The 72089-nt window shown below is 40.2% G+C and overlaps 3 protein-coding genes across 4 annotated transcripts; 2 read left to right on the top strand and 1 right to left on the bottom strand.

The window, feature by feature from the left end:
- The first annotated feature begins 17759 nt into the window (after positions 1-17759).
- Positions 17760-22961, top strand: LOC131307532 (uncharacterized). 2 transcript variants are annotated; one of them, XM_058334083.1, is made up of 4 exons: positions 17760-17915; positions 22217-22320; positions 22407-22554; positions 22640-22961. In XM_058334083.1, the coding sequence occupies exons 1-4, from the start codon at positions 17897-17899 to the stop codon at positions 22672-22674; spliced, it is 306 nt and encodes a 101-aa protein (XP_058190066.1). In that variant the 5' UTR covers positions 17760-17896; the 3' UTR covers positions 22675-22961. The 2 variants fall into 2 exon arrangements, with proteins under 2 accessions (XP_058190066.1, XP_058190065.1); XM_058334082.1 differs by having other exon boundaries at positions 22407-22961.
- A 16456-nt stretch (positions 22962-39417) lies between these two features.
- Positions 39418-40490, bottom strand: LOC131306999 (uncharacterized). The gene is made up of 3 exons (XM_058333429.1): positions 40224-40490; positions 39910-40135; positions 39418-39821 (listed from the first exon to the last, which is right to left on the bottom strand). Exons 1-3 carry the CDS (start codon positions 40488-40490, stop codon positions 39418-39420), a joined length of 897 nt encoding a protein of 298 aa, XP_058189412.1.
- Positions 40491-49057: 8567 nt separating this feature from the next.
- Positions 49058-55784, top strand: LOC131307531 (flavonol synthase/flavanone 3-hydroxylase-like). The gene is made up of 3 exons (XM_058334081.1): positions 49058-49627; positions 54874-55201; positions 55408-55784. Exons 1-3 carry the CDS (start codon positions 49158-49160, stop codon positions 55618-55620), a joined length of 1011 nt encoding a protein of 336 aa, XP_058190064.1. The 5' UTR covers positions 49058-49157; the 3' UTR covers positions 55621-55784.
- The last annotated feature ends 16305 nt before the right edge of the window (positions 55785-72089 follow it).

The following is a 72089-nucleotide window of genomic DNA, read 5'->3' as shown; positions in this document are numbered from 1 at the left end:
TCTTACGTTCTCATTTGTCACTTTCTTCCGCTAGCTGATAATTCTGAGGTGGTAATATAAACGGTCAACTTTGGAGTGGAACAAGCCGGCTATCAAACGAGGAGCTTTCAGCTGCTGTGTGTTTGGTTTCCGGTTGTTTGTGCTCCTCGGACTGCATCCTACCCGCCGTGGCTGCGAGATTTCGCTGGTTTGGCTATTCGGCAGCTTGCTTATGTTTTGCTCCTCGTGGCCAGAGCCTGCCGTGTTGGCGGGGGTTTGTTTAGGAGTAGAGTCCTGTATTTGTGGTTGCGAACCAGTGTTTTGGTTCTTGAACACGTAGGTGTGACACTTTGGAATAGCAGATCCATGCTCCAGATTTCATGTGTCATTATAGGATTCTCTACTATCTATTCTGCTAGACGGTCCTTATGTCCTAACGTTTCGTCGACCTGCATTTGCAATAGGTGCCATTGTTTGTGGTAGTTTTGGTTCACTCATTTTCTCTTGTGATGAATTCTGTATTGGCTTGGGGTTTTGATTAATCAATTTAAAAAAAAACAAAAACAAAAAAACGAGGAGCTAAATTCCACTTGGATTTGGCAGGGCTTGAACAGTGTCACTTTTGTAGCCAATGCCAAATCTCTTTCTATTTGACAAAGTGACCATGTGAGAACAAGGCCTTCAAAAAATGAAAAATGCATGTTCGTGAAATCTAGTTTCGGACACAGAATGTTATTAGATAAGCGCATAAGTTTTTTGTCTTTATTATCTGGATGTTCGGGTTTTTATAACTGGATGTTCGGGCCAGCTTGTCGCACTTGGACCAATTCCAGACCCTCAAATTAATGACCGGACAAATTCTCTACCGACACACAAAATTGAGAATGTTTGGCCGATCCAAACATGCGTCTTCAACCGATATGCGGTGGACCCACTTGGCCTTTCTCATCCAGTGTTGAGATTTTGGAGTACCGAATGCAGAAAGAAACGTAATAATCCAGAAGGAGAAATTTTCGGGCACCAAGTGGGCACGGCCACGTGTTACCCACCCGGTACCCAAAAATTTCTCATCCAATAGATACATGTTCCCCACAACCTATTAGATGTTTTGCCTCAATGAAGTTTGTTTTGTTCTATTCTCTATTCGCGGGAGGTGCAGGGGTAAGGAAATTAGTCTATTTAATTTCTTTCATAATAGGGCGAATGCTTTGTTCCTTCATTTTCCTTATTTTGGTTTTAGTCAGATGGGTATCATTTTAATATAGTCCGGACAATGATTTTGTGAATATATAATTGGTATCTCACAAGTTGTGTGTGTGTGTGAAATGATATAGTAGTGCAAGTCATTGCAATAATCATCCATTAAATAACATTGTGAGAGTTTACCTCCATGCCGTTTGAGGGATATGGGTATTTTCTTTTCTTTAAGTCTAGTTGTGGTCCAAAGGAATCTGAAATTTTTTTTTTCGTCGGCAAATGTCTTAGAATAGTTAAATTAATACATTTGGAAGTGTCTCTTTTCTCCTGACACCTGCACTCCCGAGACCGTTAGCCAAAGGCCGCTTGGCATCTGGATCGTTTGAACATGTAAACCTTAGCTACATGTTTAAGTCAGAGTGATGTTGATAATGATGTTAAACATGATAATGCAATCTTTGACTGATTAAACTCCTTCTGATGTTGGAAGATGGCACAAATATGTACATAAATTCTACACTACCGGCTGATGATATCACCAATCAGTGTCAAACGCAAAACCCGGAAGCAGAGTTGGAGGAGAACAAATGGCGAAAGCTAGAGCAAACCAACTTCACCCTCACCTATACCTTTTCTGTCTGAGCCTTTTCTGTGTCCTTCCATTGTTCCATTCTCTATATGGGATCCTTTCCAGTTATCTTTACCATCTTCCTATCTTGTGGGGTTGTTTATGGTATTCCTTCTGTAGAATTCCTATACCCAAACTCTACTGCATCAAATCTCCAATATGTTGATACCACAGGAGGCTTCTTGTTCTCTCGTAATGGAAAATTTAAAGCTGCCATGTTCAACCCTGGTGCTCAGCAAACAAACTTCTATTTGTGTGTCATCCACGCAGCATCCAATACCATCAGCTGGACCGCAAATCGTGATGCTTCGGTTTCAAAGTCAGGAACAATGAGTCTAACAAACAATGGCATTTTGATCACCGATCAAAATGGTAACTCTAAATGGTCAACACCGCCCTTGCAGTCGTTAGTATCTGTACTTCAGTTAACTGAGTCTGGGAATCTCATTTTGCTGGACCACTTTAATGGAACTCTTTGGGAGAGCTTCTCTTATCCGACTGATACAATTGTGATTGGGCAGAAACTGCAGGTTGGGACCATGTTGTCAAGTTCTGTATCAAGTGGTGACTTGTCAATAGGCGATTACAGGCTTTCATTGAGCGCATCTGATGCTTTTCTGATGTGGCAGAATATGACATACTGGAAACTATCGATGGATACCATGGCGTATAGGAACTCAAATTTTCCAGTGGAATATATGGCCATAAACCGAACAGGTCTTTATCTGTTTGGTCAGAATAGTACCGTGGTTGTAATTCAGGTGAGCTTGTCTCCATCGAATTTTCGAATTGCCAAGATGGATGTGTCAGGACAGTTCATTGTCAGTAGCTTTTCTCGCACTGTCTTGACGCAGGAATTAGTGGGGCCAGTTGATAAGTGCCAAATTCCTTTCATCTGCGGAAAGCTTGGCTTGTGCAGCATAAATGCTGCATTGGATAGTCCTGTATGTTCATGTCCATCTAATTTCGAAAGTAGTTCACAGAACACAACTCATTGTGTGCCAAGTGATGGTTCTTATTCCTTGCCAGTTTCTTGTACCTCAACCGTGAACAAAAGCCAGGACAACTCTGCTTTGGTGTCATATTTGGGGCTTGGCTATGGTATTGACTACTTTGCTAATTATTTCACCATGCCTTCCATTTATGGCATAAACTTGACCGTCTGTCAAGATCGCTGCTCAGGGGACTGTTCTTGCTTGGGAATTTTCTATGAAAATTCAAGTGAATATTGTTACATGGTTCAAAACAAGTTGGGATCAATTATTTTTGGCACCACGACTTATCAGTGGTTGGGCTTTATTAAAGTACTGGTTGGATCACAGCCTCCAAATTATCGTAATATTGGTGGTAGTGTTCAACGGCAACAATTTCCCATGTTTGCGCTTTTCTCTATTTTGACTGCGTTCTGCCTTTTGGGTATTTTGGGATTACTTTGGTGGAGAAGTTCTAGAATCGCGAAACCTGGACATGCAAAACATGGCTTCTCATTGTTCCCAACCTCCTCTTCACTGGGGGATCTGGATGCCTACACTATCCCAGGATTACCCATGAGATTTGAGTATGCAGAACTTGAGGCGGCGACTGATTACTTCAAGAATCGGATTGGGTCAGGCGGGTTTGGTTCAGTATACAAGGGTTTACTCCCGGATAAATCTCTAGTGGCAGTAAAAAGAATCAGTAGTTCAGGTGTTGAAGGCAATAAGGATTTCTGCACTGAGATTGAAATTATTGGGAATATTCACCATGTCAATTTGGTCAAGTTGAGAGGGTTTTGCGCTCAAGGAAGTGAACGACTATTAGTCTACGAGTATATGAATGGTGGCTCTTTAGACAGAACCCTCTTTGGTAATGGCCCGGTATTGAAATGGCAGGAAAGGGTCGACATAGCACTTGGAGCAGCCCGAGGGCTTGCATACTTACATTGTGGGTGCCAACAGAAAATCATCCATTGCGACGTCAAGCCAGAGAACATACTCCTTCATGACAATTCCCATGCAAAGATCTCAGATTTCGGCTTATCAAGACTTCTAAGCCCCGAACAGTCCAGTTTATATACTACAATGAGGGGCACTCGTGGGTATCTTGCTCCTGAATGGCTCACTTGCTCCGCAATCTCAGACAAAGCTGATGTTTACAGTTTTGGGATGGTATTGCTTGAAATTGTGAGCGGGAGGAAAAACTGCTCATTACTATTGCAAAGCCAAGGTGTGGAAGACGAAAAAAGAGGTGGCGGCCACTCACCGTCTTCATCAGGACGCAGACTTGTTTATTTCCCAATATTTGCCCTGGAGATGCACGAACAAGGACGGTACTTGGAACTTGCAGACCCGAGGCTAGAAGGGCGGGTGTCTAGTGAAGAAGTGGAGAGATTGGTGTGTGTGGCTTTGTGTTGCGCACACGAGGAGCCGGCGCTTAGACCCAGTATGGTTAGTGTTGTTAGTACGTTGGAGGGCGAAATCCCTTTGTGTCGCCCGAGGCTTCAGTCTTTGAACTTCTTGTGCTATTATGGGCAGCAATTAGCCGATGCTTCCACAAGAAAAGGAAGCAATGGGCATGAAGATTTTGCATTTTATCCACAAGCAAATGCTCCTCTAGCCAAAACAAGGAGTTGGTCACCTGTTACCTCCTTTTTGTCATCGCAGCAGGTCTCAGGACCGAGATAGTATTGAATTGGGACACTTCTATCTAATCGCGGAAACAACCTCTCTGCTTGCAGGGGTAAGGGTGCGTACATCAATCCTTTCCCAGACTCCGCAATGGTGGGAGCCTCGTGGGTTTGCCCCTCTATTGTCAATTACTCCGTGTCTGTTTGCAATCCAATCTACATGTTTGTAACCTTTAGTCTGCTGTAGTAATAGAATTCTTTCGAGAAGTCGTGGGTTGGTGTTTCTCGTGTCGAACTCGATGAACCTTTTTCCCAGGGCCCTGTGGAAAACGGATGCCGCTCGCCGTTGTTAGCTTCATCGGAGTTTGCTAACAAATGTACGTGACTGTAAAATTTCTACTTGGCTATGGAATTCTCCGCACCGAAGTTCATTTGTAATTCTTGCATCTCATTGTACACGGCCGGGCAGTGTTGTGGGCCCATTTTTTATGTGAGTAGTTTGTGTAATTGTGTGTAGTTGTAGCATGATTGTTCAATAATTTCATTGTTAGTTTCTAGACTCGTTCTGGTTTGTTGTTCTGTTCATGTGATTTCATGGGCAAAACATCTAATTTTGAGGTTAATCTCCACAGGTTTACCGTAGATAATTTATTGGTTTTCTCGTGGATAAGTACATTGAGAAAAACTTCTTTGCGGTTGTTTTCGTGAAAAAAAAAGTTTACGGAGCCCAGATCTTGCGCGTCCAAAGTGAATTGGACGGTCCGAATTTTACTAATAAAATTTTCCGCTTTTCCCCGGAAATTTTTTATTAAAATCTGAACCATTAATTGTTAAAATGAACAGCTGTGATTTGATACTTCCGCAAATGAATTGTTCACTGCTGCGGCGGGAAAAAGTCCGTCTCTAAGTACATTTCTTAAAAGTGAAGAATTTAAAAGAGGTGAGAAATGCCAAGAACAAGCCTCACAATCACTCTCTCCTCTCCTGCAGTTAAAACTCATAATTTCAAGCTTCAAACGACCCTCGTCAATAGGGGTGCAAACGAGTCAAGCCCGAGCTTTGTAGTGTATGAGCTCAGTTTATTTACTAAACGAACCTAAAAGTTGAGCTCAAGTTCGGCTTGTTTGTAAATGAGTTGAGCCCCTTAACGAGCCAAATCTGGTTAATTTACTTAATGAGCCTTTTTAAATGAGCCAAAATTTTGCAAGTCGAGCTGAGCCATGAGCTGCTCACAAGCAGCTCAGTTCATTTGCAACCCTACTCGTCAATGACGAAACAAAAGGAGGGAAAAAAACAACTAAAATGGAGTCTCTCTTGTAGTTTATGGTTTCGAGTTGAGAGGTATTGGAATTGGAATATCACGTGATCAGAGGTATTGTAATTAGAATATCACGTGATCGTGCCCTAATAATCACCCAATAATTCTTCAAAAGCCACGACAGCAATCTATTATCAAATCATCAAAAATTGCATTGCAGATTAGTCAGGTTGGGATTTTTTCTTTTTGTAAAGTGTGTTAATCGATTTGATAACACTGAAACCAGGACCCAAAGCAACAAAATGCTTTATTTTTTAAAAGAAAAGAAATTTCTTTTCTTTACTTTTTAACGTTGTAAATTTAGCTGCAACAAGATCCCTGCGGTGCGCCGTATACAGTACGAGGTTGTAGTGCGCCTGGACGAGTCCTTTCGAACCGCTCATTTTATTAAATTTGTTAGACATTTTATTACTACAAGAAATTAAATTAATCAAATGCTTACAATTACATGATGAGAAAGATTTGTGTTACAATTCATTCTCTTAATCTCATACCATCGAATTACAAAAAATAGACCCCCTCCATTCCAATTTGTTTACTTTTTTGACTTTTACATGTCCAAAATGTTTGTCCAATTTTAAGTTCGACTTAAAAAATTTCCTTAATGCCCTCTCTTTTGAGAAATTATGCATTGAATAATTTGTAATCTCATTTGATGTAAAAAAGTGAGGGATGGTACGTATTGGAAACTCAAATTTTTTAAGTAGTAATCATATTGTCCCCTTAAAAACTTGAAATCTTAAAATGGGACAAATAATTTGAGACAAATAATTTGAGGAGAGGGAACGTATTTTTCGATCATTTGGCTATTGATAGTTAATCAACCTAATTTTTCGTACATGTGAAGTACTTGACGAATGCCATAAACTGACTGGTTTGAAATTGTAATGATCATATCTCAAAAGATCCCACTCGAGCGCACTAGAATTTTGAGTATGTTAACGGACTATGAGCATCTCAAACCCAATACTTCATTTGGGATTATCAAAATAAGATTATCTTCCCAAAGAAATTACTATTCATATTCACTCCAATCATAAAAACCTCTATTTTTGTCTCTTAAATTTTTTTTATGAATAAAAAAAATTATATTGATACTCACATGAGGATTTGATCATTGGTCTGAACTTTTATTACCAAAAGGTCATTAGGAAAAAAAAGTCATTTAAAAAGGAGAATATTGCTACAGAGGAGCTACTTTGTATCATCACCCAAGTAGAGGAGGGCATAGAGTATGCATGTCAGGTCACGTACCGAAATAACCCTGTACTTCTGTTTTCATGCAATTTCAACTGCAGAATTGCACAAAAGATTTTTTGCGCAAAGAATTGGTCTATATTTGTTTCCCTTGGGCACAACCCCACTAGTAGCTTGCATTTTCGACAAAGAATCTACTGTGCAATCCTATGGTTGAAATTGCGTTTCCGATACAGAAGATTTTGAGTTATAGAGTATGGGATTCTCCATTCCTCATCTCTCCATACACTACAGCAAAATCGTTGGAGATAATAGTAAATAAGTACCCATAAGTAGAAGTATAACGTAGAATCATGTGGTAAAATCGACCATCGTAGGTCTCTCTACCTGCTCGCCGTCGTGCAATCCTCTCTCTCTCTCTCTCTAGATTTCTACTCTCTTATTCTCTATCGCTGCTAGTCTAGGAGCATTTGCTAGTAGTATATGATGTGATCCAAACTTGTGTAGACACGGTGTGTATAGCTAGGGTGTTGTGGAGAGATATACTTGATGGAGAAATATTGGAGATTCATGGAGTATACATCGAGACGGTAGATGGGATTTTCTTTTTTGTTTTTGATTTTAAGGTTGGAGAGATTGGTGCAATGGAGAGAGTGAGAAAGGGGTGGAGATTACTAATCGCCCCCCATGCTCTCTCTCTCTCTCTCTCTCCCCAGCAGTCTCTCTGTCTTTTGATTTTTTTTATAAAATTTTAAACGTTAATAACTTTTTTTTCATGTAAATTTTTTTTTAAATTTATATTTTTAAAATTTACTCAACGAAACATATCAAACGAGCCTAATATTGATGGAGAAATAATGTAAAACGGAAAAATTATATTTTTTTCGTAGTTTAAACTATCTAACGAGGTTGAAAAATGTGTTTCAAATTTAAATCCGTTTGAACCGGTGGAAAGAGAAAAAGTTTTCTGATCATTTTAGTTATGACCATTTATGATAAAATGATCAAAAAATTAAAATCTTTCCATTGGTTGAAACGAAAAAAAAGAAAAAGAAAAAGAAAAAAGAGAGGCAATCGGTGCCTTGTAGTGCATGTGGTGCTTTTGTGTGCATGTGAGCCTTGAAGAGTTTTGAACGTGGAGCACATAGGTGAATTGAGGCTTGATGACTAAACATTACCGTGGGGCAAAAAGCAAGAGTAATCAGTTATCTTGCAGAGAATTTTTTTTTAGAAATGAGCACCTTATCAACTTGCCTATGGTTGAGCACTTTATCAACTTGCAGAACAGCTGCAAAGTAGCTGCAGATCAGAGCAGAGCAACTTGCCTATGGTTGAACATTTCCCTTGGCTATATAATCTGATGATGGTGTACTCTAGCATACATTGAGATTGAGAGCAATTTTGAGTAATTACATCCTCACAATTTTCTTCAACTTTCATTTCATTTTCGTAATTCATAAAAGAACATTATGGATCAGTACAATTTTTTATTTTCGGATAGTTGGTCAGTTGGGAATGATATTGCGAATGATGTTCCTTGTGGGGAGAGCAGCTCCTACGTTGGGCGTGATTACACAGCCAAATTTACGACTGACCAGGTTAGTTAATACTGTTATTATTATACATATTTGTTACTCCCTCCGTCCCTAAATGTTTGGCATTTTTGGGAGTTCTAACTTTTAAGGAACAAATATTATTGTATTGTGCAAAAATCAAGTGTCCAATATTACCCTTCTAGTGTACTTTGAATTGTACTTGAAAATTTGAATTTGAAATTTGGTGCCCAAAAGAAAAGAGTAACATAGGAAATTTATCATATTTTGCTTTTGACTTTTCAAAATGGACAAATAATATGGGACAATAAAAAACATGAAAGTGCCAAATATTTAAGGACGGAAGGAGTACTTATTTTGGTTAATGTTGTATGCATCTCAATAGAAAACATCGATCGGAAGCCCCCAAGCTAAGTAACACGCAGACATAACAAGTGGACCCATCCAGTTTAAAAATGTAGGACACATTAGAACATATACTATGCGATAATGGTTGATTAATTAGTTCAAAGATAATAAAATACAGATACATGCAACGTACCTTTGATTAAATTAGAAAATCGAAAAATTTAAAGTTGTGTGTTTTGGAGAATGTAAAAGAGGAATAATATGACAGAGTTCATCTGTTTTTTTTTTGTTTTGGTGCAATGGAAATTGAATATGATAGAGTTCATCACAGAAGACATATTGGGAGGGTTAAAGAAGTGTCTGAAAAGTGCAGAAAAAGTATCTGCCGCAATGAATTGAAATCTTTAAACCATGCCATATTGTAGTAGTATTGAAACGTTTTTGAAAGTGTATCAGAAATGTTGCTGTTCTACACAACATGCATCCTCTTTGGAAGTGTGTGTTTTTTTCCCCTGTAAATTAACTTCTATACGAAAACAACAAAATAGCATACGGACAGACACCTATGAGCCAAAGAAAATCCCCCAGCCAAACGGAACAATCAATCCTTAGGCGGTTAGGCCTACTATCTCCCATCCCATAGGGATAGCATACAATCCACAACCAAAAAAATAGAATACAGGAAACGGAAAAACATAACTCCCATTGATTCCAAGTTTATAGTTCAAAATCCTTAAGAAGTGTCGGTGCTCTTAGGCCTTAAAATAAGTAATGACTGCATAAAAGAGTGAAGTACCTTGGGACCATATTGGTTAATGAACCACTCGGAAGTTTTCCCATTTGATGCTTCAAACACGGTCTTCTCGAGTCCAAGATGCCCTATAACCTTTGCAATGATGTCTGCCCTTACAGAATCAGCATATTTGCAGACATCATCGGCTTCAATCATTATCATGTCTTGTAGCACAACCAAAAACGTAGAAAATTTAATTCTTTTAATTAATAGAATGTATTTTATGGGTGTTACATTTGTTACTTATTTTTGTCATGTTTCAAGCATACCAGCTTCCTACGTGCACACACCCTCACTTATATGACACCTACAGTTTACATGCAAGAATCAATATTTTTAATATACGGGACATTATATTGTGCTTATACGTATTCAATTTTTTTGTTATAGATATTTGAAACTAGAGCTGTCATGGTAGATTGGGGGCGGAGAGTTGGTAAAGAAAATGATTTTGTGATTGTCATAAATAAATCTGCTAGTATAAAGGGCAACAAGATGCCAAAGTGCATTCTTATTTGTGAAATGAGAGGATTGTACAGACCGCCACTGGAAGGGCATTCAATGCAAATGAATGCTAGAACTAAAAAATGTGATTGCCTGTTTAAGTTGCGAGGTGTACCACAACCTTTAGACGGTATCATGTGGAGTTTGAAGGTTGTTAAAGGTTTTTATAACCATGAACCAGCTAGAACTAAAAAATGTGATTGCCTGTTTAAGTTGCGAGGTGTACCACAACCTTCAGACGGTATCATGCGGAGTTTGAAGGTTGTTAAAGGTTTTTATAACCATGAACCAACTGAAAATTTTGAGAGACATGAGTACCCGTCAAGGCTGACCCCAATCCAGCAGCAATTAGTTCGTGACATGTCTAGCAGCACCGCACCTCGAGAAATTCTTAGTTTCATGAGACAACAAGACACGTCAATTAGTACAGGAATCAGGAGTATTTACAATATGAAGGCACTGTATAAGAAAGAGCAACTGGGGGGTCTATCTCCTATTGGGTACATCTTGAAAGAATTAAACAAAAAAAAATATATTTATGACTATCTTATAAATGGATACACCAACGAAATCACAGATATTCTTTGGGTTCCTTCTAAAAGCCTAGAGTTATCTGTCAATTTTTCATCCATGTTGATTATTGATGCGACGTACAAGAGTAATGAGTATTGGATTCCACTTTTGAAAATTGTGGGTATCATATCCACAATGAAAACTTACTCTCTTATATTTGCATATTTGAATAATGAAACGAAAGAGCGATTGATATGGGCGTTGGATACCTTAAAGAAATGAATGGTTGAAAAAGGGGTAGCGTTGCCATCGGTGGTTGTTTCAGATAGGGATTTGACACTTTTTTGGCGCCATTGGAATATGTTTTCCCTTCGCACAACATATCTATTGTATTTGGCACATAAACTAGTGTGTAATGAAGAAGTGCAGCCCTATGCTTGGTACTAGGTGAGACGAATTTTCCGAGGTATGATAGTTGCTTATTCATTCATCGATACCGATGTATTTGCAACAGAGGTGGTGTGTAATGAAGAAGTGCAGCCCTATGCTTGGTACTAGGTGAGACGAATTTTCCGAGGTATAATAGTTGCTTATTCATTCATCGATACCGATGTATTTGCAACAGAGGTGGTGTGTAATGAAGAAGTGCAGCCCTATGCTTGGTACGTGTCACGCCCTCGATTTTCAACATAAATAATAATCATTTTTCAATAAATAGAATAATAACTAAAGTATCGATAATACCCAAATGACATATCTTTCCCCGTTCTCAAAGTTAAATTTAAAAATTACAATCCTGGTTCGAGGCCCCAAATTACCAAAATACCAAAATAGAATTATAATTTACAATAATCACTCTTTTCAAAAATTTCTTTTAAGTCAAATGCAGAATGTTGCCGCTTTGATACCTTCAAAACATATGATCAACAAGCACGAGATGCATGCCATGTCAATTTCCTTGCTTTGTACTTAAAAATAAAAGGTTGAGCTACACTAGCCCAGTAGGAAAATCTATACTCAAGTTATATGAAAATGCGATGAATGAATTTCAACAAATGAATGTGAGATACAAGAGTTACCACTACGAAAAAACGGACTAAGATTAGAGAATCCTGGACGTCGTACAGAAGTCCCTAACCATTCATACATCAACTAAAAGCAACTTTTAACCTCGTATCAATTCAACAAATTACAACAATAGTTCAACCATCTGATAACTTTTCGAACGAACGCCACAACTACTTCCTCAACTCATACCATCCATCATGGAACCTCATTTCATAAAATTTTTCTTTTTCGATTTTCAAAACAATTTAGGGAAAACTCAAGACCACTTCGGGTCAAACTCCGTTGATTCGAGCTTGAATGCCGGAGTCCGTTGATTTGTGCCCAAATACCGGATCCGTTGATTCGCTCAAGAATACCGGAGGATTTTTGATAAAAATTCTCTTTTCAAAATCCAAATTCCATTCTTTAGTAAAACCTTGATAAAACCAACCTTTCATTCACTTTTTCGACAACCACAATCCCAAACAACAAACAATCCAAACATCAACATAGACTTCTGAAGTCAAACAAAATTCTCTTCATCATGTGAGGCATTCAACTATGTTACCACCCCTTGCGTCACATTGAATTCGATCCACTTGGGTTTCCGCAATACCACCCCTTGCATTGCGGGACCTCTAGAGTCTCCGCATTACCACACCTTGCGTTGCAGGACCCTAAATTCAGAATTCACAACTCACGTAGACATAAGAGCATTATCAATCCATATATAAGCAAATATCATTTTTCAAGTTCACATTCGATCATACATTATCCACAATGTATTGCAAACTCATAAGCATACCCCATTGGACATTGATAAATACTTTAAGTCCACGCTATTCCTCTAAATCTATCACAACGCTCTACGTCACGTACCAAACCCATAACGACTCCACGACACATCACCGGCTAGGTTCTAAATAAGAATCTTATAGAACGAGTTTCAAATGAATCTAGGGAGCTCAACAAGTCAAGGCATGACGATACGAGTCATTAAGACACTAGCAATCACATTCGAGAGTGACTTAAATACACTCTAATTATATAAGGAGTCATAACACGGAACGAAACATTCTTAGAAATAGCCAACTGACCTTGACAGACCAACACACCTCTACTCAGAGGGTTATAACTTTCTGTGTACTAAGAGTTTTTAGGTGATTCTAGTGGCAGAAGAAAGCTGACTTCAAGACCTTCGAATTGATATAAAATATGTATGAAACGAACATCGGACGAAGAAGTTATGGCCGTTCGAAGTTGGGTGCAAACCCAGAAAACGAGACAGATTCGTGACCTGAATTCTAAAATCCACCATTAATTCAATTCTCAACGGTTTTGGGTGATTCCAGCGGCATTAGAACGGGCTTTAAGTCTACTCTATTTTATACGAAGGAACCAAAATTCAATTCTGAGCTTAAAAAGGCGTAAAACCCCAAAAACAAAGACCCTGTTCTGCAGATTCTCGGAAATGGAAGAAACAATCTCAAACAACGAAACAATGCACGATCTAGGTACATAAACACCGTATAAACGCATAACAAGAGTAAGAAATTCCTACCACAATGGGTTTTGAGCAAAACCCTAAGTCTACCAAGAGCAATAAACTTGAATCCTTCAAAGACAAGCTTCACCCAAACTTGGATACAAGATCTAGAGCAAACAAAGCCCAAAAACATAAATAACAAGCAAAGATCAACCAATAATCTAGAGGAGAGAGAGAAAAACGTGATAGAGCTTCAAGGAATGAGAACAAGAAAACAAAACTCACCATTGGTTCACCAAATGCAAGAATTTTGTGATTTTGAGGAAGAAAATTCTTGGATCTTGGAGATTTGAGGTGTTTGATGTGCAAATCCAAGAATTTGGGTGAGAGATTGAAGAGAGAAGGTAGAGGGGCGATTTTAGGGCTGAGTTCGTGGTTTTGGAGTGAGAAAATAATATAAGGGGTCTATTTATAATGTCTGAAATGCGTGCTGAAATTTTAAAATTTTTACACAATGTACCGGTACCGAGGAATACCAATACCGGTACAGGTACCCAGAAATTTTAGCATTTCACAATTTCTGGTCGAGATGTACCTGTACATCGCGGACAGATTTGAAATTTTTTACCAATATTCATTGAATCAAACCCGATTGCTACCAACACTTCCACACTACTTCGACACGTCATTTCAACCCCGAAACTCAAAATTTAGCTATTTACCGAACGTCTCATACATAACGACATGTCAATCCGTGCGACCACATCAACTAAATGACCAAAGTAAATCAAAACACAATTTTACTAAAAAAAATGAGATTATTGGACGAGTCTTCACAGTACAAGGTGGGACGAGTTTTTCGAGGCATGGCAGTTGCTTATTCATTCATCGATACTGATGTCTTTGCAACAGAAGTGGAATGCCATGTGCGGAGAGTTTGAGTAATACTCTAATGCCATACAATACCTTTGGGATACATTGTTAGATCCTTACAAAGAGCAATTTGTTGCAGCATATATAAACCAATTTATGCACCTCGGGAGCAATTCAAGCCAAAGGTAACTTTCCTATAGTCATTGTATATTTACTTTCCTGCACTAAAGAATACTTTATGTAACTTTCCTATTTAACACAGTGTATTACTCCCTCCGTCCCTAAATGTTTGGCACTTTCATGCTTTTTATTGTCCTATATAATTTGTCCATTTTGAAAAGTCAAAAGCAAAATATGGTAAACTTTCTATGTTACCCTTTTCTTTTGGGCACAACATTTCAAATTCAAATTTTCAAGTATCATTCAAAGTACACTAGAAGGGTAAGATTGGACACTTGGTTTTTGCACAATACAATAATATTTCTTCCTTAAAAGTTAGAACTCCCAAAAGTGCCAAACATTTAGGGACGGAGGGAGTATTAAATTGCAGGGCGGAGTCTGCGCATGCGAGGCTCAAACGATACTTGGGAGATACCATGTCCTCACTTCAAACATCTTTTCAGAAAATATAAAAGATGTTGACCAGTCAGTTCTGGGATATTCAGGGGTTGTTCCAAAAATCTCTCAACATTCCACGACGCATACATCTACATGAAGGCATTTATAGTGAAATCAGATGTCGCATTTCATTATAGGTAATGGACTTGATCCATAAGCAGGCACAACACACTGATAACGAAGTCGGCCTTTGCTTTTGTAAAATCACAAGGACACACGGATTGTCATGCTTTCACGATATTACACTTTACTGTTCTGTGGACAGACCAATTCCGCTAAGCTCTATCCATCCTCACTGGAGTACGTTGTCCATGCACGCCCAGAGGCATACTGACGAGGGAGAACGCTCCGACAGGGCAGCCCAACTTATTGAAAGATTAAATGAAACGGATTCTGACAGTCGATAGTCTATGATGGATAGGTTTCTCGATATGGCGGATCCATCTCGTTGCACAGTTCGACCCCGAGCATACAACACAGAACACATGGGTCGACCTACGGGCAGAGATGAGCAGAATAGAGGTCACATACCTTCCTTCACAGTATCCACTTCAGAATTTTGGGCCTCAAGTATTCCAACATCGAGAAGGAGCAATGGGAGGGATCACCTCGTTGAGAAATTTCCTCAGCAGTATCAGCGTTATATTTCCCACTGTGTTGACGTTCGACCCGACGGTCATTGTGGCTTCAGGGCGTTAGTCGCGCAACTCTATGGTTCTGAAGATGAAGGGGCTTAAGTACGACATGACCTTATCCAAGAGATTGAACAAAATTGGGTCCTGTACGATCAGCTTTATCAAGAACGTAATTATGTATCACAGGTGCTACAAAAACTTCGTTGTTTCCAGCCATCGGCATCAGAGGATCATTGGATGGATTCTATATCATTGGGACTTGTCATCGCATCAACGTACAACGTTGTACTGCATACATTCGATATGATTGCTTCGAGTTGTTTCACTCACTTGTCGTTGAGCTTCCATCCAGTTCCATTCACAGCATGCACACATATAGCTATTGACCGTGTTAATGGCAATCATTTCGTGCAAGTTTTTCTATACCGTCATTACCATGTATCACCCATCATCATATGGTGGAGGCCAAATGCATCAAATGAAGCACACGGATGGGCTCATCCTTATGAAGCACGCCTCCAATTGTGGTACGAAGTAATGCAGATAGATCCGTCGGGACGACGACCACAATTTGGCGGAAATATTGACTAAATTTGTGTATTTATTTATGTTCATGTATTGGTTCTATATACTCAATTGTAATTAAATGAAGTTTGATTTCAGTTTGCATTATTGACTGTTCAGAGAAATATAAAGTAAATTTAAGTGAATTCAACATACGTAATTTACTTGAAAACTCAAATATAAAAATTTAAAAAAAAATGACAGATAAAAAAATAAAAATAAAGAGTTAATATATTGGGCCCAAAAAAATCATTTAATTTAAACACATTATTTCATATTCAATATTAGACTTGTTTGATAGGTTTCGTTGAGTAGATTTCAAATATATAAAATTTATTTAAAAAAATACGTGATTTCAACCTCTTCGGACAGTTTACGTATTAAAAAATATGGTTAAAAAATTTAGTGTTCCAAATTTCAATCTGTTTGAACCGGTGGAAAGATTTTATTTTTTTGATCATTTTATCCTAGATGGTCATAATTAAATTTTGACTCTAGAGCTCTCGTTGATTAACCTTAAGAGATATTTGATTCTACGACTTTCTTAGGGTTAATCAACGAGAGCCATATAGTCAAAATTTAATTATGACCATTTAAGATAAAATGATCAGAAAATTAAAATCTTTCCATCGGTTCAAACGAATTGAAATTTAGAACACTAATTTTTCAACCTTTTTAGACAGTTTAAACTACCACAAAAATATAGTTTTTCCGTTTTACATTATTTCACCATCAATATTAGGCTCCTTTGCTAGGTTTCGTTGGGTAGATTTCAAAAATATATAATTTATTAAAAGATAATAGGTGAAAAAAAGTTATTAGCATTTACAATTTTATAAAAAAATAAAATAAGAGAGATAGAGAAAGCGGTGTGGGTGTGTGAGAGAGAGAGAGAGAGAGAGAGAGAGAGAGAGAGAGAGAGCGTGTGGATGAGATAAAACGGGAAATACTATGGACCCGGTGTCAGACCCCCCTGACGTGGGGGGGCTTCGTGAGTGTGGGAATATGATAAATCTGTATGAGAATACAGAGAGAGAGAGAGAGAGAGAGAGAGAGAGTGTGTAATGGAAAAAACATGCCAGTGCCTTGGTTTTCTTTTTTTTTATGAAAATGGACCAATTAGTTCTCTGATCTACAAAAATGCCACCGAGTTTTTGAGTCATTTGAGTTTTTGACCATTTATTTGCATGTTGGATGGACATTTTTTTATGGGGAAATGATATTGGCATTTCAAAAATTGATGCAAGCATTCCAAAATCAGTGTAATTTCAAAGTCATTTTCTTTTATTTTTGGAGTATCTGCATCAATTTTTGGAGTGCCAATATCATTTCCTTATTTTTATGGTATTGAGCTAAAAAAGAGTCCTAGTCAAACCCAAATACTAAAAAAATTTGAAGTGTCTCAAAAATTAGACACTTGGTCCTAGGGTTTGGACCGGCCCTGATTCTACAATTTAACCTAGTAATTTATAAAACATAGTGTAACTTATTATTAATTAATATATCTATCATCATATCTGATCATACCAATATTCAGTAGACTTGTACTTATTATCAATAATTTTAATACCACACTCATTCACACATCTACACTCACAACAAGGATGAGGCCTACACACATGAGTGTGTAATGTGCGGACTCCACGGTTGTTGTCAGTGTGAATGGATGTGTAAATGGGTGTAGTAGTAGAATGACTCTATTTGTATATTCTTCCATGTGAATAGTTGGAATCATAATTTTGGGTCGAATATGTGGACGAAAATTGAGAGCATGGAGAGGCATGAAGGGACCCGGTTACCAACCTAAACACGCATGCGAACCATACAAACGCCAGTTTAAAGCCACGTCAGAATAAACACTTCGCCCCTCAATACGTGGCAACGCTCTAACGGAAGCGGTGCACAACTAAATGCGCACACACTCGTAGTTGATCACGACTCCCTATATTCTTTAAACGCTGTCTCTCTGCGAAGATCAACGCAAATTTCGCCGAGAGCGTGAGAAGACCGAAGAAGGCCCTGGAAGCGAAGCTCTCCAATGGCTTACGTCGAGCGAGGTACCCTTCTCTCTCTCTCTCTCTCTCTCTAAATCTACACTTTGTTACTCTCACTAGGAATCAATTGTGGAATATGTTCGTCTTTGGATTGTATAATTCGATTTTTCAAATATAGTCGTTAGGTTGATCTAAAAGCTGATCGGTCATCGGCTCCCTATTGGTTGGAATTAGGGTTTTATTGTCCGATGTGGTGTGTAATTAGGATTGTTGATAACACCACCGAGCTTCGTTAATCCTTGAATTGGGCAAATTTTTGCTGTTTATTTGATTTTATTTTTTGGAAGTTCAGAAAAAGAGAGGAAATCTTCTTGGGATTTTTTTTCCCCAATCCGTTGGTGATCAGTTATATTTATCGTGAGAATTTTCAATGACTAAAAAAAGTCCAACGGGCAAAATCAAGACAAGACATAATTCGATAATGAGGAAAAATAAACCACCAAAGGAAAAGGCTGATAAGGAGAAAGAACAATGTAGCATTTCCAATGGCCTATGTTTTAGACTCCGAGTTAAGAGCATACAAAGGTGACCATCTGGGCTAACCATAGTTAGTTACGTTTGTTGAGATTGCGATAGTTCGTTTCGTTTGCCGTAAAATTACTTTAGCATATGTGTGTAAAATAGCTATCTTTTTCTGATTTTTCTATACGAGTACTGTAAATTTCTTGTTCACCATTTTAGGCTAGATTTGTAGTTAGCACTCTTTGTTATCTATAACAGGGCTCTCTTTTGTGATAGTTCCGTGTGGGCCGTATCAATCTCAATTGAATCCTTTTCGTTTCTCTGTACTGTACTTATGTCCTTTGGGTCTTTTGCCTTAGGCCGCTCACCATACCATATTCTTAGCTGGTCTTACCACTTCCTTTAGAGGTCTACTCGCATCTGCTTTGTCGGACACATGACGCTTTAATATGTTTTGCCATCATTAGTGCCAACAATTTCCCATTAACATGGGTAAAGACACCTTTGTCTTAGCTGCCCGTCGGACCCCTCAAGAGCGTTGACACCTGGTGAACCATAATTACAGATGGCTCTCTCTTTGGTTACCGTGCGACTTCCTAGATAGGTTGTGAATTGACTTCTTAGTTGTTGACTACCTAACAAATACGCCATTGCCACCACATCATTTCCTTCAGCCGCATCCTCTTCCAAGGCCTCATGAGCCTCTCTGGCAGTGATCCTTTCCATCCAACTCTCCCTGTTACGGTAGAAACCGAGTTACCTACTCCAACACTGAAAGTCTATATCTTCCATCCCCACCGTCTTTTCACCTTACCTCACTGATGCCAACTCAACACCAAATCTTTATACCTCATCCCTTAAGATCTAAGCTCCCATGATTTTCTCCGTTGCCACTCACTGTTTCAGACCATGTCCTACCCCACACCATCAGAAACCGATCCTGCTCGTGTTGTACATCGATGTTGTATTTGACCCCCGAATCTTGCAGGCATCATGGTCTTCACTGCTCACTCATCGCACTATCTTTTGAATAGTCTAGCACCGTCTCTGGCTCTTCCCTCTTGGTACCGCTGCTGGTGCCACCCGTTTTTCCTATCTCTTCACCTCCGTTAGTGGGAACTTGTACACTCTCTGATATACCATTATTTTATACCAAAACCCATAGTCATCGCCTATTGGCCCATTATCTTCACCCAAGCCCATTTTACATAGCCAATTTTCCCTTAAATCCAAACACCATATAACCTAAGCCCATTCGCTCATCCTTAACCTTAAGCCAAACTGTCCAACAGTTTGAACGTGGTCCATTCATGGCCTTAAACTGATCTGAATGGTCTAGTCATGACCTTGAACTGGTACCTCAACCTTTGTCCCGTGCACTCTCATTCCTTCCTTACAATCTCAGCCAGGGATATCAAGTTCTGTTCATGACGGTTTAGAGTTAGATTGGGTCGACTCATTTGGGCTTCCCCCTGAATGCACTCTCTCAATCTGACCTCTATGGTTTCTCTGCGCCCTGCAACCTCATGGTTCGACCATGGCTGAAATCTGGCTTGGCTCTTAGAACTTAAGGTCCTAGGCACAAGCCTTACTTGCCTAGTGCTTAGGCCTGTGATGGTGTGGATTTTCGGCGTTCTACCTGTTCATCCCTCCTCCCTTGCTCACGGTGGCGACGGGGTCTTGCCCACGGTGGCGTGGATCCCGGCTTCTCCTCCCCTCGCTGCCTCTGCCGCCGCCCTTCTCGACCGCCGGTCTACACTGTTGTGTTAGCCGGTTCGGCCTAATGGCGAGGTTTTGTTCTCGGCGGCGGTGATGGTGGCGTTGTTGCGTGTCCCCCTCTGGTTCTACTGCTGGGTATCTTCGGATCTATGCTTAATAGCACTGTGGGGACTCACCGCTCACAGCTTTGGCGCGGCTGATTTCGGCGTGGTGCTTTGGAGGTGGGTAGTCGATGATGTGGCTGCTGGGGTTTTGTTTGTGCTTCTATTGTTGGGCTTGTCCCATTTATTTGGACTTCTAGGCCCATAGGTGTTTGAGCTTAATTTTTATTTATCTGGGCTTTTAGGCCAATGGGGCTTTGTCCCATTAGGTTCTCTTATTTGGCTTCTTGCCAAAATTGGGTTTGGATCTCGGATGAACATAGGATTATCCTTAGCTTTGTAGCTCTTTTATAGGTCTCGGGTTAGGGATTTGATGCCATCACTCCTTGTTCCTATTAATCTTTATAACAATTTCAGAGATTAATGAAATTTTTTCGCCTTTCAAAAAAACAATGAATAAGTTGCAGAGTGAGTTGGAGACTTTACACTTAGAGAGATGAATTCAAGCTTTATGTTGTTGGGCTTATCTTGGTTGTTCCTTGTTGCTAAGCTTGTGCAATGATTGGGTTTGGGTCCTTTGGGATTACAATTCACAATGGTGTGACTATAAAGTCTGACTTGTGTGTTCTAGAATGGGGCATGATTTAAAACAAACCAGAGTTTTGTAAACAAGCCTTCTCATGCAATGGCAGGCACTAAGTCTATAACCATGACATTTCAAATAAGCCTTACCCTTGTAGCGCCTTTCAGCTAAAGTTGGTGCTGGGTATTCTTTGCGGATTTCCATCATTTTCTCATTTTCTCTCTATCTTGTTCATTTTTTCCTTATGCTTGTTTACTCTGTACAACTTTTTTCTTCCTTTGTTCCCTTTATGTTTGCACTCGTACACAAGACTCAGGTTATTTATTTATGTTGTTCTATGCGAACTGCTAACAAGAGGGAATTTAATTCATAATAAGAAAGATCCCAAGAAGGGAATCGGAGATACTGAAGCAACGCTGTAACCATACATTCATGTAGAAAACAAACAAGACTTAGGGTGGATTTTTTGTGTTGTATAAGTATCTTTGTGTCATTGAAGCTCATCTAAGGCTGCACAATCTTTGCTCCACGTGCTAAGTGCATAAGTTTCATAGTCGACAAATTGCATTATTCTAGTGGGTCTACAACATATCAGTTGTGGTTTAATTGTATTCAGTCCATATTATGTTTGGTTTTGCACTGTTTAAAAAAGAGGGTTGAACTGCACAACCCGGCAATTCTGTTTGAAGGCCACACAAAGGCTGCTGCTGTAGGGTATGCTCATTGCTTCCCACACTATGGCTCAGGGTTCAGCTCTTGGGGTCAGGCCGCAAGAGAGTAATTTCTTATGAATTGCCTAATTTCAGCGTTGATGGCCTGCCTTTGACTAGGCCAGGGAGGGGATTAGTTGTGGTGCGTGTAAGCTGGTCTGGACACCCTGACAGTCTGGCCAAAAAAAAGGGCTGTTGTCTGAGTGTTGCACGTGTGATTCGAAATCCGGAGATGCTCAGCTTGAAGGCTTCTCGAGCATCTATATTTTTTTGGAAATGTGCTTTTATAACCTAAGCCCACCTTCAAAACCCACCCTAACCCACCCACCCACACCACCACCTCGCGGGCTCAGTCCTCACTCATGATCCTATGAAACACCAGAGAGAGACGACTTTGCTTGTTTTGCGGTACAGGTTCTGAAATTGGTTTCACTTTTCACTTCCCGTTTTTCTTATCATTATTTTTTTATCATACGTTCAACTTCATGTTAAGATTGGCTTTTTGGACACCAGGCCTTCTCTAGATTTGAAATTTTCTACAGTATGGTTTGTTTATCTTGAATGGCTATGCTAACAAACTAAATAGGGTTCGGCATTTTTCTTGGTCCCAGCATTTTTCTCATGCCCACTGGAACGAGATTAGTTATTTTATTTTTGGATGCCATTTTCTGAATTTCCTACAGTTGTAGGTTTTGGTCTTCAAACTTTTATGGCTGTTTAATATCTTAGGTGTGGTGAAATCAAAGCGGTCAATATGGAGGTTGAAAACAATCACTGATTTCTTCTGGGCCATTGTTAATATCATCGGTGTGTTTTTTGCAACAATGTTTTCGGTAAGTTGATATAGTATTACTTTTCTTTCCAGTTCGGATGTCAATTACTTGTCTTCTTTCACATCTGTTCCTTTCATTTCTTTCAGATGGAAAAATCAGATGCTTATAGAAAAGGCAAAGCTTCTGGGAAGAAATGGGATGGTGGGGGTCCAGGGGGTCCTGGAAGTGGCCCATCTGGTGGTGGACCACGTGGTCCACCCCGTGGATTAGACAACGTTCGAGGAATTGATCATAGTAAGTCCTTGTTTTCTTTGCTGGATGTGTTCGAGAATTTTCCTTAGTATCTACGCAAAACTTTAAATCTTCACTTAATTAACAGGTTCGCTTCCTGCCTGTGGTTCCTGCTGCGGCTGAAGGGCCAGAGTTATATCTGTTTCGAAGGTGTCAAATTGTTTGGAGTAATTGGAGCCAATTTATGAAGTGGTAACGTGGAATTAATACTGATGTCGTGAGGTACCCCAACATAAACAACTGTAATCAAATAAACGAGATCTTTAACTGTTTTACCTAAATGTTGTGGTTTCTACTTGTTCTATGTGGTTCCTATCGTCCATTTGGTTCACTATTTGTTTAGAATATTCTATGTGCAAATTTCTTACCTCATATGATGGTAATGCGAAGCAGAAATTTTTGGATTTCTATTCATGGATTCGGGAATGTCTTGGATTGTTATGTTACTCCTTCTGAGTTCCCATATTTTGCTCCTATTTATTTATCAAATTACTCCTACTATTCTACCTTTTTTGTTCTGTTTTTTCTTTTCTTGGAGTTGGAAGGAGGGATTGGGAGCAATGTCTCTTCTCTCTAACATAAGAAGTGTCTCCATGGGTGAAAACTGGGATGATTCATTGCCTGAAAACTCTTCCGTTGCAATGGGGGATTCTCGTTTGTTGCAATCTTGCTAAGTCTTTTATTTGCTTGCCAATCTTCTTCTTTTTTTTTTCCCCAGTTTTCACTCGGAAATTACAGGAAAATGGGAAGAAATCCCTTGCATAAAACTCCTGGTAGTTACTAGTTCTTTTTTCCAGGCATTGGTCCAGATACTACAAACTGCTGAATATAAGTAAGCGCAAGGACAAATTTCTAGTCCCTATGCTTGGGCAGGGTTGATGTTTTAGCTCACACCTGGCCCACCGGAATTGAGCAAGGGATGGCAATGATCAGTTTCAAGAAAGACAACAAAAGGGATTGCAATGGGCTAGTGAAGTTTGATTTTTCGATTTTGCGAAAATCGAATCGATCGAAATCCAAAATTTAAATCTTAGATTACTACCGAACCTGAACCGAAACGTGACAAGTTTATTTTTTTCCACCTAGTACTTAAGTGTACCAAACTGGGATCGATCCAGTTCAGTTTTTTCCCAAATCAAATGTCGGGCGGTCGGTGAAGGGTGGACACAGAGAGAGAGAGAGAGAGAGAGAGAGAGAGAGAGAGAGAGAGAGAGTCCTATAGCTACCGAGGATCAGAGGGTGTAAATAGATTTTGGGACTTGTGGATGAGACCCAGCCATGAACGGATTAGGATCCTATCCAGTATACTCCAGTCCAGTATTGTCCATTGTGTGGACAAGATCAACTTAGAAAAATTTCTTTGTGATCTATGGCTAGCTTGTTGCCACATAGACCAACCAAACTCACACTTCAAAAATCCACAATTTTACTGACGCCACAACAAATCCTTTATTACGGATTTTTTTTGAATATATTTGGGGTACCGCCACATGGTGCCCCAACTATTCTTAACATCACACATTTATATAGGGTCCACAATTAAGTATATGGGTCGGCAACTAAGTGCATGAATTCTACAAAAAAATGTTGATGTTGATAGGTGTCGGGACTACTTGCGGTGCCCTACAACCACCGAATAATTACTCCCTATATTAAAGGGTGTTTCGGTTTCATAATTAAAGCCAACTTTTGGTCAAATATTTTGAAAAATAATCATTTTTCAGTAAAAAAAAAATCAATTTTTTTTTGGCTGACAGTGGTTATTTTCCAAACTATTTGGATAAAAGTAATTTTTTTTACTTTTTCAATTTCTCATCGAGAATAATCAATAATCCACAAATGTTTAGTTCAAAACTAACGAATGCGAATTTTTTTGTTAATAAGGAAAAAAATTAGCTAAATGCACTTTTTGTTTAGTGGATTAAGTACAACACCTAATTAAATAAAAAAATTATAGAAAGTGCCTACATTAACATCATCTCTACGAGATCCATTTGTTATTGGCGGGAGTAATATAATGCTTGTTAAAGAGTCAGTTTCAGATCGAAAAACAAAAATGATACTCACACAACAATCCAAACACAACACCAAACACATCCTCTCACATACATGTGGGCTCCACACACACTACTATGTGTGGGCCCCACACATATGTGAGAAGTTGTGTAAGTTGTTGTGTTTGAATCGTTGTGTGAGTAGCATTGTTGATTGAAAAAAGAGAGGAAGAAGTGTGATTTTTGTTGGTCTACGTGGCAACAAGCTAGCCATAGATCTTAAAAGGATTTTCCTAAGTTGATATTGTCTAGACAATGGACAATACTGGACTGGAGAATACTGGATGGGATCCTAACCCGCCATGAACTACTCCCTCTGTCTTAATTTACTTGTCATTTTTGGAGTTCGTGTCACTTTTCAATTAATTATATATTGTAATTTTTAATGTTTTAGGTGATTTTGAAAACATTGAATTATAGAACAAATCGAGATCTATCAAGTAAGATCTATATTGAATATAAAATTCATTACCATTTTAAAGATATAACTAGTTTTTTAATCCAGTTGGAATAGAACTGGAACAAATAAATTGGGACGGAGCGAGTATTGAACTTATCTTTCAAATAGAAAAATCAAAACCCAAAAACCCAAAATTGTCAATATTTCAAATTAAAAATCATGACTGAACTCGTGGTTGGTAGGCAACAGTGCTACTAGCAAATATTTTTGTGCACATACCATGCACATACATTTTTGTGGAGTCCATATCAGGATCCCATAAAATAATCCGAACTGTTCATCTTTTTAAAATATTTTTTGGAGGATTCCTATGAAAAATCAGCTCCAATGGATATCGATAGGAGCTTTCTCAGAAATCGTAAGGCAAAACAGAATAATTCGCCTTATGATTTCTGAGAAAACCCTTACCGATATCCGTTGGAACTGATTTTTTACGGGAACCCTCCAGAAAATATTTTAAAAAAGATGAGAGGTTTGGATCATTTTGTGGGATCTCAATATGAGCCCCACAAAAATGTATGTGCACAAAAATTTGTTTGCGCATCATTACTAGTAGGCAAAACCGTTTTGATCAGTACGGTCCAACTTGAAATATCTAATTATCTATAGATAAGAGCATGTACACCAATGATATGTATTTTAGTTACCCAATAGTGCACTTTTTTTACTTTATCTATTTAAATTTTATCAACCTCACACCAATCATCTCTATTATTATTTCTATATACTTATAAAATAATATGAAGTATACTATGAAAGAGTAAACTAGAGAGGAAGAGAGAGAGAGAGAGAGAGAGAGAGAGAGACAATAAACTAATGTATAACTATGAACAGTACCTCGGTAGTTTTTCACAGCAATTCCGCCAAAGGTATTTTACCTTCCAGTTTTGTTATTCTGCTGCTATTGATTCTTGTGGGTTTGGTTAGGTATTTTACCTAATTTAGAGCAAGTTTACCGGTTATTAGTTAAAAAAGCTTGTGAACAGTGCACATTTTTCATTTTATCTATTCACATTTCTTTCAACATTATACCAACACTATCTATTTAACCTATTCTCTATTAAAATATCATTATTTTTATTTCTTAACCCTATTTTTAAATTGGAGCAAAAAGAGAGAAGGGAGAGACTTGACAAAAAAATAATAAAGAACTCTATTGCTTGTGAACAGTTCTTCTCTAGAAATACCAAACTACTATTGCTGGAGCAATAATACCCATGGGTTTATAGAATCTGGTGCATGACTGTTTTCTTGTTTTGCATAGCTAAAATAGCTTCAAAAGCATATATAGCTAAGCTGGTAAACATGCTCTTATCACATGTAGCTACAGTGATGTCACCTTGTTCTCTTTGCTATTTGAAACAAATTTTTCAAAAAATTCTCCCTAGATTTCCCTTAGATTCCTCGTACTTTCAACATTTCTCTTTCTATCTCTCTCCACTTATTACCCCTACTATTTTTCAAAAAACTTTTCAAAATACAAACCAAACACAGCAGTAGTACATGCTTTAACATCGCCATCCCTAGCTAGAGTGCTAGACCCCAAGGACTTGTGGGGAAACCCAGAATCCAACCGACACACCCGGATTAGTTATTGTCTTCTTCTTCGTCGTTGACCATGAGGTCGCATGTTCTTCTTCTTCTTCGTCGTTGTCTCTGTTAACAGATTGAGAGAGAGAGAGAGAGAGAGAGAGAGAGAGAGAGAGAGAGAGAGAGAGAGAGAGCAGTTGGGGAGGGGATGAGGAGGGGTGTTTTGGTAAAAAATCAGGCGTATACACCCGGATTAGTTATTGCTACCTGGGAGGGTAGCCATAATTTATGGCTGCTCCCGGTGTATTAGTGAAGCAGGGGATTAGTTAATACAGGAGAGAAAAGGAATGCCAAACGGTGCAAAAACAGTCCCATCAATCATCATCCGGGTGTATTGTGCAATACACCCATCATATACATCATCCAATCGAGCCCTATAGTCTTCTAGGTTGGCCAGACTAGCATGTACTAGCAATTAAAGCATTGGTTGTAATATGACTCATCATACTTGTGGTCCTTGTCCTTTTACTCAATAGGCACAATTTTTTTTATAAGCAGATGTAAGTCAGTTTAGGTGCACTTTGACTAATTTTGGAGCTTTAGAGGTAACGATCGGGGATAACTCCCAATAACTCCAAGGTTTGGTATGATTAGTTTCTGTTGGATTCGAGCATGCGACCTCATGGTCAATCAGTTATTGCTTTTTCATGTCCATTTTGCCAACCCCTCAAGATTTTCAATAGTTGAACGCACCTCCTGCCATGTGCAATCTCAGTCAGACGACGGAGATGGCACATGGCAGGAATGCTGTGCACCCCGATACAACAGGCGCCCCGCCCCCCGGTTCGTCAATAGTCACATTACTAGTCACTAGCATACTAAAAAAGGATGGTTGTCTGAAGTAGTACTAATTTAGGATGTTAATTTACTTATATACTCCATTTTTCCTTCATTAAAGTTGTGGTCCTTATGCTCAATTGGCACATTAAAGTCCAGTCGCATACGCAAAGGTGGTTGTCTGACTCCAATTAGGATGTTTAGTTAAATACTAAAAAAATCCTCTATTTTTCCATCATTAATTGAAAGATGGCTGAAATGATGTTTAGTTGGATCCATTCAATGAAAATAAAAGTACCCACGTCCCCCTTTTTTCCTTGATTTTTTTTTTTTGATCCGCCCCCTTTTTTCCTTGATCATCACCGGAGAAACTTAGCATTATTTATTTGAACAAGTCTAGGTATTAGGAAACCAGTCCATACCTAAACCCATGACGCTGACGTGACATGAGCTCCACATCAGCTTTAACTTAAAAAAAAGAAAAGAAACCCTCTCTTCTTCTTCTTCTTCTACAGATTCAACCCACCTCCACGGCTCCACCCTCTCTTCCGAGGAGAGACCACCACTCCATCACCAAACTCCACAGATTCGCCCCCCGCCCCAAGAATTCATTCTGCCCGCTGGACCGGTGCCCCACGGCGGCGAAATTATTCGTTCATGGAATTATTAGTTCTTCTACTGCTTTCCTTCGTTTGTATGTAGCATTGTTAGGTACTTTGGGGATTTCTCTGGCGATGAAACAAGAACAGGGTAACAAGAACCAGAACCAAACCCATAATGCTGTAGATGCCCACCTTTATTTTGACATTTCATTAAAAAAATTGGATACAAGTAATCGACCTCTTCTCTTCAACTCTTTGATTGGAATCACTGCCGGCCCAGGCACAAGGTCCACAAGGCCTAGACCTTAGACATCCCCAAGATGCCCAATTTTTGGGGCACCTCAATTTTTTTAAGTATTTGAGTTGGGTATGATTCTTTTTAGGAAAGACTCAGTCTAAGTTTCATAAGCAATGTCCAGTCTCTTGAGCATTGGTACTGAGGCAGTAAGACTTTCTACTTATAAAAGATTCTTTACCTTCATTGTTTCCTTCAACTAGAGATGTGAGACTATAGGTGGGAGGCTTTGTTTTGCAACTTGTTTATCCCACATCGACATAGCAAAGGCTTAATTGGAAAAGTACTCACCTATAAAGCCATCTACTCCACATGTTCCACTTGCTCATAGAGTGGTTGCAAGTGAAAGTAACACGTGGACATCAAGTATCAGAATTAAAATTAAAATTGTTTTGAAGGGAAATTTCAAATTTCAAATTTCAATATATATATATAAAGAGAGAGAGAGAGAGAGAGAGAGAGAGAGAGAGAGAGAGAGAGAGAGAGAGAGAGAGAGAGAGAGAGGTATTCCCGAATAAGCTTAAATAGAGCCTGAACAAGTGGTATGTGGGGCCACAGAATAAATAAGATGAGATAAACCGCTGTAGAAGGCGGTGATCGGCGGTATGGACTAGTGACATGTGAAGTCATTGGTCCAGATAGTCTGTTCGGCAGATAAGGATAAAAGACATGAGAAGTCATTGGTCCAAATAAATTGATAGGGACCAGTGACATGTGAAGTCACTGGTCCAGGTGGCCTGTTCGGCAATGAGGTGGCCGAATAGGGAAAGAACTCTTGAGAAAACAGCTTCAAGTGCTAAAACGGAAGGAACACTCTAGAAGGCTCCAGAACAGTGGAATCCTGTAAGGTATGAGATCCCGAAAATGTAAGGTCTAGGAAAGATACTCAACAGGAATGGCATGTTCGGCTTGCTATGCAAAAGAGTCCTAAAAGGATTAGGTAATGAATTGATAAGGGAATGAGAATCCACAACGTCTTAGGTTTTCCAAACGAGATAGGAAACCTAGGACAATAAGGACGCTTGGGCAGCAAGTATCCATATGCCTATATAAACAAGGTTAACCTAGAGGTAAAAGGTACGCAATTCATTGCATTCTTACAATTCTCCTACTGACAATTAGGGTTTATACCAGTACGTAATACTAACTTAGGTATCGGAGGGCCTTTGCCACGAGAGGCAAATGTGCGTTCACCCCTTGTATGTTTTGCAAATTACGATCCCGGTGACGAACTAGGGTTCCGGCCAAGAGGCACGAGTAGCCGTTACATTTTTGTGCAGTTATAAGCATCATTCATTTTTGTCCACTTATAATTGGCGCTGTCTGTGGGAAACGAAAGAGTTTTCTTTGAAAAACGACCATGGTGGAAGGAGATCTAAAGACACCGCTTGGCCTAAAGAGCCTACTAGGTGGGGGAGGAGATAAATCCCCACCAGGTGCTCCGAGAAAGCCCGAAGGTGGACATGGGAAGAAGGTGACAAGCAAAGGCAATCCCTTGACTGTCCTGGATGGCTCTAAGAATAGGGAGGGTAGGATGGCCATAGAGTCTACACTGAGGAGTAAATCCCACCATGATGGGGAGTTAGTTGCACACTTAAAAAGTGTGCAAAACAGTGAAGATGTCTTTGGTAAAAAAGGCAGAAAATCGAAGAGCTTGTTCGGTTGATTAAGAAACGAGAGCATGAGATTCGAGAATTAGAACGGATTCGAGAGCTCCCTAAGGACTCTGAACTTTCACGAAGAAATTCCAGAGGAGATAGGCGGGGCATGGTGAAGTACAAGAATGCTCCTTCACGAAGAAAGAAGAGCATGAGCCATACCCCAGGGCGAAAGAAAGTTTCTCCACGAAAACGGAGGAGCAAAAGTAAAAACCGAACACCAGAGCGGCGAAGGGCTTCTTCAAGAAAAAGAAGGAGTAGAAGCCGAAGTCTCACCCTCGAGGAGGAAGGGACCAAGAAGCACCATAGGGACAGGTACGAGAGACCTAATTCCGATTGGGAAAAGAGCGGTCCCAGTAAAATGAAGGAACTAGAGGACAGAACCATGATTGCACGAGAAGCAGCACGAAAAGCCCTCAGCAATATAGCAGCCTCCCCCTTTGCAAGAAAGCTGCAGGAGGCGAGGTTGCTGAGCAGTCTGAAGCACGACACGTTTATCCTATACGAAACAAGTGCAGATCCCGTGGCACACATACAGCATTACCAGCAGGCAATGTTCATGCATGATGGAGATGATGTAATTATGTGTAAGATGTTCCCATCGAGTCTGAGAAAGGTAGCTCTGTCTTGGTTCCATAAGTTAGGTTCGAACTCCATACGAGGATAGAGGCAACTAGTCGAGGAATTCACTACTCAGTTTTTTACGAGCAGAGGGGTACCAAAAACTTTTGAAAGCCTCTCCGCTATGAAACAGGGAGAGAATGAGCCAATCAGGGACTACGCGAAGAAGTACTGGGAAATTGAAAGTTGTAGCGAGGAATATGCAATTGTCACGTTCAAGACCGAATTGCCAGTTCGGGGGGAGCTGCGCCTGTCATTGAACATGAGTCCAGTAAGTACACTGGCAAAATTAATGGAGCGAATTGAGCAACATGCTAGAAATGAGGATGACGTACTCCGGGAGAACGGCAAGGTAGTTGCCGAGCAGACCCAAAGAAAGCTAACAAACCAGAACCCAAGATTTACAGGGAAAGAAAGGATTAAGGGCAGGCTAAGAAGGAGCCGTACAAGGAGAGACAAGCTCCGGACCCTAAGTCTTTCTTTTCAGTAACCACAGTCGGGAAAGAACAAATTTACAGGATTCTTTATCTAATAAAGAATCGCCCCTATTTCAAGTGGTCCCTGAGATTGGAAAGAGATAAAGATGCAAAACGAGTTACGAGTCAGTATTGCAGTTATCACAAGGATTGGGGTCATATGACTGAGGATAGTGAGATGTTCAAAAAACATCTTGATGATCTGGTGGCTCAGGGATACCTCAAGGAGTTTATCCAAGAGGGACCCAAAGAGAATGAGAGAGTAATGGAGTTGGATTACGTGCAAAATTCAAGGGGCGTAATCCATATGATATATGGATTGGCCACACCTTATATGAGAAATAAGGTGAGGTTGCTCCAGAGGCAAATCAAGCATGACCAACATGTCATGCATTTGGGAAAAAAAAAAGAGGACGTTAAGGCGAAGTATGCGTCGAGGGCATAATCTTCATGGATGAGGACCTGGGAGGAGTCCAGGTGCCGCATAGTGACACCTTGCTCATAACCCTACGAATTGGGGAACATGACATCGAGAAAATCCTAGTGGACTCAGAAAATTGCACTGAGGTGTTGTATTATGATGCGTTCAAAAAGTTGGGACTAACCTATGCGGATTTGGTACAATTAATAACTCCATAGGTTGGATTCGTTGCAGGAGCAGTTTGGCCATTGGGTAAAGTAGCGCTGCCTATTCGGGCAGAAATAGTAGTGCTACGAACCGACTTTCTGGTAGTAGATGTACCGTCTTCTTATAACGTAATTATAGGGAGAACGTGATTGCACAAGATAAGGGCGGTTTCCTCCACCTACCACCGAATGGTAAAATTTCTTGGGTCTGATGGAGTTGAGAAGATTAGAGGCAACCAAAAGGTAGCCCAACAGTGCCTGATTTCTATAATCAAGAAGGCACCAAAGGCAAAGTTGGTCTAGGCTGTGGAGATCCCGGATCAACTGACCATCAAGGATGTCGGAGGAAACCCTGCCGAGAAGGTGAATCGAAGGTTTGAAAAGGATACAGATCAATGAGATTGATTCAGAGAGGTATTTCCTGATTGAGGAAAACTTGAGCAAAAAAGAGGAAGAAGAATTGGTAGGGTTCTTAAAGAAGCACGTTGACGTGTTTGCTTAGATCCTCGAAGAGATGCCTAGGGTGGATACAAACGTGATTTGTCACCACTTGAATGTGGATCCATAACACAAACCTGTAATGCAGAAAAAGAAAAGATCAACCGTACAACATGTGGATGCTCTCATTAAGGAGGTTGACCGCTTGTTAGAAGCCAAAGCCATACGAGAATAGTATTACCCAGAGTGGCTATCCAACACTAGGGTGGTAAAAAAGAAGAACGGGAAGTGGCATGTCTGCGGGGACTTTACTGATTTGAATAAGGCATATCCAAAAGACAGTTTCCCTCTTCCAAGAATAGACCAGTTGGTCGATGCGACTGCAACGTATGGACGGATGAGTTTCCTCGACACATATCGAGGGTACCACCAAATTGCCATGTTTGGGCCCGATCAAGAGAATATTTCCTTTATTACACCAAGAGGGCTGTATTGCTGCAGCGTCATGCCATTTGGTTTAAGGAACGCCAGAGCAACTTATCAGAGGTTGGCAACGATTATACTCAAGAAATTACTTGGGAAAACTATGAAGGTGTACATAGATGACATGGTGGTCCAGAGCAAGGAGAAGCGAGACCACATAGCTGATCTGAATAAGGCATTCAAAATTATGACAGAATACAAACTGAAACTCAACGCTTCGAAGTGTGCATTCAGAGTTAGTTCGGGTAAATTCTTGGGTCACCTAGTGACCATAAGGGGGATAGAGGCAAATCCCGATCAGATAACGACTTTGTAAAGGCTGCAGAGCCCCAGGACCACGAAGGAGGTCTAAAGATTAACTGGAATGGCAACAGCTTTCAACAGATTTATCAGCCAGTCAAGTGACAAGTGTAGACCTTTCTTTCAATTACTAAAAAAGAGGGAATGATATGAATGGGGAGCAGAATGGGAACAAGAATTCTAAGACCTGAAGAAGTACTTGGCAGCAGCCCCACTCTTATCCACTCCTAATCCGGGTGAGTCTTTAATTTTATATTTAGCAGTATCTAAGCATGCTGTGAGTGTAGTATTATTAAGGAACAAGGGGTCCGAGCAAATCCCCGTGTATTACGTGAGCAAGACATTGCTAGATGCAGAAACGAGGTATCTGCCCCTCAAGAAATTGGTCCTGGCACTAAGGACAGAGGCAAGAAAGTTGCCTCATTATTTCTAGAGTCATAAAATTGTGGTTTTGTTCGCGCGCGAGGTGGCTTAAGGACTGAGCGGGCGTGCCAAGACTTGTCGCGTCTAACGTAAAGGGCCGAGTGTCCCTGTTCTGACTTCTAGATCTGAAAGGGCGATAGTGCTGCAAACCTAAGGGCTGGATTGCAGTGTTGGTTCGTGGTTTTGCCTCTACGAGCGAGGACTTAATAATTTTCTAACCGTGTAGGAAAAGAAGTAGCAACGTAGAATGACTTTATTATGTCGTAATAATAAGGTCGGGGATACAAGAGAGATATGAATAACTTTATTATGTCGTAATAATAAAGTTGGGGTACAAGAGAGATAGAAACCCGAATTACTTGGTGAAGTAATTGAGTGAGGGTGAGAAAATAGAGATAGTTGCTTCGCTGGGAAGGCTTTGGTTTTAAGCGTTGAGCTTGATTAGTGTGGGAACCCTGTTTCCTTCTTGTCTTCTAGTATTTATAGACAATGTGCTCCACGGTTTTTGCATGAAAATGGACTTCCCGCCCTTTCTTCTCGTGATGACAAGTGTCCCATGTCTCTTCTCATCATGGGATCATGGGCGGTTGAGAAGAGTGAACATCAATTTACCCATGTGTGAATTCTTGGTCATGGGCGGTTAAAAGAATAATGGGCCATGACCTTCTCCTCCACTACCTATTTCCATGGGTAGTTGACAAATCATGGGCCATGTCATCCCTTTTTCCGTGGGTAATAAAACTCTCAGCCATTTGACTCGGTCAAATGGCTCTCACCAGGCAACAACTTCCTCATTTCTTTCCACCTTTCATGGGCCACTTGGGTAATGGGCCATTTAATTAAATTAAATGGCCTATTAACATTTTTAGCCCATATCAACACTTTGGGCCAGCCGAATTCTTTTACCAATTGGCCCAAAACCTCCAAACTCGAGCCCGAACCAAATTAAAAATAATTGGGCCCAGTCAACATGGGTTTGGCCCATTAATTTTAACCCAATTCATCTCTATTCTTTGGCCCAATTTAATTAAAAGATAATTATATAGCCTTCCAACGCTTGCCCAGGACTGGATGCCAAAAACGGATGTAAACAGGTTTACACTGAGTTTCCATTGAAGTCATTGCAACGAAAGACAGATCGGGATGAATCTCCACTTGGTCGGTGGAGCTTAGTCAGTACGATATTGACTATCAGCGGCACACCGCAATCAAAGGACAGGTATTGGCGGACTTTATAGTAGAATTCTCACTTGCAGTGGCTCCTCAGCCTCATCTGAGGAAGGAGCAGGCACCTGGGCCTCCGGCCAAGAAGGGTAAGGCACCTGTAAGGGGATGAAAACAATTGGTACTTCGGATCAACTGGATCGCAACGGCTTATTCGTGCCTCTTCACTGGAACCCTAACTCGTCGTCTGAACCCTAATCTGCAAAATAGACAGGGGGTGAGTGCACCTCTGCCTCTCGTGGCAAAGGCCCTCCGATGCCTTTGTTAGTATCACGTACTAGCAATCAAACCCTAATTATCAGTAGGAAAGCAAGAATGCAAAGTATTGCGTACCTTTCACCTCTAGGTTTACCTCATATTTATAGATTTATGGATGCTTGCTGTCTAAGCATTCCTGTTGCCCTAGAGTTCCCAACTCGTATAGGAAACCCAGGATATCAAGGATTCTTGTTTCCTTTATTAGTTTACTAGGAAAAGAGTCCTCTTTGGATTCTTTTTCCATAATGAGCTGAACATCCCATACTCGTTGGGTACTTTTCTCAGATCCTATATTCTTGGGATCTCATCTCTTAACGGAATACCACTATTTCCGGATCCTTCCAGAGTGTTCTTTTTATTCCAACATCTGATTGGATTTCTTTATCTGTTCGGCATTCTCATCGCTGAACAGACTGTCTGGACCAATCACTTCACTTGTAACTGGTCCTTAAGCTCGTACAACCTTCCTGGACCATTGACTTCTCATGTCACTGGTCCATATTGCCGAACATTTGTTTAGGACGATGACTGTCCTGTCTATATTCAAACTATGGTCCCACGTACCATTTATTCGGATATTGATTGCATTGCCTTAAACCCGTGATCACTCGTATCACAAGCTTGGTTCTTTACATCATCTGTTCGGCTGTATCATAACCGAACAGTCGGCTTGGACCATCTACTTCACATGTAACTGGTTCAATGCAATCAGAATGTCTCTAACTGCTGAACAGTCTATTTGTAGCCATGACTTCTCATATCATTGGTCCATATCGCTGTTCAGCGAATTGCCCGGCAGTAAGTTCTGTCGTACTTACCAATCCCTCCTGAATATCACGTGTTCGGCAACTAGATGTATGTTCTCGGGAATACCTCCCTACAGCACCAGCCAAACAAGATCCCTTGGAATGGAAATTGTTCGTTGACGGTTCTGCATGTAATATTGGTTCAAGGATTAAAGTTATGCTTTTTCCTCCTCAAGGAGCAATGATGGAATTGTTTGTTCGGTTGTGTTTCAGTGCATCGAACAATGTGGCGGAGTATGAGGCACTTTTAGCGGGCTTAAAAAGTGCAAAGACCCTGAAAGTGAGGAAGATAAGGGTGTACTGTGATTCACAGCTTGTGGTGAATCAATTGTCCGGAGAATACGAAGCTCGGAGTGAAAAGATGACAACATACGTGGAGGCTGCCAAGGACCTGCTTGATACTTTCGAGAAAGTCTTTAGTGGGCAGAATGTCCATGTAGACTCATTAGCTTGGTTGGGCGCAGCTGTACCAACCGAGTTTAAGAGAAAAGTAACAGTAGATTATCTTGCTGAGTCTAGTATTGGAAGAAGTGTGAAATTGATCTTAGACGTGAACCAAACACCAAGTTGGATGGATCCAATTGCGGAGTTCTTACGAGATGGGATACTCCCCACTGACAAAAGGGAGGCTCATAAGATAAAAACAAAGTTTGCACGATTTTGGCTGTCCCTTGAAGGAAAGCTGTATAGAAAGTCCTTCATAGGATCATACTTACTTTGTGTGTATCTCGAGATGGTGCAGAAGTTTCTCCAAGAGATTCATGAGGGAACATGTGGGAGTCATGGCAATCAGCCAAGGTTATTGGTGGCTGCACATGTAAGAGGATACAAAGGTTTATGTGAAAATCTGTGAGAAGTCTCAGAAATTCTCACCAATGATCCGAACACCAGCTGAAGATCTGGTGCCACTTACAAGCCCTTGGCCATTTGCACAATGGGGGATGGAAATCATGGGTCCACTCCACAAGGCAACTGGAAATCAGAACTTTCTATTGGTAGCAACAGATTATTTAACGAAGTGGATTGAGGCAGAGCCGTTGGCCAAAATCACAGAACCTATAATAGAAAGGTTCATCTGGAAGAGTATTATTACGCGATTTGGGGTCCCTTATTCATTGATTATGGATAATGGGACACAATTTCAGAAGAAATTCAAAGCTTTATGTTCCTAGTACGGGATAAGGAACTACTACTCCACTCCAGCTTACCCTCAAAGTAATGGGCAGACAGAGGCATCCAACATGACCATACTTAATAGGATCAAGAAAAGGTTGGATAAAGCAAATGGGAAGTGACCCGACGAGTTACCACTGGTCCTATGGGCGCACCAAACAACGCCTAAGAGGTCTACAGGAGAGACCCTCTATTCGTTGGCATGTGGGACATCCACTAGAGGTTGGTTTGCCGACCACAGAACTACTTTGGTTGAAAGTGGAGGCAATAACAGAGCCCTAGAGATCGAATTGGATCTTGCCGAGGAACAGAGAGAGAGGATTCTGCTACATTTGGCCTCTTATCAGGAGCAGCTAATGAAAAGCTACAATAAGCATATTCACCCACGAGAATTTGGTGTTGGAGACTTTGTGCTATGAAAGGTGTTCGGCAATACCAATGTGGCAAACGAGGGCAAGTTAGGGGCCAATTGGGAAGACTCACATCGAGTGACTGAAATTGTGGGCATAGGGGCTTATCGGTTGGCAGGCCTGGACAGAAACCCAGTGCCAAGGCCCTAGAATGTCCACAATTTGAGAAAGTTCTTTGTTTAAAATACTTTGGTTTATTTTTCATTCTGCTTTAGGATGCATGCTGTGATTATGTGGGAATGTGAAAAATTCCCTTGTTTTTTTTTTAATCTATTTTTGTAGTTGCAAGGGGTACGCGTAACGCCCCCTTGAGTTTCGGATTATGAATAAAATTCTGCTTTTAGAGAACATTTCATTTTAGTAATGAAATTTGAATACGAAGCCAGACTCTTATTTTTTTTCTTCTCCCTTCGTATTGGGGAGCATTGAATGGGTACGTACGAATTACGAGTTACGAGTTACGAAATTTTTTCCCGTACGAGAATACTTGGGGTGCATACGAGGACATGTAGAATTATCTAAGTATGAGAAACTTGAGAATTGTCCAAGAATGAACAATCTTGGGGTGCATATGAGAACATGCAAATTATCCAAGTACGAATACTTGAGCATTTTTTCATAAAGTACGAGTAAACTTAGTGGGCATTTATCCAAGTATGAAAAACTTGGAAAGGCAATGGGTACGTTTACCCTAATGCATATGTGAATATGCAAATAATTGACCAAGTATGAAAAACTTGGAAGTGCATACGAAAACATGCATAATTAGCTAAATATGTAAACAATTGGGCTTTAAAGTATGAAAAACTTTAGGCATGAGAGTAGAAAATATCTAAGTACAATTAAATTTAGAAATTCAACCTGTAAGGTTGGAGCAACGAAGACCACGAAAGGCCAAGCAAACAAAATCCAGAGTTGTGCCACGAATGGCCGAATACCTATGTTAGCAAATATTTAGAAATATACCAAAATCCACACAGGGCGAGATCTATGGCCACGCAGGGCTTGCAAAATGTCTTTGGAAACAAAAAGAGATATTTTCTTGGGGAGATGGTATCATACTTACTCGTCAATTGTTAGGCCTTAGACAGGCAAAGGAGTAGCTTAAGTAGATGTGTCTTCCACAGCAGTGCTCCCATCAGTTAGACCACCATTGGCTTCCTTCTGGCCAGGGTTGGTCGTTTCGTCATTTTGATTGGTATCCGCGCTGTGCTGCTCGAGGATGCGGCGGAACTTGATGATGTTCAGGCCGAGCCCGTTGAAACTCTTAACCCCGATGACTAGTTCGATGACTACTATACCCCATCGTTTGCAAATGGTGACCCGACATTTGTTGACATATCAACTTCTGTCAGGACTCCAACAAGCTTTGCCAATCCCCCCACTCCAAGAACCAAAGTGAACACTCCGGCGATGAATGTCGTGCCGGAAAGGCCAAAGAAGAAGGCAAAGGTGGACGCAAAAGAGGCGTCCATTCATAACGCATTTGGGGATTTCATGGCACAAAGCATTACGATTTTTCTTAAGATTGCTGATTCGATCGGATATGAGGACCGACTCTCTGCCAAAAAAGAAAGGGTGTTTGCCGAGCTTGAAAAGCTTGACCTTCAATTGATTGATATGTTTTCTGCACAAGCCATTATTATGTCGGCAGAAGAAAACGTGGACACGTTTTATGGCATACCAGAAAACTATAGACAAGCTTGGGTGGAGGCCGTATTAGCGGGGCAAATCAAATTGAAGACCACATATGGATGTTTTCAAACTTATGCGTACAACGTTGAATATGGCGGAGGATGTGATTCCTCATTTTTGTAATTAACTACATAGTACTTATGACCTATTTTGTGGAGTATCGAGCTACTGTTTTTGTAATGATTCACCGTACAACTTTAAACTTCTCATCATGTATATTTCGTACTTGTTAGGGCAACGATGATGATCGTAGTAGTTTCAACTTTTTTTGGGCAACGATGATGATCGTAGTACTTTGAAATTTTTTTGGGCAACGATGATGATGACAGGGGATTAGGCCCTCTTTATGGCTATGTAATGATGCACTTTACTCCTTTAAATATGTTTGGGCAACTATGATGATCCAATTTAAATCGGGCAATGATGCACTTTACTACTTTAAACTTGGTTGGGCAACTATGATGATCCAATTTGAGTTGAGCAATGATGATGCATTTTATTGATTGATTTGGTTTGTACTTTCGAGGGTTCTAATGTAGTCATCAGGTGGTACATTATGTAAGTTTGCCTGCTCCCACGCTGTGTACTGAGCCTCAACGGGATCCACCTCCATTGTACGCTTAATGAGATTGTGGAGGAGGATACAGGCTGTGACGATGCGACATTGAGTCCTAATGGGGTAGAAAGAATAAGATCTCAAAATTCCCCATCTCATCTTCAGCACTCCAAAGCATCTCTCCACAACATTTTGTGCTTTGGAGTGCTTCATGTTGAAGAACTCCTCCCGGCTCTGGGGCATGTGTCTTTGCCTCCAAATATTTATGTGGTATCGTTGACCCCTGTAAGGTGCTAATATTCCTGGCCCATTAGTGTATCCGGCATCAACGAGGTAGTAATGACCTACAAATGATATTAGTTGTATTACATGAGTATGTTTACATATATGGGGAGGGATGTTCACTAATGGAAAGGTTTTCAAGTCACATACCGTGTGGAATTTTCAACCCGTGAGGCCTTATCAAGGCATTCTCGAGCACTCTTGAGTCTGTGGCCAAGCCTTCCCAACCAGACAATGCGTATACAAATTGTAGGTTACGACTACAAGCGCCTAACACATTTGTCGCGTAGTCACCCTTCCTTGACCTATAGCGTGCCTTGTGTTCGGTTGGAGGAAGGACAGGTATGAAAGTACCGTCTAAAGCCCCTAGACAATTCTACGAGAGACAAGAGAATTTTTATTATCATAGTTCATTTATAATCAATAAGTGCATTACTATAGCTTAACATATAACATTTATGTACCTCAAACCACTTCCACCTAGCATCTGGTTCATTGGCAAGAATAGGCTGAGGATGATACCACAAGACATTGTGAAGGCGCAATACCGCGATCAAAATTGAGTTGAAATGCCTACTAATTGTTTCTCCCGATCTCCAAAATTGTAAAATGGTACGCCTATTCTTCGTATGGTGCGCGAGGATCCACAAAAATATCACAACCTTCTCTACAACAGTGACATTCCTAGACGGCTCTAGTCCATTTTGAGTAAGTAAATGGCACAACGTCATGAATGTATGCCTATTTACCCTCAATTGGTTGTGGCAAGTAGTGTCACTCTGGCGTACCAACCGATTAAAAGCGTCTATTTGATGTTGGTAATAATTAGGATTTGCACGAAGATGAGGCTTTTGTCGAAGCCTTTGTCGATGTCTTTCGGCAATCAAGTCCGTAATTAACAAATAAAGTTGAAGAATGGTATTCACTACCCTCATCATACATAACACTACTAACAATGTCTTACGGTTTGCCTTCTTTCTTCGTTCACGTTTCGTTAGTCTTGCCATCTGTTTGATAATGAAATTAAAACAAAATTAAAGAGTGTTGGACCCATGATGGCCTACTTATGTTCTTCTAGTACATAATAACATGTTTACAACTAGTAAGATGTTTACAAGTGTTGGTTTTGTTTCTAGCATGTTGTCTTTATGTCATAATATCATATTGACAATTTGTAGGTCAATTTAATATTAGAATCCCCAGATACTAAAAAATTTACAACCTGTATATTACAATATTCTCCATCTTAAATTTAGAAAACATGAACCATTGATTTCGCTGAATTTAGCACAATTACCCAATAAATTATGTGTATGCACAATCATGCATCGAAACATACTCTAGGATATTGGAACTGTTTTTTGTGTTCATCTAAACTGACACACCCACCAAGTAAATCAAAAAGAGGTTCTTCCCTTTTTTTCCCCTATGTACTACATAGTCTAGACCTATATCTATTTTAGCTATTCGCTGAAACCAACTTAACAGATTCAATCCTATCACCAAATCTATGTGATTGTGTAGTGTCAGAGTGTGAATCCCCCAATCCACTTTATGTGTTCATAACATTTTTCTGTTACCTTTAGCCATCCAAAATTGCTGTGATTACTTAATCAATTGATTAGGTCATAGGAGTTGTCAAATAAGAGGGTATGGCTACCTATTTTTCCTTAACATGAGCCATTTGCCTACAAAGACCCTTCAAAGTTCAAATTCATAGAAACACCTTTATAAAGTGCTACTATTAATGAAATACTATATTTGGTTCACATTAGCTCTTTGTGTCTACAACCATGGAGAAGTTTTCATGATCCAAAGTAACCCACAATAAACTCTAAAAGCGAGATTCAATAACGCTTTACATTATAGGAAATCAACAAAAAAAGGTCTCAAACCCACATGCACCTGCGCTTTAATTCAGTAGAATATGTAGGACTTAGGCACTAAACAGAACAAACCCAAGAAAATATACCCACAAAGCACATTGTCCTCTGTTTTCTGATCGATATGTATATATGTATCTGTTTATATAATGATGATGATTTGCAGGTGTGTGGATTGAGTGAGCTAATGGAAAGGCAATGGGTTTTGATGTGTGGGTGGACTGGAGTTGTTGTGCACTTGTTCTTGGTCGGAGAGAGTTCTTTAAAGGGTACCCCATTAAACATCAAATTGAATACCAGTACACAACAAACCCCAACTACCCAGAAACATACATAAGCACTGTAAACCCACAAGCATGTTAAAAATATTACGGCAACTCAGATCAGAAAATGCGACAAATAGAGCAACTCAGATCGCTTGTTCTTCATTTAAAAACTTATTCAACTCCTGGTACGGAATTGCAGAATTAACAAGGCAACTCATATTGCAAAATCATGGAGTATTCAGTTCAAATCACAGTTGGAAATGAAGAGAATGAGAAAAAAACCCAACCAATTTCGAGATTTTACTGCAACTCAGATCGCAACCCCAACTGTACAGCATATTAGGGCAAAATCAACAACAAAAAATTTGGAGTACAGAACGCAAAATCAGATCGCAACTTCCAATCGTTGGTGGAAACTCAGATCGCAACTCATGTAGTAGTAGTCTGTTCGAATTGTTGGTGGAAACCCCAACTTCCAACATCAAAAACCCCCAAATCGATCACAAACCCTACCGTACAGTACATGAAAATGGAGTACAGAACCATACCTCAGCCCGTGAGGAGGAAGGCGAGGGAGAGTTCAAACCGTCGGAGTACGACGGTGGAGTCGCCAGAGTAGATCGGTGACCTCCTTTCTTCTCTCTCTCTCTCTCTCTCTCTCTCTCTCTCTCTCTTTCTTCTCTTCGTTGTTCTGGTTTTCAAAAAAGAAAACAAATCATCTGAGAAACAAATACGATCGACAAGGGGGATTTGGAAGGGTAAAAACGTCCCAAAAATCCCCGAATTTGCCAACGACGGGGTCAAACCCGTTCTTCACAGGGGATTTGAAGCCGCTACAGTATTCTACTCCGGCTTCCCAAAATTTGAACCAAACACCGGATTTGAGTGAGACCTGGAGTCCAAATCCGGCCGGCTCACAAATCGCCCTTCTTCTCCGCCATCCAAACAGGCCGTAAAGGTACACCAACGACCAAACATAACATCAACTAAGAGGTTCTATTTACGAATTTTTGTGGCTTATTTTGTTTTTGAGTGTGTACAGTACACCCTTTACAAATTTTATGGCTCATTTTATGAATTTTTTAGGATGGAGATATGAATTTTGTGGTGGTTTATTTTATGAAATTTTGCAGTTACTTTAACGAAATTATGTGGTGTTGCATGTCTATGAATTTTTATGGTGTTATTTATGAATTTAGCAATAAAAAAGATGGCACATAATTAAAAAAGACGGCTCAATGTGATGAATTTTATAGTGTTATTTACGATTTTTTTGTGGCCCAATATATATAAAGATTTTTTAGGCTTCAATTATGTGATTTTGTGGGGGAGGGGTAGCGCCCCCCCCCTCGGCCCCCCCCCCCCCCCCCCCCCTCTCAGTCCATCTACTATTTCCATTGCCGTACAAATTCCAGGTCTTCTTCACCTATCTCGGTACCATGTCCACAATTGCTATTCCCATGGTCATGAACGACAAGTCTAGTGTCCTCAAATGGTTTTTAATCCCCTCCCGCTTGTGTTCCAGTTTGCAAATCTTGCATGTCAGACAGTATGGAGGAGAACGGTCTGAAGATGGTGATGGGTAGCAGCAGACAATGATTTTTTTTGGGGTGGCGGCGACTGAAAGTTTGTCTTGCGACGACGGCAGTAGCAGATGGTTAGGGTTAGGGTTAGGGTTAGGTTTTAGGTTTTGTGTTTTCAGTTTTTGGGTTCTATTTTAGAATCTTTCTGTGTTTCCTCCTAGTTGGGTCTCCCCCAGTTCAGATTTTCCTACCTCAGATTCTGATCTCCCGAAATCGGGGACCTAATAATGTTTCTGCAGGTTTTGATGGGGTTTCGTTCTGTGGTTCCTGGGATCCATTTGTTGCTTGCTTCCTATGTCCATCGTGGCTGCGAAGGTTTGTCGGCCATCCTCTATGTCGGCTTGTTTTCGTCTAGGAGGTTGCTGCTGTGAGGTTCTGGATTTATACGTTTGTAATCTGGATCTTCTGTCATTGTTTCTTGTTGAGATAGTCTTTGGTTGTATGCGTTTTCATATGAATGAAATTAAATCTCCTACCATTTGAAAAAAGAAGAAGAATTGATTTTGTGGTGATTTGAGATTTTTGCGACTCAAAATATAAAATGGCCTACCATACACCAATTATGCACTTCTGTTTGAATCGCAGGTGGCATGTGATAATTTCTCGTTAGGGAGAGACACCTTAAATCAAATCACATTGGAACATGGATATGATGCCATATAGAAATTACAAAGCTAGGCCTTGGTAATTGAGTAGTACTTAATTATATTCCACGAAATCAATGAAAGGTCCTAAATTAAGAGAGGACAGTTCTAAGGCCTAATTTTGCTTTGTCCTTATTCAATTTTTTTATTTGTTAATTTTGCGTTAAATTTTTGTGAATTGTTGGTGTATCTCAACAAGAGGAATCGAAAGACTAAGAAGTTATGACTTTTAACCCTTTTTTAATAAAATATTCAAGATTTAGACTTTTACTCAAATTGATATATTCCGTTTTGTTTTGTTTGTTTTTTCTTTGAATTGGACTGTAAGTTTGAATGAAAAAATAAAAATAAAAAAACATTGTATACTATCATTGGAGAAACCATTCCTTTAAATAGAATCTTAACCGCGCACAACATATTGAAAATCATTCCACATATGTATAGAAGAAGGATACAAAATACAATAGTTGACCAAATTATTTTATTTATTTCTTACTGTAAAATCTTCTATCTTTGAGGTGTGTGAATGGGACTGGGGGGCGCTGCTGTCCCGGCCGAGGGGGCTCCGCTCGGGTCTCGTTCCAACGATAAAAAACGTTCACTTTGTAGAGCTAGTCGAGTTGAACAAGTAAGTAAAAAGTTAGCTCGATCAGATATCATTAAGTGCCTCATTGAAACCTTTTCTTCTTGAAAAGAATGGATCCGAAACACTGAATCAAATCTAATAGAACCCATTATTGAAAAGTTATATGTGTTCCGATCAGAAACTTAAAGATATCCGATCAAACTGATTTTTTGCTTATATAATCAACTCGACGAGCTCTACGAAGTGAACGTTTCCGATCGTTGGAGCGAGATCGGAGCGGGACCCCCTCGGCCAGGACAGCACGCTGCTGTCCCTCGAAGGGACAGCAGCCCCCCAGGTCCGTGTGAATGTCAGTTTGGAATGGATGCCTTTTTAAACGATTTCTTTTGCACAAAAAGGTAAAAAAATGTGTCCAGTTAGTATTTATTAATTAGCATACAAATATAATGTGAGAACCCATTCCCCCAAGTTGTTGTCCCACGTCGGGAAACAAGTGCAGATAGAAATGGTTTATAAGATAACGCTGACTAGTTACCGTATAACTCAAGATTAACGTTTTGAGCCGTGTGATTAGGCGAATAATTAGCAGATCAGCTGGTGCGAATCGTTACAGTAGATATTAGAGCACAATTCTAGTCTACATGATGGGAGGCAGCTTCTTGAATCTGCTATGAATACATTGATGGGCTAAATCTGGTATGAGCACATTGATGTGTTGTACAGATTGAAGTGTCACTCTATTACCACAAGGAGAAAGTTGTTGGGCCAATGCAACGAGGACGTCACATCATAAGGTGGGGGGAATTGTAAAAACCCAATCCCCCAAGTTGTTGTCCCACATCGGGAAACAAGTGAAGATAGAAATGGTTTACAAAGATAATGCTGACCAACTACTGTAAAAATCCGAAATTAACCTTTTGAGTTACGTGATTAGCATGCCAGTTGAGAACCTATAGGTTAGCATGCTGAGTTTTTGACAATTGAAGCTGTACCACAAAAATTGCATAGTTCATTTTTTTATGGTCATTCCTGTACCCCAAAAAAAGTTGATGATTACTGTAACAAAAAATATTAATAACAATTAAAAAATAAATTGTTTACTCTTACACAAAAAAAATATGGACACACTCTTGATTGCGAAACTATTTTAATCTAACACTACTAAATTGAAATTTTTATATAACAGAAACTAACATATTCTTACAGCAGGGTGGCATTGGTACTTGATCGAAAATGTGAGGGCTTAACAAGTGAAATTAGAAGTGGAAGGGGCAAAGTAACACTAAAGTGCAAAGTGTAGTTTTATTTGTGGGTCCCACACTCTTCGGGTGAATGTGAGTGTGTTTGTCATTGTAGAAGAATTTGCTTACGACTCCAACCAAACTCTATGTTGTAAATCCGATTTGTACTGTGATAATAAGAACAGCAGTCGCTCTTGCTCCTTTGGACGTACCCAATTTTGAAAAACAACGTATATTTTTATGTTGATTTCTTTATTATTTTATACTCGTAATTCGTGCGTGTGTGTATGACAATCCTAACACAACTTTTTGTACTTTTTGAAAAAATTTGGAGGGCCAATAGTTATTTTTAGAGATTTTGGTCTCCAAAATGGAAATGAAGGTCTCTAGATTCAAAAGTAAATCTGGAAACCAAATATCTAAAAATGACGTCGGGTCCTTTCAAAATTATCCATAAAATACAAAAAAAAAAAGAAATAAAAAATTAAATTACAAAATCTTCTCTCGAAATAGAGATTTAGAGCATATTTTCATTGCCATATGCAGAATCTGCTATTTGTATATTCCTCACCCACTTAATTTGTGTTACTCCATCCGTCCATTTTTAAGTGTCTTATTTTGTAATTTCAATTTATTAAAAAGACATCATCATTATGCCTTTTACATCAATTTTTTTCTACACTTTTTCTAATTACTCATCATCATTACACTTTTTATTTACTAACTTTTCAAAATAAAATATACTTTTAAGGACAAAATAGACAATGTACCAATTTTTACCCACTAACTTTACAAAATAAACATTTATTAAGAAACAGCTTAAAATAAAATACTAAACTCCAAATAAGGGATGGAGGGAGTAATTGCCGACAACGAGAAGTGATCATATTTCGTAGTTGTGGTAAATTGGATTAAAAAAAAACAAGTGTCTTTGAGACCACTACTGTATACTCTCGTCGGTGGTCTTTTTTATCTAAACCAAAACAATTACAGATATCTTATCTAGCTACAGTTGGTAGTTTTTATAGAAAAAGAACAGCTGTGCTACGTTCGCCCCTCCATTTTCACCCCTCTTTTCCACCGTGCTATGTGAGGCTCGCTTTGGAGCTCACAAAAATAGTAAAACAAAAAAAAAATACTCATAGATTTTAAAATATTCTTTTTATGGGCCTTGTAAAAAATCAACTTAATCGCTTATCGGTAGGTATGTTTTCTGAATTTGTAGAGCGAAACTACATAACTGCTCAATTTTGCCTCTACGAATTCTAAAAACATAACTACTGCTATGCGACTGATCTAATTTTTTACAGAACCCAATAAAAAAATATTTTAAAATTTATGAATATTTTCTTATATTTTTTGGGACCCACTCAACTCCGAGCCCCACATGGAGGGGTGGAAATGGAGAGGGCCACAAGGTTCTTTGATTTTTTTAAATTCGTGTATTTGGATTAGTTTACTTGCACTTCGAATATTTCAGTGCTTGTTATCCCCTACACGATATTGAAAACGCTGTAGTGCACTAGTCGCAATACACCATTCTATCCATTGTTGAAATAAACAGCAGAATTAATCACCCACACTACACGTATAGTGCGGCGTGTCCTACAGCACTCCGACCTCTACATTGACACGGAAAGATAAAACGTTTTACCAGAAAGTCTAAGCTTCTCGACCAAAAATCCCGACCGAAAATTCCGACGCTCCGCCGGGCACATTTCGGCCACCGGACGGCCTATCCGAGCCGTCCAAAAATTCTTAAAAAAAAATCCTGGTGGGCTCACGCGGGAATAAATAGCATCCGACTTGTGTAGATGGCCGATCCAAACAATCCATTTTTGTGTTTTGATCGGCCAAAAATGGAGTGTTTGGATCAGCCAAAAATGGAGTGCTTGGATCGGCCATTTAGACATGTCGGATGCCATTTATTCTCACGTTGACCCACTCGTTTTTTTTTAAAAAAAATTTTGGACGGCTCGGATCAGCCGTCTGGTGGCCGGAGTGCGCCCGGAGGGGCGTCGGGATTCCAATCGGGAATCCTCCCGTCGGGAACTGTAGCACCACTCAAACAAAACCGCCAACGAGAAAGAAGAAAACAGCAAGTCTACACTTCCCGATTGGAATCCCGACGCCCCGCTGGGAATGCTCCGGCCACCGGACGGCTGATCCGAGCCATCTAAAAATTCTATAAAAAAAAATCGAGTGGGCCATCGCGAGAATAAACGGTATCCGATATGCGTAAGTGGCCGATCCAAGCACTCCATTTTTGTGTTTGGATCGGCCAAAAATGAAGTGTTTGGATCAACCAAAAATGGAGTGCTTGGATCGGCCATTTACACACGTCAGATGCCGTTTATTCTCGCGTGGGCCCACTCAGCTTTTTTTTTATAAAATTTTTGGACGGCTCGAATCAGCCGTCCGATGGCCGGAGCGTGCCCGGCGGGGCGTCGGGATTCCGATTGGAATTTCCCGATCGGGAACTGTAGACTTTCTGAAGAAGAAAAGCATGACCGGCTGAAAATAAATATATAAAATATTTTTTTTTTGACAGCTGACGCGACCGGATGAAGTTGGTATGAGCTATTCTGCGTAACAAAATCCACCACGTCAACCGAATTACAGTAACTGGAGTATAAGCCTTTGTAACATATTCCACCACGTCAACCGAATTAATTACACCTCTCTCTCTCTCTCTCTCCTCGGGAAATCTCGCACTACAAGATGTATAGAACGTATATTATAGCTATCTGTGTTTTTAAAGGTTTAAATTTAAATAAGGCTTTTTCAAAATAGAGTTTGAAACTTGTTTTCTTTGCTATTTGAAAAGAATTTTTCAAAAAATTTCTCTTAAATTTCTTTTACTTTTAACATTTCTTTCTCTATCTCTCTCCAATTATTATCCTTATTATTTTTCAAAATTTTTTTCAAAACACAAACCAAACACAACTCACTAAAAACACTCACAAACAGCCGAAAGGATACTACAAGACAAACCCCCCTCTCTTAACTCACCTCCCATCACAACATCCCCGTGTTAAAAAGTTTGTTAATACAACCCAACCAACCCAAGCATTTTACGTCTATATATATTCATGCACTAAATATGCTTTACAATACCCAAGAGAACCCTTCATTTTCCTAAATAGGAGAGAGAGAGAGAGAGAGAGAGAGAGAGAGAGAGGGGAAAAAGGAGTGATGGAGGTGGAGAGAGTCCAAGCCGTAGCTACACTGTCCAAATTTATGGACACGATCCCGGCCGAGTACGTCCGGTCGGAGAATGAGCAACCCGCGATCACCACCGTGCGGGGGAAGGTGCTGGAGGTGCCGGTCATCGACCTCCTCGGCGGCGACACCGAGGACGAGGGAGTGGCGGCGGTGGCCGCGGCGGGCGGGGAGTGGGGGTTGTTCCAGGTGGTGAACCACGGGATACCGAACGAGGTGATACGGAACCTACAGAGATCCGGGAGGGAGTTCTTCGAGCTGCCGCAGGCGGAGAAGGAGGTGTACGCCAGGCCCGTGGATGCCAAGAGCGTGGAAGGGTACGGGACTAAGTTGCAGAAGGAAGTGGAAGGGAAGAAAGGGTGGGTTGACCATTTGTTTCACAAGGTTTGGCCTCCCTCTGCCATTAACTACAAGTTTTGGCCCAACAACCCTCCTTCTTACAGGTACGTACCGATGCATTCTTCCATCTTTTGCATACAACACCACGTGACAGTTCGCGCTCTCTCTCTCTCTCTGGCGATAAAACACCATGTGGCAGTGCTCTCTCTTCGCCCATGACTGGAGCCAGAGCACCGCGTGGAGCACCCCATAAATATTTATTGTTAATTTAAGGATCTGCGACTACGTTTGTCTGTGTAAACAGACTTTTTGTTTTGACTTTACAGTGTCGAGACGTGGAGGTGTGTATAAAATCTTAACGCAAACTGGTTATTTAATTTGTAACTATTCCAAAAAAGTACTACTCTTTTGTCACCCTTTGCCAGTTTAAAATTAAAATTTCAATGTACTTCTTCCGTTTTAATTTGTTATGCCTATTTTGATTTTTATGTCATTTAAAAAAAAGTTATAATTATAACTTTTGGTCAATTTTACCGTTTTGCTCCTTTGTAAACTTAAGAATTTTTTTGTCAATTTTCTTGGCATTTCTTTAATTTTCTCAACTTTCTGTTCAAATTAAATTCAACAGATAGTCTACACACACAGCAGATCTGTGCACAGAGTGTGCACAGATTTAGTTGTAGGACTCACCACGGGTTTCACACAAATCATCCGAGTCATTCATTAAACGTAAAATATTTTTCAAGGGTCTTAGTTAAAAATAAGTTTAATCCGATATCTATAGGTATTTGATCAAACTATATAACTTTTCATTATCCGAAAATCGGAATGAAAAATTAGATAATTGGATGAAGTACTTATAGGTATTGGATTGAGTTTATTTTTTACGGGAACTCTTGAAAAAATATTTTACATTTAATAAATTGCTCATATGATATGTGTGGGACCCATAGTAGGGCCCACAATGAAATCTGTGCATGGATTTGCTGTGTGTGTAGCAGGACTCTAAATTCAAAATTTGAAATTGGAAGGGAGAAATAAGGGGTAATATGGTTGTTCAAAAATGAAAAGTTTTGAAATAAGCGCAACATTTTGGAACATTTCAAAAAAAAATAGAGGCACAATAACGTGGAACGAAAAGCGGAATAAAAATAATTAGTCGGATTGTCAATTTTTGGAAAGGTTTTTTTGGGTGCAAGCAGAGAATGGGACATGAAGTGCCAAAAGCGTGTCTGCGCCGTCCAAACGTTTTTGTAGATAGCGAGGATCCGAGAAGGAAAGATAGAGATAGAATGTTTGGATCTTGGCCGTTCACAACAAGTTTTGACGGCTTAGATGCGCCACCGAATATTCCATGTCCACTACTCTATTTACACCCAAAAACATTTCCAATGTTTTGAGAGAAAATTTTCAATTTCGGGTGGGCACGGATCACGTGATGCCGAGCATGCACCTTGACCGTCTAAATGTGTTTTGGACGGTCCAAATCTGTTTGGTGCTTGAGGGAGTGTTTTGGTTGCGATCGAGGGTGCAGGATAAAGAAAGTGTAGTAAATAATTCATTGATGAGTTCTTGGTTGATAATCTAATACCTAAAGCTGTCTGGGTGATTCCCCGTCCAGAAGTTTCCCCTCTAGAAAACATAATGGGTTCGCAATAAATTTTGTATTCGAACATAATGAGTCTGACAACACTTGACAGACTTGTGGAGGATACATAAACATTAAAGTTACCTCTTTTGCAAATAACTTAAATTTTCAGATGAGTTGATGATGATTATTATTTTTTTTTTGCTAAATAGAATTTCTCTAGCGATAAAAAAATAAAAAAATGATACTCTGCACATGATAATTTTTCTTGCACTACAAAATGTAAAATTAACAGAAAAAAATATTTTGGGTTCTAGTATCCTTTAATAGTACTGTAAAAGGAATACATTTAAAGTAATCAGTTCCAATCTATGAAATGATCGTAGCTTTTTAAAAAATTGAAATTTACAACCACATATTTGTGCACACAAATATTGTATACACACTCACAATGTGTGTGAGCTTTATACTACTCATGAGTTGTCAACATGGTAAGGGCGAATTTGCGCTTGCAACATAGCAGGACTCGATATCCCTTGGAGAGAAACCATGATATAAGTGAGGGGCCAAGGCGGTAGGTTGTTGTATTAGTGTCCCCCGATAGATTGTGCAGTCGGGTTCAATAGTGACCTGACTGCAGGGTTGGTCCTCGGTTGTAAAAAAAAAAGTGTGTGAGCCCTACATACGCTATGTGTAGATTGCTCACATCTCGTGAGTGTGTGAATATGTTCATATGTGTATAAATGGTTATGGTTGTAGTCTTCAACAATTTTAACCAATCATGATGGATGGTCGTTTTCATTCACTTGTTATTCAACTTTAAAAAAAAGTAGTAAGGATTGGACTCGTCGGAGCCTTCAAGTAGGTTGAAAGCGCGTTTGAAATAATATTTTACGTTTTAGATTCTGCTTGTCATGATTTAAGCGATAATTCTCTAAAAGTTTACGAAAATTTTGGCTTATTAGGCCTATTTTTGTTATTGAAAGTTGAGTAATTGTGGTAAAGTGGGTAAATCTAAAAATAGTTCCCTAGCTAAAATCATGAAGATTACATCACGAGCATTTCGTAGGGTGGTTGGGGGTGAGAAAAAATTTGTCAAATCGCGAATTCAGTCCAAACTAATCCAAACCGAATGATTTGGTTTGGTTTTTTAGTAGGATGGTTTGGTTCAGGTTTAAGAAAATTAGAAACCGCATTAAATGGATTGGTCCGTGGATTTACGTTAATGGTTTCGGTTTGAAACCGATCCAAACCGTATAATTATATATCTCATTTAATTTAAATACACCAAGTATACACGATAGTTTTATATAACCAACTAATTTTTTTAATTATTAATAATCTATTCAATCTACCATCCTATTCAGTATTCATTTATTGCCTATATTATTTAGCATAAACTTCTAATATCACAACTCATTTCTATAATTAAAATTTCCATTTTACGAGTTGTATTTCGCCTACGTTTATTATTATTATTTTTTGATTACGGACTTTTCCTAGTTTTGCTTGTTGTAATCCAGTGACTTTATAAAAAAAAACCTTATTCATATAATTTTGGTACACCAAAAGTACATGGTATATAAATATATAATGTTTTATTCAGTGAATAGTGGTTCCATAGTTCAATTAATTTCTAATTTTTCTTATATTTCTATAAATGAAAACCAATTCCAGTTTTCTCCGCAATTTTAAGTATTTTAACCAATTCTATAAAAGGCGTGTAGTGTCTTAGTGGAAGAAAAAATCATACTAATAGCTCCCCGTCGGTTGTTGGGTTTGTTCGTTTCTAGGTCTGACGCGATGATTACATGCCGAAAATTAATTACATCAACGGGATATTGTCAAAGTTTTGGTCGAACTTTCTTTGTTAGTAAGTAGCCGTCCAGGTTAAATGAACCGTATTAATTCCATGGACCCCGAAATTGTTCCTAAAGGTAAAATTTAAATGATTGATGAATCTAATTTTGTGAATTATTATCTTGCAATCTAGTATAATTTTTCAAGTGAATTTGAAAACATCGTTTAATGGAGCTCATTAAGATTTATAAAACCAGATCCATAGAGTATATAAATAGTATTATCAATTAAAAATTATAATTAATTTTTTATTCAATGAGAACAGGACAACGGACAAAAAAAGGGGATAAAATTTCACTTTTCACTAGGTTTTTATTTTTATGATCCGCTCATGTTTCAATAGGTCCTTCTCAAAAAATTTCTCCCACCCGTTGGTCCCCTGCCGCATTTAAAACCCACTCACTCAGTCGTCACATTCTCTCTCTCTCTCTCTCTCTCTCTCTCTCTTTCTCTCTCTCTCTGATTTTATAGTATGTATTCTACTGTTTGGATTTGGTTGGTCTGGCATTGGAAGATGCCTAGAAAATATCCTTTGCCTCATTTCGTAGGATAACTTAATTCACCATTAAAGCAGCATTGACCAAACACTCCCCTCTCTCTGATCTCTCTCTCTCCGAACATGGGAAGAGTAGGGTTAAAATTTTTGTTGTACATATTTGGTTTTTAAAAATATATATACTTAACACTATCAATTGTGAAATTACATGTTTAATTGTTAATTTGACACTATTAATTGTTAATTTAGGTAGAAATTACATTGTTGCTCGTAAAATTACATTGTTAATTGCGAATTGAAAATTGGTTATTGTTCCTTTAGACTATTAATTGTTAATTTAGACTGCGAATTGTGCATTTAGACTGTGTAGTTATAAATTTTAATACTGTTAATTGTTAAATGAACTATTAATTAGAAATTTAGTTTAGATCTCTACGATTAGATTTCATAAATATAATTTTTATAAAAATTATGTGTACAAAAAAAGTTATATTCTAGATTATAAGATTTTTAACCTTTAAAATATAAAGGGTGAGACAGAGAGGGAGAGGGAGAGAGAGAGAGAGAGGTAGGTGCGAGTGGGCGCGTGGGGGCAGAGCCAGAGAGATGAAAAGTGCATGTGCGTGCACAATAAGACTTCGTGAAAAAATACTTGTGCGCTTTAGTGATGCGCAAAGATTTAATGGAGTTAGGCCCCGTTCTGCTTTCTCCAAAAATCTTTTTTTTTTTAAAAAAATACAATTTCAAACTCAAATATAACGAAAATAAAAAATAATTTTTCAATTTTTTTGTACCGTTTAAAAGATCTCAATTAATAAGATCTATCAAATAAGATCCATATTGATAAGAAAATTATTTACGTAAATACATTATTTTTGACCTTGAAATTTACCTTCTTTTTCAAAAATCCACTTTTTGAAAAAGTGGAACAACCTCTTATAATCCACTCAAATAGGAATGGCCGGGAAGAATCTTAGGTCTCGTTTCAGAACACCTTCTTAAAAAATAAGTATTTATTTCACATTTTCAGACTAAAAAATAATATAAATGAAAAATAAATTTTTAATTTTTTTTACACCGTATAAAAGGTCACAATAAGATCTGTCAAATAAGATTTATATTGATCGAAAAATTATTTGTGTAAACACATAATTTTTGAGTTTGAAATCGTCTTCTTAAAAAATAAATACTTATTTCCCTTTCGGAAATGAGGCCTTATCTTATATCTTTTAGTTGGGTTGGCTGCCAACCCACCATTCAATCCATATAGTCCCACCGGCAGTTTCGTCGGAATTAAACTCTCATCGTCGGTATACTACATTTTCTTTACTAAAACCAAAAGAAATTCCACAATTATGTTTAAAAATATTGGGTATAAATGTAGCACGATGGTTTTGATAATATAGGGAAGCTAATGAGGCGTACATCGAGAAGTTGCGGCCAGTGGCGGATAAATTGTTCAAATGGTTATCAATAGGGATAGGGCTGGAAGGGCATGAGATGAAGGCCGCAGTGGGTGGCGATGAAATTATATACATGATGAAGATCAACTATTACCCACCATGCCCCCGCCCCGACCTTGCCCTAGGAGTGGTGGCCCACACCGACATGTCCACCCTTACAATTCTTGTGCCCAATGAAGTCGCGGGACTCCAAGTCTTCAAGGATGACCGTTGGTATGATGTCAAGTATATCCCTAATGCTCTTATTGTCCATATCGGAGACCAAATCGAGGTATGTCTTTTCACATTTTGTTTGTACCAAATTGAACTCATCATGAAATAACCCAATTTTCTGTTAGTATTTTTAAGGAAGAGAGAAAATTCAATGATTAAGGAAAAAAACCAATGATTAAAGGTTTAAGTTCCTTGTTATATTAAGTGGTGAAAAGTATTCTTATAATCAAGACGTTGACAATTTCTTTTTTTTTTTTCCTGTAGATACTAAGCAATGGAAAGTACAAGGCTGTACTGCACAGATCAACCGTAAACAAGGAGACAACGAGGATGTCGTGGCCAGTGTTCTTAGAACCACCACCGGAGCTTGAACTTGGGCCGATTCCAAAGCTCATCGACGACGAAAATCCACCCAAGTACAAGACCAAGAAATACAACGACTATGTTTACTGTAAGCTGAACAAGCTTCCTCAGTGAACTCTCTCCCTTGACTTTTGCATTAGTGCCGTCTTGTTTGTGTTAGAACTGATGGTGTTTTGGCCCAAACTTCTTGCTGTTGTGGTACTTAGAATAAGAGCAGTTTTGCAGTTTGTCAAATGTACTTTTTAGTTTGAGAAATGAAGCGATGTGTGGATTTGTTTTGTTTATGTGTTAGTATATTTTTACGATTAGATCATATCTGGTCTAAAAAAATACTAACGTATGGAGTAAATTCTTAGTTTTCGAGGTGGTGTGAGCCGTGCGCAAATTGAACAATATCGACGTGTTTTATTGTTTTTAAAATTAATTTATACAGAGTTGTTTATTTGTCCCACGCCGAATTTCTATTCTCGATTGTGTTTTTTTTTACATGGAAAACATAATTATATGATAGACAGTAGCGGGTTATGTCGGTTATTGTGTATCTTCCTTTATAAAGTGTCCCCATTTGCCAAAGTGAGGATAACGTAGCTTTCTACTCAATTACTCCCCATGTTCCAAATTGCCAAACCCCCGTGAAACCCCTATGAAATGACGTGTAATTTTGAGATAAAAAAATAAAATACTTTCGCGCAATTTTTTTAAAATTGCTTTAATCATATTAAAGAACTCTTGGTAGCACTTTAATTAGGTGTAAAGAAATTAACTTAAAAAATGATGTTTGAAATTACTTTACTTTTCAAATCGAAAATTGCACTACTATTTGTAGGAGGCCGGCAATTTAGGGTAACTACTTAGTTGGGAAAAATTTTCAGTGCCGAGCGGGTACCACATGATGCCTGCTCGTGTATTCGAGCCGTCCATTACGTGTTTGAATGACTCAAATTTAGAGAGAGAACAATTGTTGAATGAGAGGAGAGAAATGATTTCAATCTGAGCTATCCAAAGTGTATCGGATGGCTTGGATATATGCGCCGAACGGGTATCATGTAGAATATACCTGTTCGGCACTGAAAAATCACTCACTTAAGTTGATCATGTTCAAAAATAGAAAGAAAAACTGTATATGTGATCATAAAATTTTCAATAATCTATGTGATCACACAAAAAGCAACTGATTGACTGGTAGCTAGTTGCAGGAGTGTTTGGAAATGGAAAGTGGATGCCAATATCACATCAAACTTTTTTTGGGGTTTCAATTGCCAATGGCCACATCAAAAGCCTGCCTTGTGTTGTCGGTCAAGTGTGTGCAAATTGTTTTGCCACTTTTTTTCCCCAAAATAAAGCAATGGCTACATATGAAATATATATGTTATGTACATATGAGTTTTACAGGGCTCCTCTCGAATCTCATAAAAATAATTTGAATCGTTTATTATTTTTAAAATATTTTTTATGGAGCCGTGTAAAAAATCAGCTCAACCCGATATCGGTAAGAATTTTTTCTGAATTTGTGGGAGCAAAGCTACTTAACTGTGTAGTTTCGCTCCTATAAATTTAAAAAAAATCCTTACCGATATCGGGTTGAACTAATTTTTTATATGACTATAAAAAATATTTTAAAAGTAATGAAAAGTTCGGATCATTTTTGTGAAACCTGAGATGGGCTCCCAAAATCTATATGTACATAATATATGCATTTCATATGTACACATAGCAGCCCTCTTTTCCCCCTTTACATGAACAATATTTTATTAGTTTGATATCTGTCTAGCTAGGAAGGAATTGAAGAGAAAAGACACAACGAATTACCACATTCATGGAAAATTTTGTGACAAGATAAATATTCATATTTGCTTCGTCACAATCTAACATTCATTTTAGATAGTCGTACCTTTATATTTCTCTCTCTTGTTTTGCTTAAAAGTTCTGATAGTAACGCATCCAACGCAAGATTAATTGGCGATGAGTAGAGAAGTCGGCCCACATACTAGTTTGAAGAAGATAGTAAACCAATGTGGGACAAACTTCTATAGTACTCCCCTGCATGTGGAGAGGTAAATAAAGGATCCATATAGCAAGTGGATCACAACAAACAATGGTTTGATTGGTGGCGAGTGGTGGCTGACCAACGATAGTAAAAGCTCTGTCTGATAAATGGACGGCGTTGATCTTAGGGTTAGGTTTTCTTGGACCGGGCTTTAATGTTTGATTGGGATGGTGTTGCAGTGGCTAGTAGTTTCATGTAACATCATTAAAGGCTCCCTTGGTTCTGTGGTGCCTGGTCCCAAATTGGTTACTCTTTTTGGTAGGGCCCGTTCCAGTTTTTTTTAAAAAGAACTTTTAGAAAAAAAAAAAGTAATTTCAAGCTTAAAAATTATGTATTTACGTAAATAATTTTCTTACCAATATGGATTCATGTTTGATAGGTCTTATTGAGATTTTTTAAACGGTGTAAAAAGAATTAAAAAATTATTTTTTATTTTCATTATATTGAGGAAATTGCCTTCTTTTTGAAAAAAAAAGTTTAAAAAGAAAGCGAAACGTCAATCATGCATTTTGTACGTAAAAAGTAATGTATAAGCATAAATTTTCTTTCAAATTTTTTTACACCAATTTGAAGATCTCATTGAGAAAAAAAAAAATTGATGTGAATTTTTCTAAAAAAAATTGCTCATAAAAACGTTTATACTCCCTCCGTCCTTTTTTTTGTGTCCAGTATTCCATTTTGGGCTGTCCCTTAATAAGTGTCCATTTTGTAAAGTTAGGGGGGTAAAAGTTGGTGTATTGTCTATTTTGTCCCTAAAAGTAGATTTTATTTTGAAAAGTTAGTGGGTAAAAGTGTAATGATGATGGGTAAGTATGGAAAGTGGAGGAAAAAGTTGATGTGAAAGGTGTAATGATGATGTCTTTTTAATAAGTTGGAGTTACGAAGCATGACATTTAAAAAGGGACGGAGGGAGTATATTTTTTTGGTGCAAAATTCACAGTTCACTAAAAGGGAAAAGCAATATGGGATGGGGATTTCGGGTTGGTGCTATGCAGTGATGTGCGCAGCACCCCAAGTCGTCGGATCGTGCATCCGACGACTCGGATCTTATCTCTGCAACCAACGATCTAGAGCCATTCATTGCCGAGATAAGATCAAAGCTGTTGGATGCACGATCTTATGGCTCGGAGGTGCGCAGCACGGTATTGCGCACATCACTCGCTTAGGTGGACTGGATATTAAAGGTTGACCTTTATTTATTGTATCCAAACCATATCCAGAGAATCTCTAGTTGTAAATAGGGCTAATACGGAAAGACTTTTTGACCAACAAAACAACCCATTCATTCAAATATTAAAATATTACAGTAAAGCAAGAGCCGCCCTAGGAACTTCATGAACAGCTCTCACTGCAATTCTTGTTACTTTTACAACCTTATTAAAAGATAAATATAATTGACAAAAGTCTAACAGAGCAGCTTGCAAACGAACATGGTTACGAGGAGAGAGATAGAGAGAGAAATGAGCAGTTCACTATCAGTGCAAACGAATATGCTCATGAGCAGTTCTCCCTGTTTGTTTTGGTGTTTGGATTTTGGGTAATAAGTGGAGTGTAGGGGGATGAAAACAATTGGTACTTCGAATCAACTGGATCGCAACGGCTTATTCGTGCCTCTTCACCGGAATCCTAACTCGTCATCTGAACCCTAATCTGCAAAATAGACAGGGGGTGAGTGCACATTTGTCTCTCGTGACAAAGGCCCTCCGATGCCAAAGTTAGTATCACGTACTAGCAATCAAACCCTAATTATCAGTAGGAAAGCAATAAGAATGCAATGTATTGCGTACCTTTTACCTCTAGGTTTTCCTCTTATTTATAGATTCACGTATGCTTGCTGGCCAAGCATCCGTGTTGCCCTAGGATTCCTAACTCGTATAGGAATCCCAGGATATCAAGGATTCTCTTTTCCTTAATCAGTTCATTACTTTAATCCTTGTAGGACTCTTTTCCATAACAAGCCGAACATCCCATACTCGTTGGGTATCTTTATCAGATCCTATATTCTCGGGATCTTATTCCTAATCGGAATACTATTGTTTCTTGGACTCTTCTAGAATGTTCCTTATGCTTCAATATTTGACTGAAGTCCTTTCTTTTGTTCGGCCATCTCGTTGCCGAACAGACGGCTTGGACCATTGACTTCTCATGTCACTGGTCCACCTTGCCGAACATTTGTTTAGCATGATGACTGTCCTGCCTATATTCAAACTATGGTCCCACATACCATTTGCATTTCTTTTTAACTCGTGATCCCTCGTATCACGTGCTTGGTTCTTTGCTTCATCTGTTCGACTGTTTATAATCGAACAGTCTGTTTTGGACCATCTACTTCACATGTAACTTGGCCCTTGGTTTGCCGAACAAACAGCATGGATCAATGACTTCACATATCATTGGTCCATATTGCTGTTCACTACATTGCCCGGCGGTAAGTCCTATCATACTTACTACGTGCTCCCGATTATCACGTGTTCGGCAACTAAATGTATGTGTTCGGGAATGCCTCCCTACAATTGCTCCCCAGCTTCATTTATTTACCACTGTTCGAGGGAAAAATATGATGCTTAGAAACAAGATTTAAATTAGACCAGACTCTTCTGATCCCGTGCAGTCATACCTTCAATATCTCATTGATGCCTTTTGACACCTCTGTCATTATACCATTTCGGGGTAAACGACTCCACGTGGCACGTTTTCGTATGCCTAGCATTAATTTCGAACCGACGTTCTATGAAACGGTGTCAGAACGGTTTCTGCTTTCCGTTACTTTAATCTGCAACGGCGTGAGAGGAGACGTTTCGTCTCCGTCTCTTACCCTTAAATCCCTGAAAGGGCTCTTTTTGGTTTTTCATCCAAAACATTCAAACTTTCAGTTTTTCTCTTTAAAGCTTTCCGCCATTGCCGCTGTCTGCAAACTCGATTGCACTCCAGGGAATCGTCACAATATTCTCGTAAGATTCTCGCTCTCATTCCCTTTCTTCTTCTTAGGTTTCCATCTGAGATCTCATTCTCAGATTGTGTGGGTCGTTTCTAGGGTTTCAATTCGTACCCATTTCCATCTTTTCTTCTTTTCTGAATATACTCATGGCGTATGACAACCCTCCTAGACCCAGTAAGTTTAGGAAGCTTTGTGATACTCCTGCTGCCACGGCGGCATTTAGAGAAAAATACAATATTCCTGAAAACGTAGGGCTTGAACTCGCCCCATTAGGAGCGGATAGGGATGCTGGATCGTGGGATAGAATGTGTATCCCAATCGTGTCCATTGTCGAAGGCGGGGTCCGTTTCCCCCTTCATCCATTACTTCGCCAGATTTTAAGCTGGTACCGTCTTACACCCATGCAAGTTTCTACGAACGTTTTCAGATTGATAATGGGGACTATAGCCCTAAATAGGATTCTAGAGACCAATTTAGGAATCTGGGACATCCAGTGGTGGTATAGTATAGTACTAAACCACCCTGAGTAAAATACTTACTATTTCAAAGTTAGGAGAGCAGAGAAGCGCTTCGTGCTCAATCTGCCAGATTCTGCTCGTGACCACGAGATCGACTTCCTTTATGTGACTGGAGCATTCGAGCCTTTAGGGGAAGATGGCCAAGTGCTGGGGCTCCATTGCCCTCACATATGGGGCTATCCACGTATGCTCTTGATTTTACCCTTTTACAATTCTTCATTTACTGCTTTCTCGTAGCCTTTCCATGTACTAAATTTGGTTTTTTGATTTGAATTTTGCAGCTGAAAACGTTAATCATCGTCCCAGACGTACACTAAGCAACATCCGAACAGAGGATATTAACAAAGTCCTAAAATATAAAGGCGTGCCTGGTACCCGAACAGCTGGTCGGGGTCGTGACGCTGACGTGCTTCTGGGATACGATCCTGCGTACAGAGGTGTTATCGACAGGAGGCTTGCTCACCCCAGCACCAGTGCTGCCTCCACATCAACTGCTCCTCAGCCTAGGAGCACAAGAGCCAACGCAGGAGTAACTGTAGCTGGTCAATTGGGTGAAATCCCTATTTCCGAAGGAGTTCCGTTACCTCGAGTTAGAGTTCGAAGATCCAGACAGGTCATTCCTCTTCAACCCAAACAGCCAGTAGTGAATCTTGACACCAGTCAATCATCCTCTTCAGGTTACTCTCAATTTTCTCCTAACTCTAGCACCATGACACGTCAGCCTTTAAACCTCAGCTCTCTCCTCACCGTCTCTTCTCGGGGACGGGGATTTGGTCGGGTAGCTTCCACAGGGAACGCCCCTCCTGCACCCCGTCGTAACAGAGGAGGTTCGAACCGCTCCACTTCATCTCGTGAAGTGGAGACTACCATAGAGGCCAGTGATGCTCACGGAGACAAACGGCCTAGATCAGAAGACCCTACTGGTACTGCTTCTCAAGCAGACACCGAAACACATCACCCCGTTTCACCAACTACCCAAGTACTTCCTCAAACATGGACTCCTCTATTCACTAGAGGAGACCGTCCCGTTCACGTCGGGGATAGTGCTAGTTCGTCGGAGACAGCACTTGCTCTGGCCCAAGGGTTGCTACTCCCTGTTAACTTACAGAAAGAGTCTTTGTCTCCCCCTGATCGGCTTGTGTCCACTAGTCTTGTCAGTGGAATCAAGGTAATAAAAACTTCTCTTTTTTAAAGCTTCATCTTTGTAAGTTTTAAGAAAAAAGTTACTCACGTTTTGGTATTTGCTTAGTTTATCCAAAAAATGGTCGTACTGGGCCAAAAATTTCAGGAAGCTGAAGCCGAGAGGATCAGGCTTTTAAATGACAACACCAGGCTGATCCGAACAATCGCGAGATTAGAGAGAGAGAGAGATAAAGCTAAAGCTGATTTGTCTGAGACAAAGGGCAAGCTTGTGACCACGGAGGAGAGTCTGCATCAAGTTTTGGCCGAGATGGACAGCACCAAAAAGGCATCCTTTGAAGATGGTTATCAGAAGGGTTTTGACGCCACAACATCAAGTTATGTCGAGCAGATGCCTGATATTCAAGACCAAATCTGGGTTGCTTGTTGGGAGGCGTGCCTTACAAAGGCAGGAGTTGCTGAGGATTCTCCCCTATGGGTTAAGAATGATCTACCAAGTCGCCAAGTTGCAGCTCCAGCAGACGATGTTGATCAACAGATTGATGATTTTGCAGATGTTGATGAAGAAATACAAGTTGAAGCACAAAATGACGTTGTGCAATCATCTGTTCTGGAAGTGACCACTGAGATTGTTATCCCAGAGGTACAAACTGCTACTGCTGTTGATGAGGCTGATGTCCCTCCTGAGGTTCAGAACCTGGATTAAGATAGTAAACAGGTAGTTTTAAAAATCATCCGGCTAGTCTTGCATGACCATAGCCTTCTTTACCCTGCGTGGTACCAGTACTATCAATACTTTATTTTAAAACAGGTATTCGGCCCTTCGTGGCATAACTTTTATGTTTTGCTCGGTTTCCATGTTTGCTGCATCTGTTCGTATGTAATTTTCAATCTAAGTATTTCGTACTGTTTAAGCATCATTTATTTGCATAAGTATTTCGTACTTTTAGCAAATCTTTCACATATGATTTCCTGTTCTGAATTTTAAGTTTCACGTACTTAAAAGCGTTCCACCTTGAATGGTTTTTAAGGCATATAAGTGTGCTCATACTTAATCACACAAGTGTTTCATACTTGTATTTAAGTGTCACGTACTTAACTGTTTGAAAATCACACAAGTGTTTCATACTTGTGTTTAAGTGTCACGTACTTAATGTTTTTAAGTTTCTCGTACTTGAACAAATGTGGCTAACATATACTCGTTATGTTTTCAAGCCATGCCAATAAACGTTTACAAGAGTCTCGTACTTGCATTCGTTGAGTTTCACGTACTCACACCACAACTTCTAAGTATTACGTACTTAGAACTACTTGTGTATTGGATGTATTCACGCAAAAATGCCTAAGTATTACGTACTTAAAGTTTTGAAAATCTTACAAGTGTTTCATACTTTATTTTCAGTTTCACGTACTGAAAATCTTACAAGTGTTTCATACTTGTGTTTCAGTTTCACGTACTGAACTGTATACCCTGCTCCCCAATACGAATGAGGGAAACTAATCTCGTAGTTCGTATTTAAAACAAATACCAATATTCTAGATTAGAACATAACAATTATACTAAAAAAAGTGATTTTATTCATAATCAGTAAAACTCAAGAGGGCGTTTATTCGTACCCCTTGCAACTAAAATATAGAACAAGGGAATTATATTCGTAATTCCCACACAATCACGTAGTGCAAATCTAAAACAGAACTGAATGCTTCTTTTAAATAAAGAACTTTCGTAGATTATGAACATTCCAAGGCCTCGGAATTGGATTACCATCCAAATCTACCAATTTATAGGCCCTTATGCCTACAATCTCAGTCACTCGATACGGACCTTCCCAATTTGCCCCCAACTTGCCTTCGTTAGCCACCTTGGTGTTGCCGAGCACTTTTCGTAGCACGAGGTCCCCAACACCAAATTCTCGAGGGTGAACATGCTTATTGTAGCTTTTCATTAGCTGTTCTTGGTAAGAAGCAAGATGTACCAAGGCTTTTTCTCTCCTCTCCTCGGCAAGGTCAAGCTCGATTTGAAGGGCCCTGTCATTGCCTCCACTTTCAACCAAAACGGTCCTGTTGGTCGGCAGGCCTACCTCCAGAGGTATGACAGCCTCTGTTCCATAGGCCAATGAATAGGGGGTCTCTCCCGTAGACCTCCTAGGCGTTGTTCGATAAGCCCACAGGACCAATGGTAACTCGTCAGGCCACTTTCCCTTAGCTTTGTCCAGTCTTTTCTTGATTCCATCAAGGATAGTTTTATTAGACGCCTTTGCTTGCCCATTACTCTAAGGGTAGGCTGGGGTGGAATAATAATTTCTTATTCCATATTGGGCGCAAAAAGCCTTGAATTTCTTATGGAATTGGGATCCATTGTCTGTGATCAATGAATAAGGGACCCCAAAACGAGTGATTATGCTTTTCCACACGAACCTTTCTATCATAGGTTCGGTGATTTTGGCTAGTGGTTCTGCCTCAATCCACTTTGTAAAATAATCAATTGCTACAAGCAGAAATTTTCGATTCCCAGTTGCTTTGTGCAATGGACCCACGATATCCATCCCCCATTGAGCAAAAGGCCAGGGACTTGTCAAAGGCACCAGATCTTCGGCGGGTGTTCGAATCATTGGTGAGAACTTTTGACACTTCTCACAAATCTTTACATACACCTTTGCATCTTCTTGCATGTGTGGCCACCAGTAGCCTTGAGTAATTGCTCGGTGGGCAATAGATCTGCCTCCAGCATGGCTCCCACATGTTCCCTCGTGGATTTCATGAAGGAACTTTTGTACCATCTCAGGATGTACACATAGTAAATATGGGCCTGTAAAGGATTTCCTGTACAATTTTCCCTCTGGGGATAGCCAAAACCTAGCAGATTTGACCCTTATCTTGTGGGCCTCCTTTTTGTCAGAAGGGAGTATCTCGTCTCGTAAGAACTCCATGATTGGGTCCATCCAACTTGGTCCTTGGTTCACGTCCAAGACCAAGTCTATACTCCTCCCAATGCTCGGCTCATTTAGATATTCTACTGCCACCCTTCTTTTGAACTCAGTTGGTACAGCTGCAGCCAACCAAGCTAAGGAATCCGCATGAGCATTCTGTCCTGAACTTATTTGCTCAATATATACCCTCTCGAAGGTATCAAGCAAGTCCTTGGCTGCCTGCACGTAGACCACCATCTTTTCATTTCGAGTCTCGTACTCGCCGGACAGCTGATTCACAACAAGCTGGGAATCACAATACACCCTGACCCGTTCTGCTTTAAGGGTCCTTGCACTTCTTAATCCAACCAAGAGTGCCTCATATTCAGCCACATTATTCGATGCACTGAATCCAAGCCGAACAGATAGTTCAATCAGAACTCCTTGGGGAGGAAAAAGGACAACCCCAATTCCAGAACCAGTATTACATGCTGATCCGTCAACGAATAGCTTCCACTCCGTGGGATCCTGTTCGGCTGCAGGTTGATCCTTCATGGATGATGTCTCTGTCACCTGTTCCTTTCTCGTAGGAGGTAGGGGAGCCACAGTGGGTGAAAATTCTGCCACAAAATCTGCCAACACTTGGCCTTTGATTGCTGTGCGTGGCTGATATTCGAGATCATACTGGCTTAACTCCACGGACCATGTCGAGATCCTTCCCGAAAAGTCTGCCTTTCGAAGCAGTGATTTTAATGGATACTCAGTATATACTACAACTTTATGGCTTTGGAAGTAATGTGGCAATTTCCTTGTGGCTGTCCTAAGTGTCAGGACAAGTTTTTCTAAAGGCAGATATCTCGTCTCTGCATCCAACAATGTCTTGCTAACATAATAAATAGGGATTTGCTCGATCCCCAAATCCCTCAACAGAACTGCACTTACTGCATGCTCGGAAACAGCTAAGTACAGAATTAAAGACTCACCAGGCTGTGGAGTTGACAACAGTGGGGGCTCGGCCAGGTACTTCTTCAGGTCCTGGAAAGCTTGCTCACATTCTGCTCCCCATTCAAATCCCTCCCTCTTTTTCAATAGCTGAAAAAAGGGTCTGCATTTGTCGCTTGACCTGCTGATGAATCTGTTAAGTGCCGCTGCCATTCCAGTCAGCCTCTGGACTTCCTTGGTAGTTTTGGGACTCTGTAGTCTCTGTAAGGCATCAATCTGATCGGGATTTGCCTCTATCCCTCTCATAGTTACCAAATGGCCCAGGAATTTTCCTGAACCAACTCCAAACGCACACTTCGAGGCGTTGAGTTTTAGTTTATACTTCCTCAGGATTTCAAACACTTCTTTTAAGTCAGTAATATGCCCTCCTTTTTCTCGACTTTTTACCACCATATCATCTATGTAAACTTCCAAAGTCTTCCCAATGAGCTTCTTGAACATAATGGTTGCAAGTCTTTGGTATGTAGCCCCAGCATTCCTCAGCCCAAACGGCATGACACTGTAACAGTATAACCCTCGTGGTGTGATGAACGAAGTCTTCTCTTGATCAGGTTCAAACATAGCAATCTGATGATATCCTCGATATGCATCGAGAAAACTCATTCGCTCGTAACCAGAGGTTGCATCAACCAGTTGGTCAATCCTGGGTAAAGGAAAACTGTCCTTAGGACACGCTTTGTTCAGGTCTGTGAAGTCCACGCAGACACGCCACTTACCATTCTTCTTCTTTACCACAATAGTGTTGGATAACCACTCTGGATAATAGACTTCACGTATTGCCTTGGCCTCCAGTAATCGATCGACCTCCTCAATCACTGCATCTACATGCTGCACGGCTGCCCTTCGTTTTTTTTGAATGATCGGCTTGTGCTGAGGGTCAATGTTTAAATGGTGACAGATCACATCTGCATCCACTCCGGGCATTTCCTCTGGCACCCATGCAAAAACATCAATATACTCCTTTAGAAATCTTATCGACTCAGCCTTTTCGTTTGCTGGTAGTGATTCCCCAATTAAAAAATATCTTTCAGGATCAGTCTCGTTGATCTGAATCTTTTCCAGTCCTTCAATCACTTTTTCAGCCGGGCTTCTTCCAACATCCTCGATGGTTGGTTGATCTGGTACTTCTAATGTATGAACATGGAGGGCCTTTGGAGCTGTTTTGATGATAGAAATCAAACATTGTTGTGCCACCTTCTGGTTGCCTTTAAGGACTTCAATCCCATTTGAACCTGGGAATTTCACCATCTGGTGATAAGTCGAGGAGACTGCTCTCATTTTGTGCAACCACGTCCTCCCTATAATCGCGTTATAGGAAAATGGGACATCGACCACCAAAAAGTCTGTTCTCAACACCACTGATCCAGCCCGAACAGGTAACGTTACCTTTCCAAAGGGCCAGACTGCTCCTGCACCGAACCCAATAAGAGGTGTTGTTGACTGTTCTAAATCTGATTGGGCCAGGCCCAGCTTTTTGAATGCATCATAGTACAATACCTTTGTACAACTCCCCGAGTCCACTAGAATTCTCTCGATGTCATATTCCCCAACTCGTAGGGTTACGACCAATGCATCGTTGTGGGGTATTTGGACCTCCCCCAAGTCATCATCACTGAATGCCAAGCTCTCATTGCATACATCAATCTCTCGCCCTCTCTTGTTTCCCAATCGCATCACGTGCTGATCGTGTTTGACCTGTCTTTACAACAGCCTCACCTCACTCCTCGTATAAGGTGCAGCCAACCCATGTATCATATGGATCACGCCTTTAGGGATTTGCTCGTAACCCAGCTCCATAGCCTTACCTTTCTCTTTAGGGTCCTCCTGGATAAACTCCTTGAGATAGCCCCGAGAGACCAAATCATCAAGGTGCCTCTTGAATATCTCACAGTCCTCGGTCATATGGCCCCAATCTTTGTGATAACTGCAGTGCTGATTCGTAGCACGTTTTGCATCTTTGTCTCCGCCTAGACTTTGGGGCCATTTAAAATATGGCTGATTCTTTATTCGATAAAGAATCCTGTAAATTGGCTCCTTCCAAACCGTAGTGATAGAAAAGAAGGACTTGGGGTCAGGAGCTTGCTTGTCCTTGTATGGCTCTTTCTTAGCCTGCCCGTACTCCCTTCTGTCTTTGTAAGTCTTGGGCTCTGGCTTATCCACTTTTTTGGCAGGTATCCTCGGCTGTTCGGCAACCGTCCTGCCATCCTCACGGAGTATGTCATCCTCCATTCTGGCATGTTGCTCTATCCGTTCCATCAATTTAGCCAAGGTGGCTACCGGATGTTTATTCAATGAACGACGCAGCTCTCCCCGAACAGGCAAACCAGTCTTGAAGGTAGCAATCGCGTACTCCTCACTGCAACTTTCAATCTCGTTGAAAGTTTCCCAGTACTTCTTTGCGTAATCCCTGATCTGCTCGTTTTCCTCCTGCTTCATGGTGGAAAGACTCTTAAAAGTCTTTGGGGCCTTTCTGCTCGTTAAGAACCGAGCAGTGAATTCCTCTGCCAACTGCCTCCATCCTCGTATGGATCGTGGGGCCAACTTATGAAACCAGGATAAAGCCACCTTGCCAAGACTGGAGGGAAACATCTTGCACAAGATGGAATCATCCCCTTCATGCATAAACATGGCCTGTTGATAATGCTGTATGTGAGCCACGGGATCCGTATTTGTCTCATAAAGTACGAACGCTCCGTGCTTCACTCTGCTCGGCAATCTTGCTTCTTGTAGCCTTTTTGTAAAGGGGGAGGCTGCAATATTACTCAGGGCCTTGCGCGCTGCTTCTCGTGCAGTTACTGTCCCATCCTCTTGCTCCTTTGACTTGTGGGCCGAAGCCTTGACCCAATCAGCATCAGGTCTCTCGTACCTGTCTCGATGATGCTTTCTCGTGTCCTCTTCCTCGGGGGTAGAACTTCGGTCTCTGCTCCTCCTTTTTCGTGAAGAAGTCCTTCTCTCTGGTGTTCGGCTTCTACTTTTTCTTCCCCTTTTTCGTGGAGAAGCCTCATGACGCCCTATAACAGGACTTCTGCTCCTGCTTCTGCTCCTTCTTCCTCGTGAAGGAGCTTTTCTGTATTGTACCACAGCATACCTACTGCCTCTAGAATTTCTTCGAGATAGTCCAGAATCCTCTGGATGCTCCCTAATTCTTTCCAATTCTCTGATCTCATGCTCTCGTTTTTTAATCAGACGAGCACACTCCTCGACTTCTTGCCTCTTTCTATCAAGAACGTCGTCGCTATGGTGCACACTCCTGGAGTGCGCGATCGATTCATCCCTTTGATGGGATTTACTCCTTCTCGTGGATCTCGAAGCCGTCTCTCCATCTCCTCTATTTTTGGAGTTATGATGCACGGTAAGGGGGCGGTCCTTACTCGTGTTCCTCCTGTGCCCACCCTGGGGCTTTCTCGGAGCCCCAGGTGGTGATTTGTCCCTTCCTCCATCTAACACATCTTTTGGTTCATACGGTGTTGCTGGAGTTACTTCCACCATGGTCGTATTTCAAAAGAGAATTCTTTCGTTTCCCACAGACGGCGCCAATTGTAGGGGGATGAAAACAATTGGTACTTCGAATCAACTGGATCGCAACGGCTTATTCGTGCCTCTTCACCGGAACCCTAACTCGTCGTCTGAACCCTAATCTGCAAAATAGACAGGGGGTGAGTGCACATTTGTCTCTCGTGACAAAGGCCCTCCGATGCCAAAGTTAGTATCACGTACTAGCAATCAAACCCTAATTATCAGTAGGAAAGCAATAAGAATGCAATGTATTGCGTACCTTTTACCTCTAGGTTTTCCTCTTATTTATAGATTCACGTATGCTTGCTGGCCAAGCATCCGTGTTGCCCTAGGATTCCTAACTCGTATAGGAATCCCAGGATATCAAGGATTCTCTTTTCCTTAATCAGTTCATTACTTTAATCCTTGTAGGACTCTTTTCCATAACAAGCCGAACATCCCATACTCGTTGGGTATCTTTATCAGATCCTATATTCTCGGGATCTTATTCCTAATCGGAATACTATTGTTTCTTGGACTCTTCCAGAATGTTCCTTATGCTTCAATATTTGACTAAAGTCCTTTCTTTTGTTCGGCCATCTCGTTGCCGAACAGACGGCTTGGACCATTGACTTCTCATGTCACTGGTCCACCTTGCCGAACATTTGTTTAGCATGATGACTGTCCTGCCTATATTCAAACTATGGTCCCACATACCATTTGCATTTCTTTTTAACTCATGACTGTCCTGCCTATATTCAAACTATGGCCCGGATCTAAGGACAGCGAGGGCAAAAAAAGGGGTTACTCCAATCGAAGAGTTTAGACAGGAGGTGGATAAGGCGGAGATTAGGGTGGAGAACCTCCTCGCACGGCGGCCAGTGTTTCAAAGGAGTGACATGGATGCGCGTGTGATGAATGACGTTGGAACGTGCGTGACGCCCCCAGTTGTACAACAGAATCAACGTACAAATGGGGGAGTGGGTGTGCCACACTCCAGCAGCATTATAGCTCATGGGACAGATGTCATGCAATCAAGAGGGACAGGTATTTCTGAGAACATTCCCATATTAAGTAGCTCCCAAGATTTATCCTATGTTGATCCCCTTAATTCAAATGCGATGAAGTTGGGTCATGGGCCGGATCCTCCTATCCCCCATGCTCCTCCTATCATTGTTATACCTTCTTTATTACCTCGTGGCCCAAACCAAAATACCCTTCAGATTCCTGACCATAGCCCAATATATTTTGTCACTGAACCCTCAGAGAGCCCTAAATCTACCTCCAATAGCCCACCTTTTTCTCCTCAAACCTCTGAAACCCAAGTTTATAATTGTGCAGACTCAACCCCACCTTCTAAACCCAAAGAGATCGCCAAAGCTCTTGACCTTTATTACCCCTACCCCAATATTTCTCTCCCCCAAATCGAGAAACCCTCCTCCCCAAAATTTCCAGATATTGCCCTAGCCACTGTCTTTCAAACCCTAACCATTAAAAGGAAAGCTACTGAGGACCAGGAGGAACAGGGGAAGTCCAAAATCCTCCGTCTGTGTACCCCGAAAATTCCCTCTCCCAAAGCCCAATCAAAACCTTCTCGCGCGACTCGCAGAATTTTAAAGGGGAGACAAAGTCCCAAATCTCCTTCTAAGGGCAATGGCTCCCCTGGTAATAGCACCAACATGGAGCAGGGTATGTGTGAGGTTCAGATTCAGCAAAGCTATGATTGCAATGGGTTGGAATTGGCTGTGGCTCCAATGGGAATGTCTCTTGCAGCAGATGATAAAGGGCGTGTGGCTGGCCCGAAACAGCCACCGTCTCAATGCTGACCCTAACCTGGAACTGTCAAGGAATTGGGCGTACCTTGACAAGCCAGGCTTTAGGTGATTTAGTTTGCAAAAATCGCCCCTCCATTGTCTTCCTGATGGAGTCAAAGAACAATAAGGTCAAGATGGAGACCATCCGCCGTAAGCTAGGTTTTGCTTTTGGTTTTTATGTTGATCCTATTGGGTTTGCAGGGGGGTTAGCCCTGTGGTGGAATAAAGAGCTGGATTTAGAGGTTGATGGGGCTTCAAAAAACTTTATCCATGTTATCATTACTGACCTGAAGGATAGCTCTAGGTGGGCAGCTACGTTCATTTATGGATGCCCAGAAAGATCAGGTCGTGCTCCGGTTTGGAATATGATCCGTAGTATAGCGTATTCAGAGAGGCTCCCATGGCTTTGTATGGGGGATTTCAACCAAGTAATGACTGCAGAGGACAAGCTGGGAGGAGTTGCTCCTAGTCAAAATTCTCTCACAGGGTTTCATGAGATGATTAGTGAGTGCGGCCTAGTGGATTTGGAATTCAAGGGGCCCAAGTTCACATGGCGTAACAATAGAAGAGAGGATTCTTTTATTATGGAACGGATAGATATGGCTTTTGCCAATTCTGCATGGAGGGAGGTCCACGAACAAGCTATGGTGTTTGTGGAAGCAGCAATTGGCTCTGATCATAACCCGCTAATTTTGAATACTTGTGCTCCGCTAAATAGGG

The sequence above is a fragment of the Rhododendron vialii genome, chromosome 11a (assembly GCF_030253575.1).
Source record: "Rhododendron vialii isolate Sample 1 chromosome 11a, ASM3025357v1".
Classification (NCBI taxonomy): domain Eukaryota; kingdom Viridiplantae; phylum Streptophyta; class Magnoliopsida; order Ericales; family Ericaceae; genus Rhododendron; species Rhododendron vialii.
The sequence above is the reverse complement of the archived record's forward strand: the minus strand, read 5'-3'. Positions and strand labels throughout refer to the sequence as shown.

What these genes read in the sequence shown, in the direction of transcription:
- LOC131307532 (XM_058334082.1), top strand. An exon ending in TTTTTGCAACAATGTTTTCG is followed by an intron (nt 22,321 to 22,406) that starts GTAAGTTGATAT and finishes CATTTCTTTCAG; the next exon opens with ATGGAAAAATCAGATGCTTA.
- LOC131306999 (XM_058333429.1), bottom strand. Translation starts at nt 40,490, where the DNA reads ATGACGTTGTGCCATTTACTTACTCAAAATGGACTAGAGCCGTCTAGG. An exon ending in CTAGGTGGAAGTGGTTTGAG is followed by an intron (nt 40,136 to 40,223) that starts GTACATAAATGT and finishes TGTCTCTCGTAG; the next exon opens with AATTGTCTAGGGGCTTTAGA. An exon ending in CGGGTTGAAAATTCCACACG is followed by an intron (nt 39,822 to 39,909) that starts GTATGTGACTTG and finishes TATCATTTGTAG; the next exon opens with GTCATTACTACCTCGTTGAT.
- LOC131307531 (XM_058334081.1), top strand. Translation starts at nt 49,158, where the DNA reads ATGGAGGTGGAGAGAGTCCAAGCCGTAGCTACACTGTCCAAATTTATG. An exon ending in AACAACCCTCCTTCTTACAG is followed by an intron (nt 49,628 to 54,873) that starts GTACGTACCGAT and finishes TTGATAATATAG; the next exon opens with GGAAGCTAATGAGGCGTACA. An exon ending in ATATCGGAGACCAAATCGAG is followed by an intron (nt 55,202 to 55,407) that starts GTATGTCTTTTC and finishes TTTTTCCTGTAG; the next exon opens with ATACTAAGCAATGGAAAGTA.